Consider the following 51,144-nt stretch of genomic DNA (forward strand, 5'->3'; position numbering starts at 1 on the left):
GAACTTATGGAAACGGTTTACGTCATTAATTATAAATTGTTTTAGCTTATTTTCATAAGTTCTCCAAATAACTTATGAAAAAAAAAAACTTATAAGTCATACAAAAATTATATGATATTGCTATCTCATGGCCTATTTGGATTGTTTCAGTTCACTTATTTGAACTTATTTAGTGGAATAACTGACTTATTTGACCTTATGTAGTACGGAAGAAGTTTTATAGTGGAATAATTGACTTATCTCAGGGTCTGGAGTCTCAAATTTTGGTATGACTCTTTGTGTATAGTTGCCTTTTTTTCACATATATTAGCATATAAAGTAATTTGCTCCATTGTCGAAAATATGTGTATTATTAGTAGTATGGTTATGAATTGTACATCTTTGTTCAAAGTTTGAACTTTATTTAGAAGATCTCAGCCTCTCTAAATAGTATTCACATGGTAGAATATGAGCTATAATTATCTTACATAATTGAATATTTCTCCTTTTTTTTTTTGTGTTTGATCAATCATATGGTTTTGTAGATTGAGTCAAAATTGAAGGAGGCAACTACAAGGCTTGAGAAACAATTGGCAGAAGAGCAAGCTGCAAGACTAAGAGCAAAAGACATTGCAAAATTACATAACATGCATCATGCAAAAGAACAAGTTTTGTCATACTCTAACTAGAGTGTTTTCTCATATTTTAGTGTTTGTTGAAATGTTTTATTATGCATATTTTGCAGCTTCATAATGATGGAGACTTGATGTATTTTATGACTAGTGTTTTTGTTACAAAGAACAAGTTTTTATTGCCATCTTTTTTTTTTTTTGAGTGTGTGCTATTTTTGGATCTTTTACCTCTTTACATGTTTCTTAAAAAACGCATATGCTATGTCCCAAATTTGACTCGAGATAGTTTCTAATAAACTTCTTTAACAAACAAATAATTAAAAAAAACTGTTAATATGGTTGTTGACATTGATTAATTGAAAATAATCAAAAAAATGCATTAATTAACCACTAAATTTCCTGCGGATTTTTCTGTGATTTCGTTCAGTTTCTTGAAGAATTACCAGCGGAAACAGCTTTGCTGCTGCTTTACCTACGGAATTACATCGGAGCGTTCGCATCAAACATTCACGGGCAGCGGGAAACCCTCTCCCACTTGACCAATAATCTCCTGCAGATATTATTGGCTTTTCCTGAGACTGAGCAAATCCTTGGCAAAATCCGCAGGAAACATTTTTCCTGCGGATTCATCAACATATTCCGCTGGAAAATTCGAAGGAAAATCAGAATTTTTTGTAAGTATTGTTTTAAATAACGATTGAGGTCGCTGTCGCGTAAGGATTTTGGGATTTCGACTGTTACTAAATGTTGTGGTGAAGATTGTGATTATTAGACGGTGTTAATCACAACATTATGTATATCATCATATAATGTACTAGGTGTATAACCCGTAGAATTAGAATATGAGTTATGTTATTTGAACATCCATATATGTGACAACTTTTGTGATAACCAAAATTTTACAAAGGAAATGAGGTAGTGACACAAAAACCAAAATAATAGAGTGAGAAAGTAAAAAGATAATGTGAGTATGAGAGAGAAAGTTGTCATAAAAGTTATAAAAAATGGTTGTTCAAATATCATTTCTCTTAAAATATATATAACATTTGTACAAATGACAAAAATAATATTTTTATCATGTATAATCACATATAGTGATTGAATTTGTTTTAAAAATTACATCATTTTTCTTCTTGGTCACTAATTTATTAAAAATTAGGTCGAGTTATCTTATATTTATACAAACGCAAAATACAATATCAAACCCAAAAAGTGTGCACACCCTCTCTTCTTCATCTCTCCCATTTGTGAAATCTACCTATATCTTAGTATATTTGTTTAGATTTTTTGTGTGTTAATCCTCTAATAATCTAAATTTTGATTGTAAGATAAGCATAACATCGGATTTATTGGTTTTAGACAATATTTTTCCAAAACTATATCTACATATTGCTTTCGTTCTTCTTTTTTAAATGGATATTGCTTCATATCTTCCTTAATTGATTTATGTATGATACATCTATTTATTGTATTGATGCTATAATTTTCAACTTCACCACAAAAAAAAAAAAAACATCATGATTAATTTATCAAGACCAGAAAATGAAAAGATATTATTATTAAATTGTTTTTATTGTAATAAAATATTAACAAAAATAAAAATAAATTATGATTAATACATTTATACTCGTAATAAAACGGTAAATTTCTATTTATTAAGACTAATAAATCGTAACTGAAATTGTTTCCAAGGCTCCTAATCATTCAATCTGGACTTGACTTTGATCTTCATCTTTGTTGGCTTAATCCAATTATGTATTTTGTTTTCTTGTCCCTTAGCTTATAATCTATGTTTGGTTTTTGGGGTGTTTGTTTTGGTCCTGTAAATAACTTTTTGTACTCTTGATTTCTATCATTGGACTCCTTATTTTGTGTAGAACTCTTTGTTTGGTTTCTAAAAAAAGTGCTTAAGAAATAAGTTAAAAATGAAGGCTTTGGTATGTCAAACTGAATATTCATATTAGCAAAAATATCATAATAAATGATGTCATGTCATAAATGAATAAACCGCGTCATAAAAAAATCCAAAATAAGATGAGGGATTGAAGTTCTGTAAAAAGTTTAAACTAAAGGAATAAAAATGTATTTTTTAAATAAGACCAAAATTCATTTAAAAAAATATGAGGACTGAAAATGCATTTTAAGGCTAACTTTTATTGAAAAACTTATTTGTAAGTGATAAGTGATGTGTTTCTTCAAGAAAATGTAAAAAATAAAATGATTAGTAGTACTTTTTTTTTTTGGTCTAGTTAGTAGTACTTTCTATACATTATAACAAATAGCAACAAATTTATATCATATTCATATGACCATAAATGTGGTATAATTTTACGTTAAAAGTTGGGGGAAATAAATTTTATCTATGTCATCATCAACTTATTCAAAGCCACAATTTACACGATTATTAATTTGATTCAAATAATAATGAAGTTATTTAAAAAAATAAGTTCAAAATACATAGAAGACACACCAATTAAGTTAAAACCTAAAAGAAAAGATATGAATCAAGCAAGATTCATGCTTTTTTCTAACAGGAAATGTTAGTATGTTAACTGCTATGTTAATATTTGTCTTCTTGCAGTGACTTGAAACCTGAACTTTTAACTACTCAACTCCTTTTAACTCAATTAATCTTTTAACCAAGATTCACACCTATAAACAAAACATTAATATTAGACTAATATTTTCAAATATTCTTTCAATTTTTTCCCGAATATATGACATCAAAATCCAAACTTATCCAAGTTGAGTTACATCTCTTACAAATGATACACATTTTAAATTCGTAGATTAATAAGGCTTTTCGCTGTGATTGAATGCCTCCAATATCCCCTTTCTCTAAGTCACCAAAGCACCAAGACACACATGTAATTTAAAACCAATAAGAACAACAATTGAATAAATAATTTTAGGTTACATAAACACAAATACACTATTAGATAACATATAAAAGATAGTCAAAATATATAGGAGGATGAAAATAAAAGCATAATAGATGATAACAATTAGCACTATTTAGTATAAAATAATTTTAAAACGCAATGAATTTATCTTTAAAAATAAAAACTATTAAACATTACACATATCAACAATATATAAATTAATCTCCATATAAATTCAATAATTTTTAATTTAATTGATGCAAATATTAAGGTTAAGGAATATACTTACATGAGCGGTCATTTTTCGAACATTTCTTAGAGACTTCTCAAGTAGCAATAAAGCGTCAAAAACAAAAATGTAAATGTCCTTTATCCTCTTATCTGCATTTACATGAGAAAGATAGCTATACACACAAACAATACAATTAAATAAACGACAATGAAAGATGAAAAAAGTAGGGTCATAAGAATTTGATCAATCTATCTATATTATCTATATTATAGCGTAACTTTAGTCTATATTCTCCCACAAAAATCATTGAATAGTCTAAAATATTTGTGAAAATTTCTATATAATAAAAATTAAAGAGTATCATTCAATAGGTACTTGGAGAATGTGACGATAACTAAAAACAAAAACTTTTATATACTAAAAATATTTAGCACCTATTTAATATAGTATTAAAATAAGAATTATATATTTATAAGTTGGATAGTGTACCTTAGATTAGTTAGAATGAGGGAGTTTTGGTGAGGTCACATATCATCCAAATGCATCTTAGAATGCATGTATATAGAAATAAAGATAGAGGAGATAGAATGGAAGGAAGGAAAAGAAAACCCAGGTAATTGAAGGAAATAAAAGAATTGGTAGTGGAAGAAGTCACAAATCATTGAATCACAATTCCTCTGGCTAATAACCCGTGCTTGCACTTAGCAGTTACCTATGTTTTTTTTTTTTGTTGAGAAATTGCATACATTTATGTTGTTTTGAAGGATTTTGGTAGTTACATATTTAAAAATATTTATGTCACGCTAAATACTAAAACTCTTTCATTGTATGAACTTTGAAAACCAAATGATAATTTTAGAGAAAACAAAAGTTAGCGCACAAAACCCTTCATAGTTGAGACTTTAAAAATCCTTAACTTTTTGACAGTTACATATAATTCATGGAGATGAGTAATAAAAAAAAAACCTATGGTTGTGACAATTAAATCAGCCATTTTATAATTAAAGAGTTATGAAAGAGTGATTAAAAGAAAAGGAGAGAAAGCCACATGGCATTAGTATGAAAGTTTATTTAGGAAGGGGGAGTTTTGGTGAGGTGATATATAAGCAAAATGTAGCTTAGAATACATGTATAATAATAATAATAATAATAATATAGAGATAATAACTTAATTTCTCATTGACTATAGTTCTTTTCATAATTTTTTAAAGAAATTGATTTTCAAAAAATAAAATTAGCCACTAATAAAGCCAGGCTTCAATGTTTTTAGAAGAGACAATAGCATAAAAAAAATGAAATGACACAATAAATTTGTTTCCTACAATTTGTTGTGGCTGTAACATAGTTTCATCTTGGCATGGTGTTTTATCGCGATCATTTTTGTGATTTTTATTCACCGTATTTGTTGAGATTTGGCTTCAAATTTGTGGTTTGGAAGAACAGAGAAATCGTGACACAATTTTGTAATGTCGTGAGCTGATTTGCAGGGTGTCAAATCGTGGCACGATTCTGTGAAATCGTGACACGATTTTCAAACTTGCTGGCTAAGTTTTCAGGATAAGGTTGGTCGTACCTTGGGTCGTACATATCAATCGTGACACGATTTGGAAAACGTGGCACGATTTTATCAGCTGAAGATTGGTATTTAAGTGTTCTTGTGCAAATTTTGGAAAAGAGCTTGAAGAGAGAGAAACTTGGATTACAAAGGAGGTAACTTTAGGGTTGAATGTCTTTTGTAGTGAGGATCTCTTGGGTTGTGAAACATTGTAAACACCTTGGGTAGTGAGATTTCACCATTGGAAGGATCAAAAGCTTCCTTTTGTGTCTTCTCTTTAGGTATTGTTCTTGCGTAAGTTTGCAAACTATTTTCTTGTAACGCTTTCATCATAGTGGATTGGAGAGCTGCTCTCTCCCCCAGATTAGGTCATATTGAACCGAACTGAGTCAACAATCTTTTGGTGTGTTTGTTCATTCTTTCATTGCTTATCTTTGTTCTTTGTATATGTTTGTGGTGTTGCTCTACACTAGACTTGGTCTGTTTTTGTTGTTGTTGCTTGGAGACACTTTACACATTGATTACCACTTCATTTGCTCCACACATCTTTGTTTTAATTGGTGTGATTATCAAACGGAACTCACAACAGTATTAAAACACGATATCAGACACTACTATTTCCGTAAAAAAACCATATCGGACATTACATATGCATTTTTCTGGCGGCTATTTTCACCGTATTAACCTGGATTATATGCATGTCAAATTTAAAACCTAGTTTTTTTTAACAAGTAAAACCTTAAATCATAATTCTCAACTCTCATAACTAAACACATAATTTATAAACCTAGAATACTTTGCAGAAGAAAATACATGCAATAGAAATTTCGAATAAGAAAATTTAAACTAATTGACTTTCAATTGTGATGAGTCAATAATGAGTCATTAATTAGTGTCTTTTATTTAATATTTAAGTTTATTTTAATTAGATTTAATATGTTTTTATTTCCTTCTAGAACTATTTTACTTCAATTGCAAGTTATCTTATTTTAGGAACAAATATTTGAAAGATGGAGTCTTGGAGCAAAAGAAAGGAGAATTGGAGCTTATTCATGCCAAAATTATAAAGATCTCATGCAAAAATATATTGTGCAAAGAATTTGAAGATCTTGTGCAAAAATATAACAAGTGGCGCGCCCCTTTTACCCTTTCGTTGTTTCTGCTTCAAAGACAAGCTACCTATTAAGTTTACTTATGATCTAAAAGCTCATGGTTTCTTGTGGAACATTCTAGTGATGTATTGCTTAGATTTTAAATTATTGTAAACTATAAATAGAGTAGCTAGCTATCACCACAATTCATCTTTTGTTCTTGGAATAAAAGTTCACCTTTATTTTATTGTTGTTTACTTTTATGTTCTTCTTCTTCTTCTTCTTCTCTTCTATGTCTACAATGAACGTTAGTGAGTAGACTCTTCTTGTCTTGGGATTGTTGGATAAGTCTAATGACATAATCGTAATCAAATCAAGTCTTAAACCCTAATTTTTAATCTAAATTCACCGTTTTAACATGAATTAACAAATATCAAATTGTAGAAGCGAAAGTGGAGGGTTAGTAATTATTAATTCATCATCTCAAATATCAATTCATAAAACGAAAGTGGAGTTTTGATATTCGAACAAGTGAATTTAGACAAGGATTGCGAAACATGAAAATAGTCTAGCAAACCTGGAGACATATAAAGTTTCGAACTTCAAGGATTCTAATAGCAATCAACCATGAAAATAGGCGTGGTTGCTAGAGGAACACACTCACTGAGACCGAAAGGAGATGTGATAGGCTGAAGAGAAACTTGTCTTTAGAAAGTAGGTCTAACATAAAGTTCTAGATTTAAAGGTTTGGTTTGTGAAGGATTTGTCACCATGATGAACCAATAATCCCAAGACACCTTTTTATTATTATTGTTATTTCTCTTTTAAAACAAAAATCCAAACTTTTCAACTAAAACTATTTTCTAATCATTATTGAAAGTTAATTGAATTCATAACTCTCTGTCAGAATGATATTCTTTTATTACTACTTCGGTAGAATCGTGCACTTGCGGTTTTATCCCATCAAATTGCTAAATGAAACATGACTAACGTCTAACTGTGATCCCCTGATCTAAACTCCAACAACTAAGTTTACTGAAAAGAAAAAACTCCAACTACACCAATTTGTGAAGCATCATCGCGACGTAAGTTGTTACAGGGCTGTTGTGAAGTAGTGAAGAACTATTTGTTGCCCCCTAGTTGTGAATAAGGTTGACTACCATGTCTATGGGATCGACCAGCTTTATTTCTATAAATATCACACATGTCATCAAAAATATCAACCTCTTCTAGCTCCGTCCCCGATGATGATGATGATGATGATGAGGACGATGACGATGATGAAGATGAAGCGTTGTGGGTACCATTATGGTTTGTGGGACGTGAAGAAGAAGAAGAGGAAGGTGGTTGAGCATGGACTTCCTTCATTAAAGCGTCATAGGAGTCTTTGATACGTGGGAATTTTTCATGAGCCTCCTTTTTTATTGTTAGGGTTTCGATCAGGGTGCCATTTTAGAGAAAGCTTACGGTATGCTTTCCTTATATCTTCATAGCTTGCATCTCGATCCATTCCAAGCATTTTCTCATATCTTTCAACGGGAATATAAGCCATAATTTTATATTGGTTAATAAGTCTTTACCCCCTGTAATATAAATCACTTTTAGTTTTCCCCCTGTAAAATTTTTTGTCTGATTTCATCCTTGTATATTTTTGTTTTGTTTTAGAATACCCCCTAGGCCAGCCGACTGTGCATTTTTGTTGATGTGACATGCTGGGTCAGCTTTTTCTGCTGACGTGGCACGCTGACTGTGTAATTATTTTTATTTTTTATTAGGTAAACTTGGCATTTGTGTTTTTTTAATAAAAAAAAAAAAAAAGTTAAAAATAATAATAAAATGAAAAATAATGAAAAAAATAATTAAAAAAAATCTGGAAATATTTAAAAAAATTGTGGAAAAGATTCATATATATTGAAATTTTCGAATTTTTTTTCCAGAATACCATATTTAAAAAATTAAAAAGATTAATCATTTTTAAAAAAAAATGAAATTTTTTCTTACTTTTGAAAAAAAAAATATGAATTTTTTCCATTTTCCAGATTTTTTAAATTTTTCCGTTATTGAAAAAATTTTGGAAATATGATTTTTTTTTTCGGCTTAATACATCTTCGGTCCCTTAACTTATTTTATTTTCTCAGTTTGATCCCTTAACTATTACGTGTATCAATTTGATCCCATAAATCTTCTGTCGTTTACTATTTTGGTCCTCTCTGTTAGTATTTTAATGTTTATATTTTTTGATATGATTTCAACCGTTTGATTGCAGGTCCATTGTATACAACACTGATTCATCAACAACTAATCTTTTTTGTTCTTATTCATTTTCATCAAAATTCAAAAAAAAAACCCATAAAAATACCTTCAATAATCAACTTTATATCCAAATGAAGAAAATCAATTTACCACCCACCTCCGCCCTTTCATTTCTCTCATATATGCTACGGCATATTTTTGTTGCATTCTAAAGTTTAAAAAAAAAAAAAAAAACAATTTCATTAACATCATATATGTAGAGAAAAAGGAAGAAAAATGTTGCCCAAACCCAGAAAGAGATGAAGGAAAAAAAAAACGCAGAAAAATGAAGAAGAAAAAAAAAACCCTTACATATCTTGCTGCCTAAACCCAGTTTCAATCATCTTAATACTTTTTCCATCTGGAACCCAAAATCAAACCCTTAAACATTATATTGCAAAAAAATGATATTGTGAGAAATAAGAATTTTTAATTCTGAGAAATCAGAAATGGATCTGAGAAATTGTGAGAAATGGGAATTTCGAATTCTAAAAATGCAGCTCAGTAATGATGGAAATGCAGGTCACAACAAACACGACGGCATAATCGTGACGGAGGGAGGTCATAATCGCAAGTCAAACGAGAAGAGGAATGGAATTTTGAAATCAAATCGATGATGGATGAAGGTCGAAATCGAACATGAAGGATGAAGTTGAAACCCTAAAATCCCATTCTCCCCCTTTCTCTATCGTGTTATGTCTTACTCTCTTTTCTTTTCTCTCTTTAATTTCTCTGTCCTGTTCTCTCCTTTCTTTTCTTTTTAATATCTAATTAAACAACAATTTTAATAATAATAATAATAATAATAATAATAATAATAATAATAATAATAATTTTAATTTCTAATAGTAATGATTAGATGTTGCTGGGCTAATTTTGATGAATTTATAAACATAATTTCAGTTTTTAATTTTTGATTCTTTGGATTTTTTTATGAAGATAATAAAATGTGATATGAAGATGACAATGATGGTTGTGTGGTGATTAAATAGTAGGTTTAATTATTATTTTTGGGATTTTCTAGATTTTATTGATGAAGTTGTTGTTTAAGATGATGAGGGAAGAAGAAGATGAATGGATTAACTTAGGTGTTAGTGGTTCACAGTAAAGTACAATAAATCCTACATGATTCAACGGTTATCTTTTAAAAAAAAAATCAAATGGTTAAAATAAAAAAATTTAGTAAGGCATATGGTGGACCACCTTTAAATATGGTTCACCTTAGACATTTGATGTTAAAAACTAACAGAGAGAACTAAAACAGTAAACGACAGAAGACTTATGAGACCAAACTTAATAGTTAAGGGATCAAACTGAAAAAATAAAAAAGGTTAAGGGACCAGGGGATGTATTAAACCTTTTTTTTTTCTACATATATTAATTTTTAGAAAACTTCGATATATACTAATATTTTCCAGAATTGTTTCATTATTTTTCATTTTTCCAGATTTTTATTAATTTGTCCAGAATTTTTTCCGTTTTTTTCCATAATTTTTTTCATTTTTATTAATTTTTTAAGATTTTTTTTATTTTTACTTAAAAAAGATCACAAATGCCACGTGTACTGTAACACCCTATTTTATTATTTATTTATTTTATTGAGTCTATGTGTCTTTTTATAGTTTATTCGATTTATTTTTATGAGTGATATTTTGTTATGTTATATGTTGGTATTTATTAGTATAATATATATGTTATTTGATGTAGAAATATATATGTTATTTTGTGTAGAAATATATACATGTTATTTGGTGTAGAAATATATATGTTATTTGGTGTAGAAATATATGTATGTTATAGAAATATATTTGTTTTAGAGATATATTTGTTATTTGTCATAGAAATATTTTATATTATATTATATTATATATATATATATATATATATATATATATATATATATATATATTAGAATAGAATATTGAGACTTTGAGGGCAGATTTGGAAATAAGAGAAAATTAGTAGGTTAAAGATTTATATAAAAGGGAAGAGTTAGAATTAGAAAATAAATGATTACGTGAAACCTGTTTTTGGAGAAAAAGGGAAAAAACCAAGAGAGGAGAAGAGTCAGAGGAGAGAAAGCGATAGAGTCCTTCGTCGATCAATCTAAGGTAAGGATGCGACTAACTTTCTCTAATAATGGGTTGTATGATTCTAAAAAGGGGTTTAACATGTTGTTGTTTTGTTAGTTTTGATGTTATAGAAATTAGGGTTAAATTGCAGAATTGATGATTTTCTAAAATAATGTTTTGGTTCAAGTTTTATATGGTTTTGAGTCTCTTTTGATATATATAAATATTTAGACAAACTTTGGGATCAAATTTGGGCATGGGGAAGTTAAAATTGGGATTTTGGGGTGAAAAATGGAGTTTTCCCTAGAGCTATCTGTTATAACTCGCCATGGCGAGTGAACTGACTCGCCGGGGTGAGTAGCTATCTGACAGCATGCCCTGTTTCATGTTCTTGCATTTTTTTCACACGTTTCTGTTTTGAATTGGCCTTTGGTGTAAACATGAAAGTTTTAGATAATTTTTTTAGCTTTCCAATGACTTTGGTTTGACTTGAAAATGATTTTTGGTTTTTGAGATATGATGAAAATACTCCAAGGAGGGCTTAGTGAAATCTTATGAAAATTCAGGATAATCGTTTCTATGTTAATCCAAAACTTATGGAATAATTTCAAACCTCAAAACTAGAAGTACTATGATTTCAATTAGGATGTTTAAGAGTATTTAACCTATGTTGTGATGGATCTAATTTGGTTTGACGTGAATATCTTTGTTGGATAATTTGAAATACATATATTATATGAATGTTGAATGTTGTAGAAATATTGATGTTCATATCATTCAAGTTGTTGTTGTTGATGTTGTTATGTTGAAGTTGTTATTTTATATTCATTCAAGTTGTTATGTTGTGAGTTGTTTATGTGCTCCGTCTGTTGTTGTTGAATATTAATTAAGTTGCAAGTGTTTGTCTAAGTTACAAAGTTGTAAGATGTTGTTCTAAAGTATTGGAGTCATATAAGTTGTTGATGTTGTCCAAGTTGTAAGTTGTTGAGTCCATGCATACTCATTTAAAGTTGAGGGCTTGATGCCATGTGAGCTTTTGCTCTTACGTTGAGGGCTTGATGCTCTATGAGCTTTTGCTCTTATGTTGAGGGCTTGATGCCCTGTGAGTGTATTTATGCTCTTTATGTTGAGGGCTTGATGCTCTGGTTGGTACCACATGCATGATTAAGAAGTTGAAGTTGCATATGTTGAGTTTAAGTTGTAGAAGTCGCATTGTCGTTGTCGTTAAGTTGTCATTTGTCAATGAGCTGTTAATAAAGAACTAAGTGAAGTATTAATATTTATTAATCGTTGTTGATTGTGTCGTTATGAGATGATGTTTATGATGTGTTGTTTATGTTGTTATAAGATGATGTTATCATGTATCGTTTATGTTGTTATAAGATGATGTTTATGATGTGATGATTATGTTGTTATATGATGATGTTTATGATCTGATTATTATGTGATATATAATGTTGTATATAATATGATGAATATGAAGTTAATGATGATTAAAAGTTGGTTCATTAAAGTTGTTAATTGTTTTTGATGAATTATATGCTTATTATTATTGAATGTGAAATCTCACCCCTTCTGCTTGGAAATGTTGTCCTCACAATTGGGTAACTTGCAGGTAATCAAGATTAGCTGTAAAGTGAGTCGACTCTCTCACGTGTCGAGTGTATTAGATGTTCTGATACGTAACAGGATGAGAATTTTGTTGTTACTTTATATTCCTTACGTATTATTTTATGAACTTTCATGAACATGTTGTTGGAATAACCTTATGAGATTTTACATTGAAGCCTTTGTGCCAAGGTTGTTTTAAACGTTGAAATAATTTCTGGTGCAAAGTAATAAATGATATGATGTTTAAGTTGGACAATAAATAGTGAATTTATTCCGTTTATGATTTTATGAAAAGAAGTGTTACATTCCGTTTATGTTGAATTACTCTGATTTTTATGTGAAATTTTCAAGTTGGGAAAAAACGGGGTGTTACAAGTACCCAATAAAAAAATTAAAAATAAAATTAATTATACAGTCAGTGTGACACATAAAATTAATTTTTTTTAGTGCGATTTAAGTATGTTCAACATAGTTTACCTTACCTTTAAGAAACTTACTTTTCCACCGTCAACCACCAACATTCCACCATGACCACCGCCAACAACACCACCAATTCCATCATATGTCATTGGCTTTGTCTGCAAAATGAACCGATTCCACCCCCTAAACCAACTTTCGAACCTACACCTTCACAAAACAAGCAACAAAAAATATTTGCTCAAGCTGTAAGCAATGTTTGTGACATTTCGTACAGTCAATTGCCAAAACCTTGCATCAAGGGTGATCGAAGGGCAATACAGATCCGAGATGATGAATATGATGATGGATTAGATGCATGCAAGCACAACTTGCAAGGGAGAATCATCTGGCCCAAAGGTTCGAACCCTATTATTGTTGAAAGCTTGAGAAAGAAGCTAGTTGTTCTATGGAAAGACATAGGTAGGTGGGGAGTGACATCTATTGGAAAAGGGTTTTATGAGAAGGGTTAGATCTTCTGGTTCGTGGAATTTAAACCCAAATTTTCTCAAGCTTTTCGCATGATCAAAGGATTTTAACCCTAGCATTCAGCACCAAGCAACCACACATGTATGGATTCGTATTTTAGGTTTGTCTCAAGAGTATTGGCGCCCCAAAATACTCTTTGCTATTGCGAGCGGGGTTGGTACTCCAATATGCACAAACAACATAACTAGCAAATCCATGTTAGAAATATCATTTTTTCACTACGCTAGGGTTCTGATTGATTTAAACTTGAATGAAGAACTATGCCATAGGATTCTAGTAAAGAGAAAAGGATATGCTCTTTTTATGGATGTTAAATATGAGAATCTCCTAGATTTTTGTAGTTACTGCAAGTGTACTGGTCACTACTTTGAAATTTGTAAGAGGAAACCCATTGAAAACATAGAAGTGGCACAAAAGTCTCAAGCAAAGAAAGGCCCTGTTGTTCAAGTGTATGGTCCTAAGAAGAATTAGGGTCCTGAACAGGTTAATGTTGAAGTCACAACATCAAAAGATAGGAATCAAGAGGACTTGGACCTGGAGAAAGAAATTAATGAAGAGCTAGAGCAAAACACACCAGTGCAGGCAGAAGATAAAAGCATGAATGGCAACAATCGTGATGAGGATGACATTGAAAATTCTAGTAGCACAAATGAGTTTGTTGATGCAACACAAATGGGAATTGGCTCTGAAAAGAATGACAGTTCAGACAATGAAGATGAAGTTCAGGAAATTGTGCAAAAAGACATCAACTTTCTAAAAGATTCTTGGGCAAATCTTGAGGAGATGGAACCAACTGATGACTTACTTGATGATAATGCACAACAAATTGTTGCAGGCAATTCCAGCAGCCTTGTCACTGTTCTAAATAGAAACTTGTCTGGTAAATTACTAGCACAGCAAGCCATGTCTAAACAAGCAGATAATTCAGTTCCAGAAGTTGATGAGCATGGATTTCAGATGGTGACAAGTAAAACAACTAAGAAAGCTGAAAAGAGAGCTGCATTGTTGAAGAGTTCAAAATCAAAGCCTTATATCACAAGATCAAAGGTTCGTGCTCCCAAGCATTTTATATGAAGTGCATTTATTGGAACTTAAGAGGTTTAGCTAATTCTCCTACAAAATTAGCTCTTAAAAAACTATTATTTACATATAAACCTGATGTTTGTTTCATTTATGAACCCTGGATGCTTGTGTCTGATTTGTCACCTAGATGGTGTAACGCCCCAATTTTATTTAATTATTATTGGTCGATTTTAAGTCCTTTTTATATATGATTTTATATTATTATGTGGTGTGTTATATTTTATTAAATAAGTTATGTTACTATTTAATAGAATAAGTGGGAATTTAGAATAATTGGAGTTTTGGGGGTTATATTTTAATTAAAGGAATTAAGTAGGAGTTAAGTGTTCTAATTGGGGGAAGTTAAGAATAGGGGGAAGTTAAGAATAGGCGGAAGTTGGAAACTGTCAGTCAGAAGCATTTTCACGTGGAAGCAATTTTTGGGAGAAAAACCAAGAGGGAGCCAAGAGTATCCAAGATAAGATCGTGTAGAGCTTTGTTCATCAATCTAAGGTAAGGGTGCGATTATCATACAGTGATCTTAAGTCTTTAATTCTGAAATTGGATTTATCATGTGAGTTTTTCTTAATTTGGGAATTAGGGTAAAAGGTGATAATTTGGTGATTAGATAGTGAAAACGTGTTGAATTAACGTAGAAATTGTATACAGATCTTAGATAATGCATAGGATGATGATTAGAATCAGTTTTATGAATAGAACCATGGGATTGGGTGATTTTTATGAAAATCTGGGATTCTGCCCGAGCTGAGATTCATCGCTCGCCCTCGCGAGCAGCAAGCCTCGCCTCGCGAGTGATGATCTTCATCGGTCGCTTCGCCCATTTTCTCTCGCCTCGCGAGTGAACCTAGATGTTGCTCGCCACTACAAGGAAGACACTCGCCATAGCGAGTTGACCAGTGAGGTCACCATGATTTTGTGAATTAACGTTGTTGGTCAAGTCTTAGATGGTTTTGAGTGCCAGAATGCATATGAGAATGATTAGACAGGTTTTTAGAATGAAATTCATTATGGAGAAGTTAAAAATGGGATTTTTGTGTGAAAAAAGGTGAAGTTCTCGAGAGCACCATGATTTTATTCGCCAAGGCAAGTAGCTGGACCAAGGCGAACAGCCAACTTTTGTGAACTCGCCATAGCGAGTAGAGGCGCTCGCCTCGCGAGCCTTTGAGTGCCAGACAGCCTCGTTTAGGGTTTTGCGATTCTTTGTCGCACGTGATGCTTTGAGATGATCCTTGGGTTAAGATAAAGATTTATTAAAATATTGTTGATGTTCAGTGAGTCTGACATAAGATGGTTGAGGGTGTTAATATTATGATAAATTTGCCAAACCCATTATGTGGATTATGTGTGATGTTTAAGTAGTGTTGATTGTCATTTGGTATTGTCATATTTTGAGATGTCTATGTGCTACTAGTGTTGCTGTTGGATCTTAATTAAGATGTGAATGTTGGTTTAAATTGTAAGTGTGTTGGGTTGTACGTTGCCAAATGAGTCATAAGTAAGTTATGCAAATTGTCGATGTTGTTATCATCGTTGGTGTTTGTTGTTGAAGTCGTAGTTGTATCCGTTGTTGGTGATTGATCATGTTAGATGTTTTATAAGAGGTGGTGTACTCTTACTTGTTGTTTTTATAAGAGGTGGTGTACTCTTACGTGTCGTTTTTATAAGAGGTGGTGTACTCTTACTTGTCGTTTTATAAGAGGTGGTGTACTCTTACTTATTGTTTTTATAAGAGGTGGTGTACTCTTACGTGTCGTTTTTATAGGAGGTGGTGTACTCTTACTTGTCGTTTTTATAAGAGGTGGTGTACTCTTACTTGTTTTTATAAGAGGTGGTGTACTCTTACGTGTCGTTTTATAAGAGGTGGTGTACTCTTACTTGTCGTTTTTATAAGAGGTGGTCTACTCTTACTTTATCGTTCTTCTTAGAGGTGGTGTACTCTTACTTTGTTGTTGTCTATAAGAGGTGGTGTACTCTTACGTTGTTTATGTTGATGAGTATGACGAGGTTATGATGTTACCTATGAGTTGTTAAATGTACTCGAGGAGGGTTATGTTAGGTTGTCTGCTATTCATGAGCATTAAGGGGATGTTAAGAAGAATTATTATTGAGTGTATATGATGATGTCTATGTTGTTAATTGTAATTGATGAATTTTATGCTTATTATTATTGTTTGAGAAATCTCACCCCTTTTGCTTGAAAATGTTGCCCTTCGTATGGGTAACTTGCAGGTATCTGAAGATTAGTAGGAGTGGTGGCTTAAAGTGTCTAGGGCTCTGATACGTACGGGATGGGATTTTCTTATTGTTTTTCATTCCTATGTATCAATTTTTGAATATTGCTGACGTAGCCCTATGGTTGTTGAATTTATGTTGATAAGGCTTTTATGCCAAGATTTAATTATGGAGATTTAAACTGTTGCTGTTGTTGTTTTGATGCAAATTTTCCGCTGCAAAATTAATGATGATTTTGAAGGATGTTTATTAAATAGATTTTATATTCTATTTAAGAAATTTTGAAAATGTAGTGTGACATGCCCGTTTGGGAATTACTCTGATGCATGTTTATTTATTAATTAATTGATTTTGGGAAACGGGGTGTTACAATTGGTATCAGAGCAGGTTGGTCCGTCCGGCCAAGCAGTAGAGTCGTGTTGAGCCACCTAGGATAGAGTGTCAACTTTAATGTTGTTTTGTTGATTGTTCTGAGTTGTTGTTTCTTATGTAGAACCTTGAGATGACTGGTAATAGTGATGCTGCTCTTGTTGCTGCGCTTGAGGCTGTAGCTCAAGCTGTTCAACAGCAACCAAAAGCTGAAGCTGGTAGTGATGGAACTAGGATGTTGGAGACTTTCTTTAGGAATCATCCACCAACATTCAAAGGTAGATATGATCCTGATGGTGCCCAGAAATGGGTTAAGGAGGTTGAAAGAATTTTCAGGGTCATGCAGTGTTCAGAGGTGCAGAAGGTGCGGTTTGGGACGCACATGTTAGCGGAAGAGACCGATGACTGGTGGATAAGTATGTTGCCTGTGCTGCAGCAGGATGGAGTTGTGGTAACTTGGGCTATGTTCAGGAAAGAGTTCCTGAGTAGGTACTTCCCGGAAGATGTCCGAGGTAAGAAGGAAATTGACTTTCTGGAGTTGAAACAGGGTGATATGTCAGTAACAAAATATGCTGCAAAGTTTGTGGAGCTTGCTAAGTTTTATCCACATTACACCGCTGAGATTGCTGAGTTCTCTAAGTGCATAAAGTTTGAGAATGGTCTGCGTGCTGTTATTAAGCGGGCCATTGGTTATCAGAAGATTAGAAACTTTTCTGAGTTGGTGAGTAGCTGTAGGATTTATGAGGATGATACCAAAGCTCATTATAAGGTGATGAGTGAGCGGAGGAATAAGGATAAGAATCGTTCTAAGCCGTACAGTACCCCGGGTGAACTTAGGTTGAATGACGAGAGGATGCCCAAGAGGGAAGAGACTCCTGTTGAAATAGTTTGTTACAAATGTGGTGAGAAAGGTCACAAGAGTAACACTTGTGCTGGTAAAGTGAAACGGTGTTTCCGTTGCGGTGAAAAAGGTCATACTGAGGTAGATTGCAATCATGATGATGTAGTTTGCTATAACTGTAAGGAAAAAGGTCATATTAGTTCGCAGTGCAAGAAGCCTAAGAAGGCCCAGACTGGTGGGAAGGTTTTTGCTTTAACTGGTATGCAGACGATGCACGAGGGATTGCTTGATTAGAGGTATATTTTCGAGGACGAAAATTCTTAAGTTGGGGAGAGTTGTAACGCCCCAATTTTATTTAATTATTATTGGTTGATTTTAAGTCCTTTTTATATATGATTTTATATTATTATGTGGTGTGTTATATTTTATTAAATAAGTTATGTTACTATTTAATAGAATAAGTGGGAATTTAGAATAATTGGAGTTTTGGGGGTTATATTTTAATTAAAGGAATTAAGTAGGAGTTAAGTGTTATAATTGGGGGAAGTTAAGAATAGGGGGAAGTTGGAAACTGTCAGTCAGAAGCATTTTCACGTGGAAGTAGTTTTTGGGAGAAAAACCAAGAGGGAGCCAAGAGTATCCAAGAGAAGATCGTGTAGAGCTTTGTTCATCAATCTAAGGTAAGGGTGGGGTTATCATACAGTGATCTTAAGTCTTTAATTCTGAAATTGGATTTATCATGAAGTTGTTCTTAATTTGGGAATTAGGGTAAAAGGTGAGAATTTGGTGATTAGATAGTGAAAATGTGTTGAATTAACGTAGGAATTGTATACAGATCTTAGATAATGCATAGGATGATGATTAGAATCAGTTTTATGAATATAACCATGGGATTGGGTGATTTTTATGAAAATCTGGGTTTCTGCCTGAGCTGAGATTCATCGCTCGCCCTCGCGAGCAGCAAGCCTTGCCTCGCGAGTGATGATCTTCATCGTTCGCTTCGCGAGCCGTTTTCTCTCGCCTCGCGAGTGAACCCAGATGTTCCTCGCCACTGCGAGGAAGACACTCGCCATAGCGAGTTGACAAGTGAGGTCGCCATGATTTTGTGAATTAACGTTGTTGGTCAAGTCTTAGATGGTTTTGAGTGCCAGAATGCATATAAGAATGATTATACAGGTATTTAAGAAAGAAATTCATTATGGAGAAGTTAAAAATGGGATTTTTGTGTGAAAAAGGTGAAGTTCCCGAGAGCACCATGATTTTATTCGCCAAGGCGAGTAGCTGGTTCGCCAAGGCGAACAACCAACTTTTGTGAACTCGCCATAACGAGTAGAGGCGCTCGCCTCGCGAGCCTTTGAGTGACAGACAGCTTCATTTAGGGTTTTGTGATTCTTTGTCGCACGTGATGCTTTGAGATGATCTTTTGGTTAAGATAAAGATTTATTAAAATATTGTTGATGTTCAGTGTGTCTGACATAAGATGGTTGAGGGTGTTAATATTATGATAAATTTGCCAAACGCATTATGTGGATTATGTGTGATGTTTAAGTAGTGTTGATTGTCATTTGGTATTGTCATATTTTGAGATGTCTATGTGCTACTAGTGTTGCTGTTGGATCTTAATTAAGATGTGAATGTTGGTTTAAATTGTAAGTGTGTTGGGTTGTACGTTGCCAAATGAGTCATAAGTAAGTTATGCAAATTGTCGATGTTGTTATCATCGTTGGTGTTTGTTGTTGAAGTCGTAGTTGTATCCGTTGTTGGTGATTGATCATGTTAGATATTTTATAAGAGGTGGTGTACTCTTACGTGTCGTTTTTATAAGAGGTGGTGTACTCTTACTTGTCGTTTTATAAGAGGTGTGTACTCTTACTTGTTGTTTTTATAAGAGGTGGTGTACTCTTACGTGTCGTTTTTATAAGAGGTGGTGTACTCTTACTTGTCGTTTTTATAAGAGGTGGTGTACTCTTACTTTATCGTTCTTCTTAGAGGTGGTGTACTCTTACTTTGTTGGTGTCTATAAGAGGTGGTGTACTCTTACGTTGTTTATGTTGATGAGTATGACGAGGTTATGATGTTACCTATGAGTTGTTAAATGTACTCGAGGAGTGTTATGTTAGGTTGTCTGCTATTCATGAGCATTAAGGGGATGTTAAGAAGAATTATTATTGAGTGTATATGATGATGTCTATGTTGTTAATTGTAATTGATGAATTTTATGCTTATTATTATTGTTTGAGAAATCTCACCCCTTCTGCTTGAAAATGTTGCCCTTCGTATGGGTAACTTGCAAGTATATGAAGATTAGTAGGAGTGGTGGCTCAAAGTGTCTAGGGCTCTGATACGTACGGGATGAGATTTTCTTATTGTTTTTCATTCCTATGTATCAATTTTTGAATATTGCTGACGTAGCCCTATGGTTGTTGAATTTATGTTGATAATGCTTTTATGCCAAGATTTAACTATGGAGATTTAAACTGTTGTTGTTGTTGTTTTGATGCAAATTTTCCGCTGCAAAATTAATGATGATTTTGAAGGATGTTTATTAAATAGATTTTATATTCTATTTAAGAAATTTTGAAAATGTAGTGTGACATGTCCGTTTGGGAATTACTCTGATGCATGTTTATTTATTAATTAATTGATTTTGGGAAACGGAGTGTTACAGATGGCTTTATAATCTAGGTCTCAAAGTGTTTTGTGTTAATGATAGAAACTCTTTAATCCCTAATCTCTGGTGTCTATGTTCAATTAATCTTTCCCCGAACTTAATTAGTGTTGATGATCAATAAATTTCAATTCAAATTGATATTAGTGGTAAGCCTTTTAGTTTCACTGGTGTATATGCTTCCACTTGTTATATTAAGAGAAGACAGTTGTGGTCATCCATTTCCAACATTCAAACCCAACATAACCTGTCTTTGTGTTGCATTGGTGACTTCAATACAATATTAGGGTCTCATGAGCATCAAGGTACCCATACCCCTTCCAGATTACCCATGTTAGATTTCCTGCAATGGAGTGATGTTAACAATTTATTCCATCTTCCAACCATGGGTTCTGCTTTTACCTGGACTAATGGAAGAAGAGGTAGAAACAATGCCAGAAAAAGATCAGACAGAGCCAATGCGAACCAACTTATGATTGATAATTGAGAATCACTTAGTGTCGGCACCGTAACCAAACTTAGGTCTGATCACTTCCCCATCCTGTTTGAACTCCAAACCCAGAACATTCAATTCTCTTCTTCCTTTAAATTCATGAAAATGTGGAGTGCTCATCCTGATTGTATCAATATCATCAAAAAATGATGGGCCAATTAAGTTGTAGGATGTACAATGTTTGTGTTGAATCAAAAACTTAAAAATCTGAAGGAGGCTTTAAAGGTATGGAACAAGAATATTTTTGGTAATGTCCACTCTCAAGTTGATAATGCATACAAAGAACTTGATGATATTCAAGTGAAGATTCATAGTCTTGGTTACTCTAATGTTCTAATGGATCAAGAAAAGGCTGCTCAATTGAATTTAGAGAGTGCTTTGAACATAGAAGAAGTCTTCTCGCATGAAAAATCAAAAGTTAAATGGCATTGTGAAGGAGACAGAAACACAGCTTTTTTTCATATAGTTGCAAAGATCAAAAGAACCTCCAGCCTTATCTCAACTATGAAGAATGGTGAAATCACATTGACTGACCCTAATTTGATCTCTGAACATGTTGTAAATCACTTTACCAATATTTTTACCAACAATCCAAATATCACTCAAACTGGCATGATTGAAGAGGTTATTACAAATCTTATCACAGAAAGAATCAACAATATGCTTACAATGTTACCTTCTTATGAAGAAATTTCAAATGCAGTGTTTTCTTTAAATAGTGATAGTGCACCATGGCTAGACGGCTTTGGAGCAATTTTTTTCAAAATTACTGGGAAATAATCAAACATGATGTCTATAAAGTTTTCTTACAGTTTTTCACATCTGGTTGGTTACTTCCCAATTTTAATTCAAATATTATTGCTCTTTTTCCAAAAACTAACTATCAGATTTAGTGGAGCAATATAGGCCAATAGCAATAGCAAATTTCAAGTTCAAACTCATCTCAAAGATCTTGGCAGATAGACTCTCAACAATCATGCCAACAATAACATCAGTTCAACAAAGAGGTTTTATAAAAGGGAGGAGTATCAAAGACTGTATATGTTTGACATCAGAAGTTATTAATGTGATGCACAAAAAGACATTTGGTGGAAATATTGCAATAAAGGTTGACATGGCAAAGGCATTTGACACTTTGAATTGGGATTTTCTCCTTAAAGTTTTCAAGACATTTGGTTTCAGTGATAAGTTCTGCAGTTGGATCAAAACAATTTTGAACTCTGCTAAGATGTCTATTTCAATCAATGGTAAGCTTCAGTGTTTCTTTTCATGTTCAAGGGGATCCTTTATCCCCACTGTTGTTTTGCCTTGCTAAGGAAGTTTTGAGTAGAAGTCTTACTAAGCTGGTCAGAGATGGTAGTTTAAAGTTAATTCATGGCGCAAGAAGCAACCCAACTCCTTCACACATCTTATATGCAGATGATATAATGATATTTTGTAAGGGCACATTCGCAAACATTAACACTCTCAAAGATCTATTCACAGATTACTCAATAAATTCAGGCCAATTTGTTAATCCTCAGAAGTCTTCATTCTATGCTGGTTCAATGTCTCAACAAAGAATCACCCAAATCTTTAATTTGACAGGTTTTACTATTGGCACTTTACCATTTTCATATCTAGGTGTTCCAATATTTAAAGGCAAAGCTAAAACTGCATATTTTCAACCAATTGCTGACAAGATCAAACTCAAGCTAGCAGCATGGAAAGCATCTCTCCTCTCTATTGCAGGAAGAGTTCAATTAGTGAATAGTGTTATTCATAGCATGTTGCTTCACTGCATTACAATTTACTCTTGGCTAATTGATTTGATAAAATACATGGAAAGATCGATGAGAAATTTTATATGGAGTGGAGCTGTGAACAAAAGAAAGCTTGTAGCAGTTGCTTGGCACAAAGTCTGTGTTCCTGCCAAAGAAGGGGGATTGGGAGTCAGGTCTCTATCAAAGGTAAATGAAGGTGCAAATCTTAAACTTTGTTGGGAAATGAAAAATCAGCATCCAGTCAAATATCATATTTCTTCCTCTATATGGAGTGGAATTAAACACAAATACACAGAAGTCATTGTTAATTCATCTTGGTTACTTGGAAATGGATCAGAGATCAACTTCTGGACTAATAATTGGTGTGGTGAGACTTTAGTTTCTACTCTAAACATCTCTCCTATCATTCATCCTTTATTGAAGTCAACTGTTAGCGATTTCATCAATGGCACCACATGGAATATCCCAGCAAGCTTAGTTCAAATCTTCCCCAATTCACAATCCATCATAGACAAAGTTTGCATCCCTGTTGTTGATAAAGATGACCAGCTAATGTGGAAACACTCACATGATGGTAAGCTATCTTTTAAACATGCTTATCAATATCATTGTGTGATTGGCCATAACATATCTTGGGTAAAAATCATTTGGCACAATTCCATTCCTCCTTCAAAATCTCTTATGGTTTGGAGAAGTTTGCACAATAAGCTTCCAACATATGAAAATATGTTCCCTAGAGGTTGTCAGTTACCCTTAATTCGTTGCTTATGCAGAAAGGAACAAGAAACAACTAATCACTTGTTGATTACTTGTGATTTTGCTAAATTAATTTGCCAATGGTTTGCATCGATTATCAAAATTCCTTGCATCTTTGTGACTATTCAGGAGGCCATCAATGTGGTTCAGAGAAGCTGGTATCCTCTCTGCAAGGTTGTTGTTCTTTCAGCTGTTATTAACTGCCTAAATACAATATGGTACTGCAGGAATCAACTGATCTTCTCCGGAAGAACGATAAACACGGGGTCAGCTATCAACTTAATTATTTCAGCAACTGCTATGTCTGGTAATAATTCAAAATGTCATGCAAACTCATCTATTGCTGACTTTGTTCTTTTGAAAGCTTTTTCTGTCAAAATCAATTATGGGAATGCTCCTAAAATCTAGGAGATAATCTGGCAACCTCCTATCTTTGATTGGATAAAATGTAATATAGATGGTGTAACGCCCGTTTCGAATTATTTAATTATTTAATTGAGTCTAAGAGCTATTTAGGTGAGTTATATTATATTTATATAATATATAAGTGATTTTTGGTGATTTGAGATGATTTATAAGAATGAGGTGTAGTGACTTATTTTATTGTTTAATAAGATTTAAAAATAGAATAAATATTGAGATGGGGGCTGTTTTGTGAATTTATAGAGTTTAGTGGTATAAGTGGAATAAGATAAAATAGATAGGGAGAGATATAAATAGGAGAAGACCTAGTTTTAGAAAGAAAAAAAATACATGGTACGTACGATCAGTTTTGGAGAAAAAGGGGAGAAAAAGACAAGAGAAGGGAGAAGACTAAGAAAGCTGCGATTTTCACATTCTAAGGTAAGGGTGAGACTAGCATTCAATTCTATTAATTCTGTAATTCAATCGGTTGTAATTAACAAGTGTAGGATTGGTTTTAGAGAATTTGAGAATTAGGGTTAAAGTGAGAAATTTGAGATTAATTGATGAAAAATTGTTAGATTGATGTAGAAACTGTTTACAGACCTTAGATAATCCATAGAATGATTACAGAAATTAGTTTTGAGCTTTAAACCATGTGAATAGGTGAATTTCCGTGAAAACTGCACTTCTACCCGAGCCGACATTCATCGCTCGCCTCCCGAGTGATGATCCTCGCCATAGCGAGTGATGAGCTTCATCGCTCGCCTCGCGAGGAACTTCTTCTCGCCTCGCGAGCCTTACCCTACAGCTCGCCAGAGCGAGCAGTTCACTCGCCATAGCGAGTGTGACCAGTGAGTCAACATGATTTTTGTCGATTTGTCCCTTAAGTTGAACCTTAGATGATTTTGAGTGCCTGAATATATATAATAATGATTAGGCAAGTTTTTAGATTGAGATTGGACCTGGGAAGGTTTAAAATTGATTTTTGAGCGAAAAATGTCAAAGTTCCCGAGAGCACCTGTCGCGCCATTTTTCGGAGATCAAGGCCATTTGACTAGCGTTTGACTCACTTTTTTTTCTCACGACTGAACAAATTTTTTTTAAGGGGAAAAAGTTCCAAACCACCCATTTTGAAGAGATTTAGGGTTCGGGGGTTGGTTATATTTAGGGAAGGTATTAGCACCCTAAATATTCGTAGTACTCTACGAGAACCTCTTGATTTTATTTAACTTTTTGTGCTTAAACTTGCTTGCTTTTTGAAGAGATGAAAATGTAATTTAATGATGAGTTGAAAAGGAAAAGAAAATTGATTTTAATTGAAGAGAAAAAAGAAAATCGTTTTTTAGTTGATAGTTGAAAAGAAAAAAAGAAAAATGTTTTTTAATTGATTTGGAAGGACAAGGTCCTCTTCCTACGTACCCGTGAGGGATCAAAATCTCGTAGTTCGGGGTAGAAATTGACGTTTGATTGGTTTAATATTTTTTATTAGTTTTTGAAAAACGTTTGAAATAAAAAGCCAAGTGACTTGAAGTTGAATTAGAGTTGATTTGAAATTTGATAAATAAAAATAAAATAAAAGGACGGTCACTTGATTTAAGATCAAGGTTTATTGTGAAAAGTTCTTTTTATGAATTTTTTTATATTTGAATGTTTTTGTTGTTTTTGAATAATAATTGAAAATTAAACTAATAGAGCAATAAAAAAATAAAAGTGTGTGGGTGTGAAGAAAAGATTGTTAGTTCAACAATATAAATAGTATTTAATATATGTAGGACCAGAATATTCTGGAGAATGATTAAATTAAAAAATATAATATTAACAGTTAATATAGGACCAGAGCACTCTGGATAGAGAGAGAATTAAAATGCATGAAAAAGAAATTAAAAAAATGAGATGTTGGGGGTGTGTGAGCAGTAAAGGGGGTGCAGTAATGAAAAAAAAAGGTTGAATTGGGCCAAAGGAGACAGCAGGCGCGTCTGGGCCTCTGAGAGGGGTTCAGACCGGTTCAGAGATTAAACCGGTTCGGCATGATATTATAAATAGAGGTAAGGCCGGTTTTCTTTCATTTTTCCTTCCCTTTTCTCTCTCTGACTTCTTTTAGAGAGAGAAGCTCTCTCCTCTCTCCTCCCTTTCTTCATCTTCTCCAGTGAGAAGAGCGGTGGCCGGAGGTATCTTCGGTGCGGTGGCTGGCGAGCCATAGCGGCGCCGCCGCCGCACCGGAGTTAAAAATCACTTCGTTTTTACTTTTTTTTTTCGTGTTTTCTTGCCCTTTCCTGTTTCTCTACACTTTTCTCAACTCAAAATTCTCCCACCAAAATTACTAAACCCTAGATCTAAGAGTTTTTGAAAAGCACTACTTTTTATGTTCTTTTTCTTCCGGATTTGATGTTGAACTTATGACTTGGTTATGAGGGTCCTTGATGGTTTGGGGCCGGATTGGATTGAGACCGGTTTGGGTTTTGATAAGGTGTGATGATGGTTCTGTTGTGAGTTGATGTTGTTGTACGATGATGTTGTTGATTTGTGTTGTAACAGGTTTTTGATGATTTGTGCGTTTTTCTGGTTAGAAATTGTTTTGTGTAGAAATTTGCTGTTTGGTTTCAGTGTGTTCTGGCCGTGGAATGTTTTTTGTTTGTTGGGCCCCCCTCCCCCTTTTGTGTGCTGCTTGCGTGCTGTATTTATAGAGCTGAAATGAGCAAAATTTTGTTGCTTGGAGAGGAAACATGACAGGCTGTTGTGGCTTGGAGAGGAAGCTGACAGGCTGTTTTGTGGCTTGGAGAGGAAGCTTGAGAGGTTGCTTTGTGCTGTGTTCACTTTGGATATTATCGGACCAAATTTGACAATAATAAAAATAATAATAATAAAGATAAAATAAAAGATAGAAGGACTAAAAGTGAATCAAAATGAGATAAAAAAGATAAAAATTTAAAACGGATTTAAAGTTGATAAAAGATGAAAATTAAATGAAAATTGAAAATTGAGAGAAGAGGGCTCGACTCGGAACCAAATATGAGGTATTTTAAAATACCTGTCAAATTTTTTGAAAAGGCTGAGACCGGTTGGGGTTAAATGACACGTGTCAGTGCTGTCTTAGGTCAAAAATTGGGGTATGACAGCACCCATTCTTTGTTTGCCAAGGCGAGCAGCTTACTCGCCAAGGCGAATAGCCATTTTCTGAACTCGCCATAGCAAGTAATATCCCTCGCCTCGCGAGCTCCTGTAAGTCAGAATGCCTTGTTTAGGTTAAATGTGATCTTTGTCGCGCGAGTTGTTATAAGTTGAACCTGGGGTTAGTAATGAGGAATATGTTTGATGTTAGTGACGATCTGTGAAGTTGTTATATGATGGTTTGATGATACTTATAATGTTATATAGTTGGATATATGTTGCATGAAATTATGATTGATGATTGAGATGTTGATGACGTGCATTTGTAATTGTTATATATGATGATTCTTATTATTGAATGATGTTGTTCTGTTGTTGTGAGGAATATGGTTTACTTGATGATTAATGAGAGGATATTACATATTGTGAATGATGATGATATGAAGTTGTAATGAATGTATTTGATGATTATTGTTGATGTTGACTTGTTGCAAATTATTTGATGTTGTTGCATTACTGATGCGATGTATTAATATCATTAAGATGCTAATGTTGGTTTAAGTCGTTTGAGTTATAAGATGTCGGCCCAATTTATTGGAGTCATATGAGATGTTTAATTCGTAAGATGTTGATCCAAATTATTGGAGTCATAAGAGATGTCTAAGTTGTTAAGTTGTTAGGATGTTGAGTCCATTGCATATTCATAATACGAGATGGGGGAGGGCTTGATGCTCTGTAATGTATATTTATACACAATCTGAGATGGGAGAGGGCTTGATGCTCTGGGAGCCTATTTACGCTCAATATGATTTGATTGGTACCACATGCATGATTAAGAGGTTGTAGTTGCATTTTTGTCAAGAAGGTCTAAGATGAATAAGAGGTCTAAGTTGCATTGTTAAGTTGAAGTTGTGTCGTGGTCGATTAAGTCGTTCTCTAACCTTGAGTTGTTAATGAAAGATTATTTGATGATTCATGATGTTGATTTAAAATATTATTATGATGTTGTTTGTGAATGTGACCATGATGATAATTATGAATATGTGTTGTTGTGTATGATGAACATGTGTTATTGTTTTATGACGAATATGTATTAATTGCTTACATTATTGATAAGTGATTATTGTGTTATACTATATATGATTACTGTTGATAAGTGATTATTATGTTATATTGTAGAGTAAATTACGCTCCCCTCCCCTCAAAGATGCTTGAATTACGCTCCCCTCCCCTCTTAAGTTAAAATATACACTTCCCTCTCCTCTTATTCAAAAACATATTAGAAAAAATTTCACCCCCCTCCCCTAAGAGAAGCCTGAATTACATCCCCCTCCCCTCTTATGTTAAAATCTACATTTTACTCCCTCAATATTCTTTTTTATTATTTCTAATAATCTAGCAAAAAATAATAATTTAACACATTTAAAAAAAATATTATTGCGGGTCTATTTTAATATAATAAAAAATTGAATACATATTTTTCGCTATTTTTTATTCACAATTTCATTAACATATAGTTTTAAACTCTATTATAAACCATGAAACAACCCAAAACAAAATTAAAATATGTGAAAAATTACTAAAATCATTAAAACATGATTATTTAAAAGTTAATTTTATACTCTAATTTATAAAATCAATAGCAATATATTTAAATTTAATTATCGTGACATTTAAACTATAAAGAAATGAATTAATTTTTCTTAAATGGTGATTCAAAATTAATATATATATATATATATTATAAGAATATTTATTTATGTTCAAATAGATTAAAGTGTAGTGCATATTTAATTATTAAGGGAGAGGTTTGTAATTCAAGCATCTTATAAGAGAGGGGAGTATAAATTTTAACATAAAAAAAATATTGAGGAGTAAAGTGTATATTTTAACTTAAGAGGGGAGGAGAGTGTAATTCAAGCATCTTTGAGGGGAGGGGAGTGTAATTTACTCTATATTGTATTTGATTATATTTGATAAATGATTATTATGTTATATTATATATGATTATTATTAATAAGTGAATATTATGTTATATTGTATTTGATTATATTTGATAAGTGATTATTATGTCATATTGTATATGCTTATTATCAATTGGTGATGATTAAGTTGTGTTGTTATGTAATTATGAAATGACGATTATGTTGTATGACAAAGTTGATATTTATGATGTGATGATTTATGTTGGTTATGATTTGATTATTATGTGCTAAATATTGATGTATGAAACATGATGAATAGGGAGTTAATGATGAATCGAAATTGATTTAAACTGTTAATGCAGTACTATATGATTACATTACCCTCTATGATTAGTTTATAATGTTGTTAAATATAATTGTTGAATTACATGTTTAATATTATATTTTTGTGAAATCTCACCCCTTCTGCTTGGAAATGTTGCTCTCGTATGAGTAACTTGCAGGTGAACGAGAGTAGGTCGTTGTGTTTGCTGTTGTGAGTGGTTATCCCTCACTGTGTCTTTTAGGTGCTCTGATACGTAACAGGATGGGATCTTTTGTGGCTATTTTCTATTCCTTTACGTATTGATTTAATAAGGCCTGCGTGCCAAAGACTTATCTATGTTAATGAATTTAATCTGCTGCAAAGTTTAAATTAATATGTTGCTGATTTTTGGGAAAGATAATTAGTTAATTATCTCATTAATTATATTTTAGAAGTGTAACATTCCGTGATATGCTGGTTACTCTGATAAATATTTATGAAATTTTTACGTTGGAAAAACGGGGTGTTACCGATGGTGCCTCTCTTGGCAACCCTGGACCACCTTCATGTATATTTAGAGACAAAAATGCAGATTTTCTTGGAGCTTTTGCCTATAATCTTGGAATCTCAAATTCTTTGGTAGCTGAGTTAAATGGGGCAATGTTTGCAATTGAGTTGGCTCATCACAGAGGTTGGAATCTCATATGGCTGGAAACTGACTCAATGTTGGTGACCTTGGCTTTTAAATCTAAGAAGATTGTTCCTTGGCAACTAAGAAACAAATGGGAAAATTGTTTACATTTAATATCATCAATGTCTTTTTTTGTAACTCATATTTATAGGAAAGGGAACCATTGTGCTGATCAATTAGTTAATATTGGGCTTAGTTTGAATACTTATTTATGGTGGAATCATCTTCCTCAACATATTGGAGTTGATTTCACTAGAAATAGGTTAGGTTTACCTTATTTTAGATTTTGTTAATCTTGGAGGGTTTTGGTTGTTTGTCCCCCTCTTTTTGTTTCTATTTTTTTATTATCAATATATTTCCCAGGGGCTTGCTTCTTTGGCAAGCTTCCTTTGTTTAAAAAAAAAAAAATGCCGCATCCACCAAGATTTTCTTGCAGCCACCGTAACTAACATCTCTGGTGGCATTTTACCTCACTTCTGCACTGTTACTCGCCGTTTTTTGTAGTTTCCTTCAGCGTTTTGTCTCCTCATTCAAGATCTACCCTTATTTATTGTTATTCGCCGTTTTTGCCACCGCCGTAATCCGGTTTTCTCCCTGTTCTGACTTGGTGGAGGTTGCGTTCGGCCATTCTTCACTCTTGCAATATTCTTGTTGCTTTCTAGCTAGTTTGTTCTCTCTTTCAAGCCCTCCGGAATCTCCTCTCGATCTTCTATTCAGTGGTGGTTCCTCGTGATTTCCATGACTTGTCCTTGGAAGTTTCTAGGGCCGACGACGGAATCAACGACATCGAAAGTTACAAACTTCTCCAATAAGCTAAATCTAGAGGTAGTGGCTGCAGCTCCTGTACTGGTAAACACAACAAATAATGTCCCTGATACGGTGTTCTCAGTCTTGGAACAAGAACAACCTTTGGCAAGTGTTATGGCTCTACCTTTGGAAAATTCCTTTGAACTTCTAAAGGAACTGGAAAACCTTGCAGATGGTAAGGCTTTGGTTGAAGATTTGCAACCTGTGGCGACAAGCTCCACGCTAACTGTTTGCAATGAGGACCTTGTTATATGTTCATCAGGGGCACACTTAGCGTTGGCTAACTTACTTGAGAAATCATCGGTCGTTGTTTCATCAACCATTGATTTGGATCCTAGTTTGTCTGGTATGGATATCACTTGCTTGCCATCTATTATGCCTCAACCTATCACTACTAAACACACCTCTCTGACAGCAGACAAGCGTTCTGTTTTGGAGCATGTCAATATAGAAGTGAATCCTGCAGTTGAACTTTCTTCTGCAGCTCAGAAAAGTGTGGACATTTTACAAAAGTTTTGGGGGGATTACACTACTGAGGAACATGAATCTAACCTTGCCTGTTAAAAAAAAATTAGTCATGGTCCTCTTTCGGAAAAAAAAAAAAAAAAAAAAAAAAAGTAGTCATGGTCCTAATGGTTACGAGAAAATACACTTTGGGATCATTAAACCGGTATAATTTAAATTCAACATGAGCAAAGTAAGTTTTATTAACATTTGCATTCATTTGAATCAAAAGTGCATATGCATGTGGAGTGATTTTTCTGATATCCATATTACAATCAACCTTCACAACCTTTGAATTGTGAGGGGTTTGTTATATCATTGGTAAAGCTGCAAATTTAAACTAATTCATGTTTTTAGTTGACGACCATTGCTTTTCCCGTTGAATTATAGGGTGAGGGTTCAATATAGTCGCTCACTGATGAACCATTAAAAACATATCATTAGATTAATTCAATGCTCCAGTTTTAATGAAAACAAAACTGAGAATATCCATGTTACTATCCTTGCCTCCCATCTGTGTAACCGCTTCACCCTCATTGCCTCCAAACATCTTTTCGAACAATCGCCACAGCACCATTATCACCATTTTCTTCTCATATTTTAGGTTTTTTTAATTTTAATTTTACAAGCAAGTTGGAAATATTTATGTTTAGGTTGAAGTTTAAATTGAGATTTGACGTAAGTTTTTATCATTTCGAAGTACTACGAAATTAAATAAAGATTTATGTTTATTTGTTTTCACCTTTGAAGCAGGTTGGAGAAGAAACACATGCAATTCAAGAAGAGATAGAGCGAATATTGTGTGTGAAAATGTATATATGTTCCTTTTATTTTTATTAAATTTGGAATATGTCAATTTAATCAAACCGCATATTTTATATGGTTCACCAATGAGGGACTTCTTTTTTGATTGTTTATAATTTTAATATTCCCTAACCTTAAACACCCATGCAACTTTGTGCTCATACCAACACCATCGGAATTGCGCAGCTTATAATTTTCAACTTTGATGTTGAAACTCATTACAAAACATTTGTACATACAAATATAAAAACCTAATGTTATGACCCAATCTCATATCATGACTGACGCTAGGTTAATGTTACACACCATACAGTTGGCCCGGCTAGCCTAACTTACACACATTACCACAAAATTAAATAAATAAATAAATAACTACCAAAAATTCAACAGAGTTTCCTTTTTTCTTTTTCTAACATTTCCAAAATGTCAAATACCATTTACAAAGATTAACAACTAGGTTTTTGTCTTATCTATTTTTCACCATTCATATAATAAGTTTTACGACATCAAATGAACAATTGCTGCACAAATAATGTATTACCAATCTTATAACATATATAATTCAAAAGTAACTTCTATTTCTATGAATGCATTTTACTGAAGTCACACAAAAGTATAATGATAACATTCAACCTAGAAGCATACCAATATGATTAAGTTTCTAAAATCTCTACTCTGCAATCTGTTAATTATGACAAAAAAATATCATCTAAATAATTGTGAGACATGAAGACTTTGTGAGAGCATAGTAACCATAGTTGAGAGCAAGTAGAAACAAGATATGCATGAATTTATCCAAAGCAAACATAGAATTAGAGAAAAACTCATTAATTGAAAAGTAAAAATAACTATTTTCACCAAAATAACCTCCTTAATAAAATTATTAATTTTACCCTTACTCGCCAAATTATCAAAATACTCCTTAATCTAAAATACCTTTTTAGGCTAAAAATTCTCTAATCCCAAAACAAAGACACATAAGCGCATATAAACACGTATAAATACATATAATAAATAATTAAAATAATTCTAACTAAAAACGGACTATTACACACACCAATAAAAAAATTCATTCTACAAAAATTAATTTAGGTATACTATAAATGATTATATTTAAGATAGGTGTTGACTTTTTTTCATAAAGGAAAATATATTTTTTAATATTTAAATATTTTATTGAAATTAACTACCATTCCATATATTTATAATTAAAACTAAGAAAAATAATACTTCCATATATTTATAATTAAAACTAAGAAAAATATTACTTCAGACCTTATTAAGAGAATTTAAAGTAAATTAAAATACAATCAATATATAATTCTTTTTTATAAAACGAAATATATTTGTTATATTCATTATAGTACATTTATTCTAGAAAAGTCAATTTAGATATCTATGAAAATACATCAAATATGTAATGACTCTAATTAAACTTTCTTTTTAATTTATTATCTATTCTATAATTTAATTTATCTATCTTGTACAAAGATTTAAAATAGTCATGTATTAAATTTTCTTATATTTCTCATATGTTTCCTTATTTTGATATTATCCTACTAAAGACATCATGGGTTTCTACAATTTTAACTCGCATATTTTTTTATTATCCCATGCCACTAGAGAGACTAGTCCCTCGAGATGGGTATCACTATAAAGGATGAGAAAGATCTCTTTCAAGAGAATATCATTGTTGCATGCACTTGGCTGAAAAGAAACCACACACCTCTGATTAGGAGGGAAGATATCCCTTGTCTAACTCACCAAAGTGCTCTTAGGTACACATATAGCTAGTAATGTTTTACATAAATTTTTTTAAAGAAATTTGGGGTAGTGGGAACTTATTTTTCTAAAATATCAAAATGAAAATTTTCATTTTTTATTTGTTAAATTTGAAAAGTCTGAATTTTTCATCTTTTATAACGTAAAAAATTCGAAACAAATTTATACTCTAAATTATTGAAAATTAATTTATTCTTTTTTATTACTTAACAAATAATAACATTATTATTTTTATACAAGAATTTACATCAACTTTATACATCCTGACGAAAACTATTCTTAAATTTTTATATTATTATTATTATTATTATCACTGTTGTTGTTGCTGCTACTACCACCACCACCACATCAACTACTACCCTGGGCCCAACTATGAGTTCTCAAAGCCCATATCTTACCTGGTCCAAACTAAACCTACCAAACTCTATGTTTCCTTCCACTATAAAATGCAATGATACAAGGCATCTAAGAAAACCCTGGCCGCACAATTTCATCTGAGAGGCAAAGAAAAACTTTCTCTCTTAATCTCATCTCACTTTTCCCATGTCTCTAAATCATATCTTCATCTCTCAATTTTTTTTCCTTTCAATCTTCATGTCTTAAAGCTTTGCGATGGGGAATCTTGACGGTTTCTTGGTAGGCGTTGAAAGTATCAAAAATAGTAGAGAAGGTAATGGGTTTAATCATGGTTGTCGAGATCGTGATCTACATCTCAAGATCTTGCGATTCATCCTGCCTCCATCGATCTGGAGTGGTTTGAAGATTATAGATCATGGCAGATCAAGCGGTGCGCCGTGGAAAAGCGGAAACTCGCGAAATCATCGCATTTTTCCAAACTAGAGAAGAGGTTTGTCCCAATTTCAGTAGGCATTGACCCGATTTTGATATCCGGTGTCTGTTTCGTTTTTGACTGATTCGGTCATAATTCGACCTATTTCACCCTAGAAGGTTATAATCTATCATTATTTTCGTTTTTTTGGGACTTGCTGATGTTTAATTGAAACATTAGGTTAGGAAATTGAGAATTTTTCACATCTTCTCTAAAATTGTAATTCATCAATGATTAAATTCCCTCTCATCTTTCACTTCTTCTATAAAAACTAGTTGTAACTCCTCGTATCTCACCGTATAAAAACTAGTTCATTGTGTATTTCTTCAATGCATCATTATGTTGTTTTTTTTTTTTTATGAAAGTTTTTAGATGATGTATAAGACAATGAGAATGAGGATTAATGAATTTTTTTTTTTATTAAAGGTTATTTTCTTAGTTACTTTTATAATTTTTTCTAATATTTGGGATCTTACGATCCTACGATCTACGCTTTTTTTTATACCCCAATGATCTATAGTGGGATCCCGATTTTAACAACCATGGGTTTAATGATGTTTGTAGTTATTCTATTTTTGAGTTTATATTTTTCATTTTTAAACATTATACTCTAGTTTAAAGTTTTTCAACATATTTTATATATGTACTATTATCGAAGGGGGTGATTTTATAGTTTTTTACTTCCAATAATTTTCAACATATAATTTGAAGTTCCTTTTGTCTTGCAGCTAGATTATCCATCCACATCAATGAAAGCAAAATTTAACACAAAGATTCAAGTAGTAAAGGTAAATAATGAAGTTTATTTGTTTGATTGTTTTTCCCTTCAATAAATCTTATAATTTTAATGTGTGATTCTTTTTTGTGAATTTAAACATATGATTTGCATATATAACTTTTTGTTAATCCAATTATAAATTTAAGTAAAATTGGGAAGATAGTTTTTTAAAATTTAGATTGAAATTTTAGTAAATTAAATGTAAAAAGTTATTATCAATTAAGTTTTAAAATTTCCTATCAAAAATTAAGTTTTAAAATTTAGAAGACATGTTAAAAGTGAACTGTGAATCACGGGCATTACCTCTATTACGAATATAATAGTGTAAACATTGTTCAGCTCAACACTAATTTTATATTATTATTATTTTTGTGGAATACTGTTTTAAGAATGTATTCTATTTCACTAGTCTATTTATAACGTGATAGTTTTGATGTACTACATGAATTTTTTCCTTTGATTAAATCTACATAAATATTGTTGATTTACACTCTTTTGTTTAATTATTAAACTAACTTTTTTATCTTTGGTTTAAGTTTTTTCTTTTGTTGTATATTTTATCACTATAATTATTTTTTAATTTAAGCTAATTATCTTAAATGTTTAGATTTTTTTTATCTAATATGTGTTTAGATTGAAAATTCATACAATAGAACATCAAGAAAAGGAAGACAACTTGAAACACTAACACTTATGCAGATCGAAAAATGACAAAGTTACAAATAATAAGGAATGCATACAATTTAAAATGAAAACTTTAATTCATTTATATCATATTTAATTTTAGAGTAAATACACACATTTATGTTAATGTTTGCATAAATTTGAAGGATTGGTATCCACTATTTTGAGGTTAATTTTTTGGTGGAATATTGTTTCAACAAATGTATTATATTTCCCTAGTCAATTTATACTTTGACAATTTTTATGTTATACCATAATTCTTGTAGATTTATGTTATTTTGCATAAATAATGAAATAACTTTATTAGTTTTGATTTAATAATTTTTTGTTGTTGTATAGCTTATCGCTATAATTTTTTAGTTAAATAATTTCAATTACTTATTTTATATGTGTTTAAAATGTAATTCAACATATCAGGACATCATGAAAAGGAAGACACCATGAAATATTATCACCTATATGGATTGAGATTTGAGATGTCATATAACAATTACAAAGAAACAAAGATATATGATTCATAATGTATGCACCAAATTTAAAACAAATATACTTGTATATTTATATCAATTATAAGTATAAAGCAAACATACACATATGTTGATGTTTTTTTGTATTACAAAAATATGTTAATGTTTTAAATTTTTTTATTAAATCATATGTTTAAATACTTAAATTCACTTAAATTTTTTGAAAGTAAAATACACAAAACATTGGTATCAATATCTACCACAAATATATCGATATTAGTAATAAATCTATATACCGTTAACTACATAATATTGTTACTTTTTATGCAGGGTGGGTAGCAATATATAAAGATGCTATACATTTTGGGATTATTCATTACTTTTAACTTCAAAGAATATTTAACCTAAAATTGAAGTCCTCTTTTCCTTGCAAGAAGATCTCCCAACGTTGGCAACAAATCTAAACTTTGACGGAAAGATTTCAGCAGAAAAGGTAAACAACATAGTTTAATTTCTTGATTATTTACAATAATTTATTGTTATCAAACATGTTTTAAGCTTTATATTATCATTTTACATTATGTATCTATATCTCTTCGATAAATCGTAGTTTAGTTTGTAATTTGTTATTAGATTTTAAACATGCATATCTTTTTCAATCAACCTTTTATATAGTTCTAAAAAAACTAAAATATCATTTTTCCATAATAAACTAAATTGAACTTCAATCAAATTTTTCATGATATATCTACAATTAGATTATTGTATTTTTAATAAAGTTTTTTTCTTATTTCTAAGAGAATTTTAATACAATGTTTATCAAATTTTTAATGGTGTGATATTCAAAATAATCATTTCATATAAAATTAAAAAAATAAAAAGGATACAAATCTTATATGAGGAGGTGCACTAACTAAGGCCAACACCCATGTATGTTAGAGGGTGAAGTATCTCTAATTTTGATCATCGATTGATGACTGTTTTTATTATTTTTATTTTTTGCTTTCATTCAAAATCCATTTGGAAATCCATTATTGAAATACATAGATGCTTATGAGTGAAAAAAAATTATAAATCCATGTTTCTTAGATTCCTTAAGAGTCTTGTGTTGTCAGTGCACCACCCTCGTCCATCAATTGATGATACATTGGTATATAAAATATAAATTTTATTTTACCCACAAAATTATCAATTCAATTAAATCAAAATTATATTGATTGAACATCAATATATAAATCGCAAGGCTCTCTAACTATAAGTGAGGAGGTTTGGGTGGTGAAGATGCACGAATACTCATTTTGCATATACGACCCCTAGTAGAAGATGAGGGATTTTTGATGTTGCTACTCATCATGTTATGCATTCCATATGGTAATCCTCAACCATTGTACTCGCAAGCATTTACCTTAAACAACCTATCAAACTGCAACAAGGTTTGATGGTTTGTGCACTTCCAAATGCATAGGCCGCCAAACAGAGCTCTACAGATGTAGTGTTTGCAACAGATACAACCATCAACTTAACTAATTCTTAAGTCACGGGAGAAGGAGTTGCGGTCCCCCCCCAACCATCATTCCATAAATTCATTATAAATAAATTGTCAATCCTCCAATACTCACCAATTAGGGTGATGAGAGAAATGTCCTAGTTATCGAAAAAATCTTAGACCTTCTATGAAGGCTTACAATTCTCCCATTGGATTTACAAAGTGTGGCTTCCACCACTGCTCAATTTCTATTTAGGTTGTGTATTTACCTCTCTCGACAATGAGCATAATCAAAGAGAACAATTGATACTCCAACTACATCAGTGATCTCAAACACATGAGAACTAAATGGTTATTTTTGTGGATAAAACATTAGTTTTTAGTTTTAATTTTGAGGATGTAGAGGAAACGACTAATGGAAATTTTGGATGGAGAAAATATGTTCATGACCATAAGTGTTTTCCTTCTAACGCTACCGTTAATATTTTTCTCCAAACCCTCAAAATTAAGACCAGAACCAGAAGCATTACTCTCTCTCTCTCTCTCTCTCTCTCTCTCTCTCTCTCTCTCTCTCTCTCTCTCTCTCTCTCTCTCTCTCTCTCTCTCTCTCTCTCTCTCTCTCTCTCTCTCTCTCTCTCTCTCTCTCTCTCTCTCTCTCTCTCTCTCTCTCTCTCTCTCTCTCTCTCTCTCTCTCTCTCTCTCTCTCTCTCTCTCTCTCTCTCTCTCTCTCTCTCTCTCTCTCTCTCTCTCTCTCTCTCTCTCTCTCTCTCTCTCTCTCTCTCTCTCTCTCTCTCTCTCTCTCTCTCTCTCTCTCCTCTCTCTCTTCTCTCTCTCTCTCTCTCTTTTTTCTCTCTCTCTCTCTCTCTCTCCACCGTCTTTCCACCCACATTTGACAACTCACCACCATTCCTTTCATCAACATTCACTTCACCACTATTTTTAACCTTAACATTACCATCTTCAACAAAACTTCCATCATTTTTAAAGATAGAATGTTTGATAACTGTTGTTATATACGTAGTATATTAACTTTTTTACAAATAACAATTATTACAGGTTAGCTATTTATAAAAAAAGTTAATAAATTACATATAAAAGATTCTCAACCACTTGAGCTATGTTGTATTGATGCTCTAATGAAGGAATAGTATTATACACCTTTTCAAATGTAAAACTCGAAATTTCTCATTCTCTTGTAATGGAGAATTGGAATTCTCCTTCTTCTCTTATGAATGTCTTACTTCTAACCAATTTTCTTTCCTTTCATCGGACCAATTATCATTCCTTCCTTCAGACCAGTTCTCATTTCTTCCTTCCGACCAATTCTCATTCTTTCCTTTCGACCAAATCAGATTTCATAAGAAGTATCGTTTACATTGTTTTGCCAAGATAGATTTTGATTTTCATAAGCAACAATTAATTCCTTTAGTTTCATATATGCACCCTTCTGATTTTGTGTAGCTTCCTCATTTTCGGTTGAATGGGTATCCAATTGGTGAAATCATTCATCTAACAAATTACTTTTGTTGGAAACTTATTTATATTTGAGTCGGAAGAACGATGCCCCTCTATCAACTATTCATGCCTCTTAAATGTTTTATCTTTTCAAGAAGGATTATGCCATAGAAGAAACGGGATTCAATTGTCTAATTCATCATATTATGTGGGAAAACCTTATCACGAGCAATTGTCATATTTTGTGGGACAGAAATTGTACGGGTGTTATTCAAAGGTGTCAGTAAAGCCACCAATCGGTTTGTTTGTCCATGGTCGAGCTCAAACCATAAATGGTTACGAACATAATAGTTGTCAGCAACATAGTCTTAAAATCCATACTGGTCGTCGACTCGATGAGGTCACCGGGTCATCGAGTCAATGGTTCATCCATTGGGTTATTAATTGAACCGCATGATTGAATCAGATTAAATAAGATAACTCGGATGTATAACTCGATCTCTATAAAAAAAAAAATGTGTACTTATGTTAAACCGAGTTGGATGAGATTAATCTGGATCACTCAATCGCAAAAAATAAAAATAAAAAACTAATAAAATCTACCAATTGTAAAAACTCATCAATATTAGTAGTTGTTCTTTAGTCAAATTTCTACCAAATGATGGACTTGGACTAGTAGAGTAATATTGATTCCCACTTGAAGAACCAAAATTTGTCTTCTTCCAATGCCTCATCCTAACATAAGAAACAAAATAGTTAGCATTTCACTTGCAACTGAGTGGTGTTATATTGGGACCGAGAACTGTACTATCAAATTGTGTTTAACAAATCAACTCTTTGGTAAGTTGGTTGCAGCTAAAAATTGCGGCACAAAATTCAATCAATGTAAGAAGGACTGTTGATGTTACAGAGGTTTGTGATAATGCATTAACCCCTGTCTTTTTTCTTCTTTCTCTTCATCTATTCCTCTCCTTATATGAGAAGGAGAATCCCAATCCTCCATTAGAGGATGTGGAGAATACTAGTTCTCCAATAAAGCATCAATACAACATAGCATAAGTGGTTGGAATGTTTAATAATAGTTGTTATATATGTAATATATCAACTTGTTTACAAATAACTAATCACTCTCGTTCGAAATTGATTTCATACATGAGTGGGCAAAACCATGCTCCTCAATCTCTGGTTCTTTTTTATGGAGGTCGAGTTAAAAGCCGAGTTATCCGATATAATCTGGTTCAGACATGCAGTTCAACTAATGACCTAGTGGATGAACCATCGACTCAGTAACCCAGTGACCTCACCAAGTCGATGAGCGGTCTAGTTTTTAAAACTATGTTGCTAACAACTATTATGTTCATAATTGATTATGGTTTGAGCCTGACCATGCACAAATAAACCGATATATTACTTTACTAACAACTTTTGTGTACGCCCCTACTATTTATGTCCCATAAAATACGACAACTGTTCAAGCTAAGTTTGTCCCACATAATATGAATATGACAATTGTATCCCTATCTTTTCCATGACATGATCCTACTTGAAAAGATAAAACACTTGATGAGGCATGAATTAGAGGTAGAGGAGCATCATTCTTCCCACTCAACTATGAAATTAGTTTCCTATAAGAATTATTTGTTAGATGAATGATTTCAGCTATCGGATACCCATTCAATTGATAGGGAGGAAGTTACACATAATGAAAAGAGTGTATAGATGAGACTAAATGAATTGATTGTTGCTCGTGAAAATCAAAATCTATTTTGGTAAAACAATGTAAACGATAGTTCTTATGAAAATGAGAATTGGTTGAAAGGAAAAAATGAGAATTGGTCAGAAGGAAGAAATGAGAATTGGTCTGAAGGAAGGAATGAGAATTAGTCTAATGTAAGGAATGAAAATGGGTCAACAAACGGAAAACATTCAAATGAGAAGGAGGAGAATCCACATTCACCATTTGAGGAGGAGGAGAATTTCAGTTTTTTCTTTGAGAAGGAGGAAAATATCAGTTTTTCATTAGAGCATCAATACAACATAGCTCAGGTGGTTGAGAATGTTTGATAACTATTGTTACATATGTTATATAATAACTTGATGTTTATTCTTACAAATGACAGTTATTACAAATTAGCGGTGTAAAAACGCTAATAAATAACATATATATATATATATATATATATATATATATATATATATATATATATCAATTGTTATCAAAGATCATCAACCACGTTAGCTATGTTGCATTGATACTCTAATGGAGAACTAAGTATTCTACTCCTTTTCAAATGCAAAACTCAAAATTTTCTCGTTTTCCTGTATCGGAGAATTTGGATTCTCCCCCTTCTCCTCTGAATTTCTTCCTTCGGAACAATTTCATTTCCTTTCATCGGACCAATTCTCATTCCTTCCTTCAGACCAGTTCTCATTTCTTTCTTCCGACCAATTCTCATTATTTCCATTCGACCAATTCACATTTGCATAAGAAGTATCATTTACATTGTTTTGACAAGATAGATTTTGATTTTCATCAGCAACAATCAATTCCTTTAGTTTCATATATACACCCTTATGATTCTGTGTAGCTTCCTCATTATCAGTTGAATGGGTTTCCAATGGCTGAAATCGTTCATCTAACAAATCACTTTTGTTGGAAACTTATTTTATATTTGAGTGGGAAGAACAATGCTCCTCTATCTAAGATTCATGTCTCTTAAATGTTTTATCTTTTCAAGAAGGATCATGCCATAGAAGAATCGGGATTCAATTGATTAATTCATCATATTATGTGGGAAAAACTTATCACGGGCAATTGTCGTAATTTGTGGGACAAAAATTGTATGGGTGTATTTCAAAGGTGTCGGTAAAGCCATCAACCGGTTTGTTTGTCCATGGTCGAGCTTAAACCCTAAATGGTTATGAACATAATAGATGTCATCAACATAGTTTTACAAACCATAATGGTTGTCGACTCGATGACGTCACCGGGACATTGAGTCAATGGTTCATCCTTTGGGTCATTAGTTGAACCGCATGATTGAATCAGATTAAACCGGATATCTCTTAATTATAACTCGGCCTCTATAAAAAAAATGTGTACTTATGTTAAACCGAGTTGGATAAGATTAATCTGGATCACTCAATCACAAAAAATAAAAATAGAAAACTAATAAAACCTACCGATTTTCGAAACTCATCAATATTAGCAGTTGTTCTTTAGTCAAATTTCTACCAAAAGATCAACTTGGACTAGTAGAGTAATATTGATTCCCACTTGAAGAACCAAAATTTGTCTTCTTCCAATGCCTCATCCTAACATAAGAAACAAAATAGTTAGCATTTCACTTGCAACTGGGTGGTGTTATGTTGGGACCGACAACTCTACTATCAAATAGTGATTAACAAATCAACTCTTTGGTAAGTTGGTTGCAGCTGAAAATAGCGGCACTGTAACGCCCACTTTCGTTAATTATTTATTTAATCGAGTTTAGGCGATTATATTATATTTATATAATATATGCATGATTATGGTATGATTTGAATGATTTACGACTAAATTGATGGTTTGGTTGATATTGAGATAAGATATGAGTTTTGGAAGATTTGATAAGATTAAGGGACTTATTTTATTGTTAAATAAAATAAAGATTTGAAAATAATATAAAATATTTAGTTGAGGGCTGTTTTGATATTTTAGATAGTTTTGGGGGAGAAAGTGAGATAAGATAAGTAATTAAGAGGAGATATAAAAGAGTTAGACCTAGTTTTAGAAAAACATTGTTGTACATACGTTTTTCGAGAAAAAGGGAGAAAAAGCCAAGAGAAGAGAAACCAAGAGGGAGAGCTGCGATTTTCTGCAAATACGTGATAATTGTTTATCAAACATGTAAAGTTACTTAAGATTGATTATGATGTTAATGTTAATTATGATTCAAATTACTTTGATTAACATTATTTTGTTATGAAATCTCACTCCTTCTGCTTGAAAATGTTTCCCTTCGTATGGGTAACTTGCAGGTGATCGTGCTTAGTGTGCAGTCTCTGTCGTGAGTGGCATTGCCTTCACTGTGTCGTCTAGGTCGCTCTGATACGTAACGGGATGGGGCTTTATGTTATGCATGCTTCGTTCTATTACGTGAATAATATGCTATTTGTTTATTGAACTAACTCCTTTGAGATTACTTTGATAGGGCCTGCGTGCCAAAACGTTTTATGATTATGATATAATTTTCCGCTGCAATGTTTAAGATATTTGGTTAAATCATTATTTAACTGTTTTGGATTATGTTATATGTGATATCCCGTTGCTTATGATGCTTACTCTGATAAATGATTTAAGAAATTTGTATATTGGGAAAACGGAGTGTTACAGGCACAAAATTCAATCAATGTAAGAAGGATTGTTGATGCTATGGAGGTTTGTGACAATGCAGTAACCCCTGTCATATTTCTTCTTTCTCTTCATCTATTCTCTCCTTATAGGAGAAGGAGAATCCCAATTCTCCATTAGAGGATGTGGAGAATACCAATTCTCCATTAAAGCTTCAATACAACATAGCACAAGTGGTTGGAATGTTTTATAATAGTTGTTATATATGTAATATATCAATCTCAATGGAAACTGATTTCATACTTGACTGGGCACAACCATGCTCCTCAATCTCTGGTTCTTTTTTTATAGAGACCGATTTAAAAGGCTGAGTTACCCAATATAATCTGGTTCAGTCATGCATTTCGACTAATGACCTAGTGGTAGAACCATTGACTCAGTAACCTAGTGACCTCACCAAGTCGATGACCGGTCCAGTTTTTAAAACTATGTTGTTGACAACTATTATGTTCAAAATTGATTATGGTTTGAGCCTGACCATGGACAAATAAACCGATATATTACATTACTGACACCTTTTGCTTACGCCCCTACTATTTATGTCGCACAAAATACGAAAATTGTCCAAGCTAAGTTTGTCCCACATAATATGAATATAACAATTGTATCCCAATATTTTCCATGACATAATTGTTCTTGAAAAGATCAAACACTTAATGAGGTATGAATCAGAGGTAGAGGTGCAGCTCTCTTCCCACTCAAGTATGAAATCAGTTTCCAACAAGAATTATTTGTTAGATGAATGATTTCAGCTATTGGATACCCATTAAACTGATAAGGAGGAAGTTACACATAATAAGAAGGGTGTATAGATGACACTAAATGAATTGATTGTTGCTCGTGAAAATCAAAATCTATCTTGACAAAACAATGTAAACGATACTTCGTATGCAAATGAGAATTGGTCGAAAGGAAAGAATGAGAATTGGTCAGAAGGAAGAAATGAAAATTGGACTGAAGGAAGGAAAGAGAATTAGTCTGATCGAAGGAATGAAAATTGGTCAAATAGAAAACATTCAAATGAGAAGGAGGAGAATCCCACTTCTCCATTAAAGGAGGAGGAGAATTTCAGTTTTGTCTTTGAGAATGAGGAAAATACCAGTTTTCCATTAGAGCATCAATACAACATAACTCAGGTGGTTGAGAATGTTTGACAGCTGTTGTTACATAAGTAATATGTTAACTTCTTTTTTTACAAATAACAGTTATTACAAGTTAGTTATATGTAAAAAAAAAAGCTAATAAATTACATATATATCAAATGTTATCAAAGATTCCCAACCAACTGAGCTATGGTTTATTAATGCTTTAATTGAAAACTAAGTATTCTACTCCTTTTCAAATGCAAAACTCGAAATTTATCGTTCTCCTGTAATGGAGAATCGGGATTCTCCTCCTTCTCTTATGAATTTCTTCCTTCTGATCAATTTTCTTTCCTTTCATCGGACCAATTCTCATTCCTTCCTTCAGACTAGTTCTCATTTCTTCCTTTCGACCAATTCTAATTCTTTCCTTTCGACCAATTCTCATTTGCATAAGAAGTATCGTTTACATTGTTTTGCCAAGATAGATTTTGATTTTCATCAGCAACAATCAATTCCTTTAGTTTCATATATACACCCTTCTTATTATGTGTAGCTTCCTCATTATCAGTTGAATGGGTACCCAATGGATGAAATCATTCATCTAACAAATCACTTTTGTTGGAAACTTATTTATATTTAAGTGGGAAGAACGATGCTCCTCTATCTATTTTTCACGCCTCTTAAATGTTTTTTCTTTTCAAGAAGGAGAGATCGGGATTCAATTGTCTGATTCATCATATTATGTGGGAAAAACTTATCACGGGCAATTGTCGTATTTTGTGGGACAAAAATGGTAGGGGTGTATTTCAAAGATGTCATTAATGCCATCAATCGGTTTGTTTGTCCATGGTTGAGATCAAACCGTAAATGGTTATGAACATAATAGTTGTCAGCAACACAGTCTTAAAAACCAGACCGGTTGTCGACTCGATGAGGTCACCGGGTCATTGAGTCAAGGGTTCATCCACTGGGTTATTAGTTGAACCGCATGATTGAATCAGATTAAACTGGATAACTCGGATTTATAATTCGGTCTCTATAAAAAAAATGTGTACTTGTATTAAACCGAGTTGGATCAGATTAATCTGTATCACTCAATCACAAAAAATAAAAATAAAAAACTAATAAAACCTACCAATTGTCAAAACTCATCAATATTACTAGTTGTTCTTTAGTCAAATTTCTACCAAATGATGGACTTCGACTAGTGGAGTAATATTGATTCCCACTTGAAGAACCAAAATTTATCTTCTTCCAATGCCTCATCCTAACATAAGATACAAAATAGTTAGTATTTCACTTACAACTGAGGGGTGTTATATTGGAACCGAGAACTCTACTATCAAATTGTGTTTAACAAATTAACTATTTGGTAAGTTGGTTGCAGCTAAAAATAGCGGCACAAAATTCGATCGATGTAAGAAGGATCATTGATGCTACTGAGGTTTGTGACAATGCAGTAACCCCTGTCGTATTTCTTCTTTCTCTTCATCTATTCCTCTCCTTAGAGGAGAATAAGAATCACAATTCTCCATTAGAGGATGTGGAGAATACCAGTTCTCCATTAGAGCATCAATACAACATAGCACAAGTGGTTGGAATGCTTTATAATAGTTGTTATATATGGAATATATCAACTTGTTTTTCAAATAACTAACCACTCTTGTTGGAAACCGATTTCATACTTGAGTGGGCAGAACCATGCTCCTCAAATAACTTGTTTTTATAGAGGCCGATTTAAAAAGCCGAGTTACTCGATATAATCTGGTTCAGTCATGCATTTCAACTAATGACCTAGTGGTGGAACCATTGACTTAGTAACCCGGTGACCTCACCAAGTCGATGACCGGTCCAGTTTTTTAAACTATGTTGTTGACAACTATTATGTTCATAATTGATTATGGTTTGAGCCTTACCATGGACAAATAAACCGATATATTACATTACTAACACCTTTTGCGTAAGCCCCTACTGTTTATGTCCCACAAAATATGACAATTGTCCAAGCTAAGTTTGTCCCACATAATATGAATATGACAACTGTATCCCTATCTTTTCCATGACATGATCCTTCTTCAAAGATAAAACACTTAATGAGGCATGAATTAGAGGTAGAGGAGCATCGTTTTTCCCACTCAAGTATGAAATCAATTTCCAACAAGAATTATTTGTTAGATGAATGATTTCAGCTATTGGATACTCACTCAACTGATAAGGAAGAAGTTACACATAATAATAAGGGTGTATAGATGACACTAAATGAATTGATTGTTGCTCGTGAAAATCAAAATCTATCTTAGCAAAACAATGTAATTAAAGACACCAATGACACCAAAGGTCAATGGCACCCAAGCATTTGCTCACAAATTATTAGTCTAGCTATCCGCTAGGATAGGTTATAATAGCAAAAGTAATGTGTCCACGATTTAAATATATGGGGGATTATTTTGGTATTACTTTTTATGAATGATTAAATTGGACTAAAAAAAAGACAATTATTTTTGTATCTAACAAAACTTGTCAGTTTTTTTAAACTTTTTTTTTATTCTCTTTTTTTTTTTTTTGGTGGTTGGGGTTTGAACCCTGATCTTGGATATATTATGCATTGTTCTTACCAACTGAGCTAAGCTCACGAGGACTTTTTAAGTATAATCTATCTAAAACAAAAAATACTAAAAATAAGTCAACAAAAACAAATATATCTTGCCCTAAATTTGTATTAAATACATTCTAATTTTTTAAATTAAATTTATTTTGTTTTTTTGTGTTCAATATTGTATTTATTTAAGAGAGGGTATATTTTATTTATATTTCTCACTGTATTAATCAAATTATTATATGAAAACTTTTTAATTCCTTATTGGTTGCTTCTTCTTGTTTCATAACGCTTGGAATATATTTTCTTTCCAATTTAACATACGTATGATACTTGCCCATCTTTTTCAGCTCCTCCGTGTGTGCCGCTGCGCAGCGCAGACATAAAAATCCATGCATTATTTAGTTAAAAAAAATTAAATCATATGAGTTTTAATTTTTTACCTTTAATTTTTTTAACCAAAGAATACATGAATTTAATATATTTTTTTATCAATGCATGAATGTGAGATTTTTTTTTAGGCAAAAGTTAAATATTTTGGTAATTCATAATCAAATTGTAGAACAACAATGTATATGAAGAAAAAAAAATATGGGAGAGAATCCATATATGAAATTGAAATCATCGAACATTAAAAAAAAATGGACAAATTTCAATGACTCAAATAGTATGGACCAACGATTTTATATATTTCTTTTTTTTTTTTTTGGTAGATAGACGAGTTCGAACCCCGGTCATGGCATCCGGCTTAACAATTTTGGCATTTTACCGGTTGAGCTATTTTATGAAATAAACTAAATAAAACAAATATTAATAATTCCATAAAAATATGGGATTTTATGATAAAGCGACAGCGGAGGGTTAGTACTTGTTAATTCATCATCACAAATATCAAAGTGAAGTATCGAAAGAAGAAGTTTTGATATTAGAACAATTGAAATTAGACAAGGATTGCAAAACATGAGAATAGTCTAGCAAACCTTGAGACAAATATAGTTTCGTTCTTCAAGGATTCCAATAGCAATCAATCGTGAGAATAGGTTGGTTGCTAGAGGAACACACTCACTGAAACCGAAAGGAGATGTGATAGGCTTAAGAGAAACTTGTATTTAGAAAGTAGGTCCAATATAAAGTTCTATGTTTAGGGTTTGGTTTGTGAAGGGTTTGTCATCAAGATGAACCAATAATCTCAAGGCGCTTTTTATTATTCTTTTTAGGGTTAATAGTGTTTTTCACCCCTGTAATATATGTCATTTTCGGTTTTCGCCCCTATAAAATTTTCGGTTTGATTTGCACCCTCGTAAATTTTTTATTTTCTGGAAAACACCCTTAGTAGGCCATTTTCAGAATTTTTTTCAAGAAATTTTGATTTTTGAATGGCCTATTGAGGGTGTTTTCCGGCAAATAAAATTTTTACGAGGGTGCAAATCAAACCGAAAATTTTATAGGGGCGGAAACCGGAAATGGCATATATTACAGGGTAAAAAGCACTATTAACTCTTCTTTTTAAACCGTTAAAATCACAAATTTGCAACTGAAACTCTTTTCTAATCATCAATAAAATTTAATTGAATCAAACAAATCCCTGTTGGAACGATACTCTCTTTTTACTACTTTGGTAATTCGTGCACTTGCGGATTTACTACATCATTTTGGCATACTCAACCATTGAAGAAATTCAAATAATATAAACTTTCTTTGAGAATATTAGAGAGTTACTCTATTTTCTCTACCTTTCCTTTTGTCCCTGAGCCATCGATCGTATATTTTTTATGCATTGGATATAACTCCACTCTTTCATCAGCATACGTCTCCGGCTAAGGTTAAGGACGCGAGATAACATAGAAACAACTGATTTTTGATGCACAGCGGACAAATAGTCCATTGTCTCTATGGAATATGACCAAAAAGTTATACATGAATATAAACCAACCCAACATCTCTCGAGCGATAGAACCTATACATAATCTAAATCATGTCCTTAGATAGTAAGCCTTACTAGGGTCTGACTAAATGAAAAGATCAACAACAGAACACTACATTATCGACAAAATATATCGAACGAATTTAAACTAAAATTACTGAGAACATAAATCATATATATCCAGCCGAATTAAGAGTACTACATAGATTTCTACCTATTTACATCCAATCCCAACATAAAAGAAAGTTTAGTTACCCATGATATGCATAACTAACAAAGAAGAGTTGATGAATGTTGGAGAAGCATCAATAAGCTTGTCTCCAAGCTTCCCAAGCTATCTAATGGATTCAGCCGTTCTCTGCCCTCGTTCTCTCTCAATAGTGTTCTGAGTTTACAGTTGATTACCTATTATAAATACCTACACCTCAAGTTATAGAGGTTCTGAAATAATAGATTCGCTAGGCACATAATATTTTGCCTAGCGAATCGAGGTTACTTCAGAGAAGGGAAAAACCAATTGTCTTCAGATATTTTTCCTTGAACCGCCTTAGCTCGCTTAGCGGACCATTTTGTACTTAGAGAACCGCCTTTGTATTTTCCTACTGGAACCCTTTGTTGAGGCTCGCTTTAACCTCACCTTAAATTCCTAGTGAATCGTTTTTTCTGCAGATGTCTTTATATCACTTTGGTTTTTCCTATGGCATGTCGGCTTGCCTTCCTTTACTTTGCATTTGTGTAGTCGTTCTCTTTAACCTATAGAAATGTATAGAAACTGGATGTAACAGCTTTCTGATGCAGTTTACTGGATGACGCGCGTTGAAAGAACCCTAATACCACCAGATTTCTAGGAAGCCATAAAAAGTTATGTCTCTCTATATGTAGCAAAGTTCTGTCATAACTAATTCCTTGTTTAAACTACACTTTCATCTTCCTAAACTATTATTGTTTTAATATTTATTTTTGTTGTTGCGACACAAATGATTTATTATTTTATTGCAAACAAGTTTATCATTGAAAAGCTATACGAAGTTTTAGCGCCACAATCCTCGTGGGTTCGGTCTTTTTATACTATTACTTAAGACAGTATACACTTGCACTAGTAAGACTCTTGAAAATAAATAGTATTTTGAGAGTTACCAATAAACCAGAAAATATCCTGCACAATAAATTAACATACACAATGTAAAAGAGCTTAGGGAGAAGAAGAACACAAGAGATTTATTTAAGTTGTTCACCACACAAAGAGGAATCGAGATATTGATTGATTTGCAGTGGGAAATTACAATAAGAAAAGTGATACAAAAAATCAATCCCAATTTGAAGAGCCTTTGTTATTGGACTCTTTGATGATGATGATGCACTTTCTCTTCTCAAACCCTTGATCTTGACTCGTCAAGATCAATACATAAGTTCACTAATTGATCCTCCAATAAGCTTCTCCTTTTCAAGAACACCTTTCCACCATAACTGAATCCAAATTGCAATAAGCTTGTACAAAAATCTCAATTTCCCCAAATTGGAGTGAAAACCCTAAATGGATTTTCTAAGAGAATCCGCAATCAACTTCAAACCAAAATATGAAATTTCAATACCTAAGTTTGAACCTTATCTACCACACCAT

The 51,144-nt window shown here is 32.5% G+C and overlaps 2 protein-coding genes and 1 long non-coding RNA gene across 3 annotated transcripts; all 3 read left to right on the forward strand.

Moving 5' to 3' along the window:
• Positions 1 to 17,357: 17,357 nt before the first annotated feature.
• On the forward strand, positions 17,358 to 18,110 carry LOC120578150 (uncharacterized). The gene has a single exon (XM_039830396.1). The coding sequence runs from the start codon at positions 17,358 to 17,360 to the stop codon at positions 18,108 to 18,110; it is 753 nt and encodes a 250-aa protein (XP_039686330.1).
• A 3,044-nt stretch (positions 18,111 to 21,154) lies between these two features.
• On the forward strand, positions 21,155 to 21,757 carry LOC25480269 (uncharacterized). Its single transcript, XM_024774547.1, has one exon. The coding sequence runs from the start codon at positions 21,155 to 21,157 to the stop codon at positions 21,755 to 21,757; it is 603 nt and encodes a 200-aa protein (XP_024630315.1).
• Positions 21,758 to 34,315: 12,558 nt separating this feature from the next.
• On the forward strand, positions 34,316 to 37,073 carry LOC120580549 (uncharacterized). The gene is made up of 3 exons (XR_005646283.1): positions 34,316 to 34,673; positions 35,384 to 35,443; positions 36,915 to 37,073. It is a non-coding gene; the product is annotated as an uncharacterized lncRNA (long non-coding RNA).
• The last annotated feature ends 14,071 nt before the right edge of the window (positions 37,074 to 51,144 follow it).

Source organism: Medicago truncatula, chromosome 1, assembly GCF_003473485.1.
Source record: "Medicago truncatula cultivar Jemalong A17 chromosome 1, MtrunA17r5.0-ANR, whole genome shotgun sequence".
In the NCBI taxonomy this organism is placed as follows: domain Eukaryota; kingdom Viridiplantae; phylum Streptophyta; class Magnoliopsida; order Fabales; family Fabaceae; genus Medicago; species Medicago truncatula.

Excerpts from the sequence above, each read along its gene's own strand:
- LOC120578150 (XM_039830396.1), top strand. The coding sequence starts at position 17,358 with ATGTTAGCGGAAGAGACCGATGACTGGTGGATAAGTATGTTGCCTGTG.
- LOC25480269 (XM_024774547.1), top strand. The coding sequence starts at position 21,155 with ATGTTTGTGTTGAATCAAAAACTTAAAAATCTGAAGGAGGCTTTAAAG.